A 72,089-nucleotide genomic window follows, 5' to 3' on the forward strand; every position below is an offset into this window, starting at 1 on the left:
AACAATGCACAAACACCAGAAGAGAAACTAGATAATTGGGAGCTCCTAAAAACTGAATACTTATGCTCATCAAAGACTTTACCAAAAGAGTAAAAAGACTGGGAAAAAATTTTTGGCTATGACATACCTGGTAAATGTCTAATCTCTAAAATTTACAAGATAATGCAGAACTTCAACAATAAAAACACTAATAATCCAATGAAAAAATGGACAAAGGATATGAACAGGCACTTCACCAAAGAAGACTTTCAGGCAGTTAACAGATACATGATGAAATGCTCAGGATCATTAACCATTAGAGAAATGCACATCAAAACTACAATGAGATACCATCTCACAACCCCAACAAGGCTAATATTAATTCAAAAAACACAAAATAATAAATGTTGGAGAGGTTGCAGAGAGACTGGAACACTTATACACTGCTGGTGGGAATGTAAAATGGTACAACCACTTTGGAAATTGATTTGGCACTTCCTTAAAAACCTAGAAATAGAAATACCACATGATCCAGCAATCCCACTCCTTGGAATATATTCTAGAGAAATAAGAGCCTTTGCACGAACAGATATATGCATACCCATGTTCACTGCAGCACTGTTCGCAATAGCAAAAAGATGGAAACAACCTAGTTGCCCATCAACAGGCAAATGGATAAACAAATTATGGTAGATACACACAATGGAATACTGTGCAATGATAAACAACAATGATGAATCCACGAAACATCTCACGACATGGATGAATCACGAAGGCGTTATGCTGCGTAAAATTTTTGTAGTTGTTAGGCACTGTCGAGTCAATTCCAAGCCATAGCGACCCTATGTACTATAGAATAAAACAGTGCCTGGTCCTGCACCATGCTCACAATCACTGTTATGCTTGAGCCCACTGTTGCAGCCATTGTGTCAATCCATCCTGTTGAGGGTCTTCCTCTCCCTTGCTGACCCTCTACTTTACCAAGCATGACATCCTTCTCCAGAGACTGATCCTTCCTGACAACATGTCCAAAGTATGTAAGACACAGTCTTGCCATCCTTGCTTCTGAGAAGCATTTTGGTTGTACTTTCAAGATGGATTTGTTCGTCCTTTTGGCAGTCCATAGTATATACTCTTCACCAACACCACAATTCAAAGGTGTCAATTCTTCTATGCTTTTCCTTATTCATTGTCCAGCTTTCACATGCATATGATGCAACTGAAAATACCATGGCTTGGGTCAGGCACAGCTTAGTCTTCAAGGTGACAGCTTTGCTTTTGAACACTTTAAAGAGGTCTTTTGCAGCAAATTTGCCCAATGCAATGCATGTTTTGATTTCTTGACTGCTGCTTCCATGGGTGTTGATTGTGGATCTAAGAAAAATGAAATCCTTGACAACTTCAATCTTTTCCCCATTTATCATGATGTTGCTTATTGGTCCAGTTGTGAGGATTTTTGTTTTATGTTGAGCTGTAATCCATACTGAAGGTTATGCTCTCTGATCTTCATTAATAAGTGCTTCAAGTCTTCTTCACTTTCAGCAAGGAAGGTTGTGTCATCTGCGTAATGCAGGTTGTTATTAGTGAAATTAGTCAGTCAGGAAATGACAAATATAGTAGAAGACCACTATCATAAGAACTCAAGAAAAGGTTTAAATAGAGAAGAAAACATTCATACGAGGGTGGAGAGGTGGGGAGAGAGGAATTCACTAACTAAATTAAACCAAAAACCAAACCTGTTGCCGTCAAGTAGATTCTGACTCATAGTGACCCTACAGAACAGAGAACTGCCCCATAGGGTTTCCAAGGAGTGCCTGGTGGATTTGAACTGTCGACCTTTTGGATGGTAGCCACAGCACTTAACCACTACGTTACCAGGGTTTCCAAAACAGTAGACAAGAATTATCTTACATGAAGGGAAGGACAACAGACAATACAGGGGAAGTTAGCACAACTGGACTAATCGAAAAGCTAAGAAGTTTCCTGAACACAACTGAACACTTTGAGGGACAGAGTAGCAGGGGCGGGGGTCTGTGGACCATGGTTTCAGGGGATATCTAGGTCAACTGGCATAAGAAAGTTTAATGAGAAAATATTCGGCATCCCACATTGGCGAGTGGGGTCTTAAAAGCCTGTGAGCGGTCATTTGAGATGCATCGATTGGTCCCAACCTAACTGGAGCAAAGGAGAATGAAGAACACCAAAGACACAAGGAAAATATTACCCCAAGAGACAAAAGGGCCACATAAACCAGAGACTCCATCAGCCTGCAATCAGAAGAACTAGATGATGCCTGGCTACCACCAATGATCTCCCTGACAGGAAACACTCCTGATGGAGCAGGAGAAAAGTGTGGTGCAGAGCTCAAATTCTAGTAAAAAGTCCTGACTTAATGGTCTAACTGAGACTAGAAGAACCCCTGAAGACATGGCCCCCAGACTCTCTGTTAACCCAGAACTGAAACCATTCCCGAAGCCTACTCTTCAGAAATTATACTGGGCTATAAAATATTATACTCCTGCTAAGTGTGTGCTTCTTAGTTCAAGTAGATATATGAGACTAAATTATCAGCTCCTGTCCTGAGGTGGCATTAGAAGGCAGAAAGGGATAGCAGCCGGTTGAACGAACACAGGAAACCCAGGGTGGAAACGGGGAGTGTGCTGTCAAATTATATGGATTGCAACTAGGGTCACATAACAATATGTGTATACATTTTTGTATGAGAAATTGAGCTGTAAATTTTCACCTAAAACACAATAAATAAAAACAAACAAAAAAAAAGAGTAGTTTTCGAATTTGTAAGTTCAATGAGGAGTGGAAAGGTTTCTTTCTGAGGAAACAAGTCTCAGGTGTCCAGCCATAGTGGTAGTATTGTGCAGTGTTACACAAGTGGACTCCAGTGTCCCACGCTGGAGCAGGGTTGGAAGGTTCATATTCTGCCTCTATCACTCCCTAGTCCTCTAACCTTGGGCAAATAAGCCCTGCTGGAGAACTGGTTAAGAGCTTGGCTGCTAACCAAAGGTTGCCGATTTGAACTTACCAGCCGTTCTGGGGGAGAAAGACGTGGCCTTCTGTTTCCGGCAGATTACAGCCCTGCAAACCCTATGGTGCAGTTCTACCCTGTCCTACAGGATCGCTATGAGTTGGAATTCATTTGATGGCAATGGGTTTGGTTTTGGTGTTTTGGAACCTCCAGCAAACCTCTCTATGGGTCTTAGGGGAGGTAACGAGGGTCCTGACCTTGCAGGACTGTGGGTACTAAGGTAACACTTGTAAAGTGCTTAGTACAGTGCGCGATGTACACCGAAGGGCTGTCCTAGGTGGAAGAGACACCCTCACCCTTTTCTTCCTCTTTATAGACCTGAGGTAGATCCTGTCTCATCCAGAGAGGTAGCGAGAAAACGTAAGCGATGAACAAAATAAAATTTCTTTTGGTATTGCTGCACAGAACTCTTAGCACAGGTCCCGGTGCTTTTTGAATTGTCTGTCGCCACGAGGACAGGAAACCGGAAAGAGAAGTTGTCCCAGCCTTTTCTAGAACCTGGGTCGTTCGTCGTTGCTAGGCGACCTTAGAACAGAGGTAAAAAGGCCAGGCCTCTTCCGTAGGCTCCGCCCACATCCGCGCTGGCCATACAGTCCGCTCCGCTCATGCGTCAACCCTTGCGATAGGCTAATGCCCCGCAACGCATGCGCCCTTTTTTTCGCGCGGCGAGACCCTCTCACTCTCCGCCATACTCTGCCCGCCCCCTCCTGGGCGCCTGCTACTCTGCCCTCACAGCTTCGTTTTCACCCAGACCCGGCCCTGCCCACACGGCATCTTGAGTCCCGTGAATAGTGACTGTAGAACAACCTCATGTCCTGCAGACACACCTTCCGTTTTCTCGTGGTGGCGGTGGTGACGGGCGGGGGTGTTGGGTAGAAGAATAAGGCGGGATAAGGAGAGGTGGCGGTTGCCCCGGGCTCACTTCCGGACGACGGGCGGAAGTGGCTGCGTTGGACGGTGGAAGGAAAAGGGGAGAGAGAGGGGAGGGACGGGCCGCTGGGGGTCGAGGGGGTGGGGCCTGGGCCAGTGGCGGGGACCCGGCCTGGGGCCCGGAATCTAACCTGGGGCGGGCCGCGGCTCCTAGCCGAGAGGTAGCGGGCGGGATCCAGGTAACGACCCAGCATGGATAGGGCGAGGGTCGTCCGCACGGCAGAGGGGTACGAGTGAAAATCTAGGGAGGGTCGCGGTGTCACCCCTTTCCCCAGTGAACACGGAGCACTGGGTTCCGAGGAGGAGAGTGGGAGGAGTTAAATTCTTGCGGGGGGTGGGGGTTGTGTATGTGCACACCACGCCCCTACAGGAAGGAAGAGGGTGTGTGTGTGTATGTATGTATGTATGTTAAAATAAGTGGAGAGAGGCGACAGGGGTGGGCTCCCGGACAGAGAAATTGGAACACTGTACAGCTACTGCAGGCAGGACCCGGGCCTCAAACATTCCAGGAGAGTGCTTTCAGGAGTGGCCCCTAGAAGGAGTTTGACAGAGTTTGGGAATTAAATCCCTGGCACAGTTTTTGGAAGCAGAGGGGGAGGTGAGGGCTGAAGGAATGGGAGCTAGGAATGAACGTGGAAGGTGCCAGTATCTTGCTACGGAATGGATTTATTTAGTTCAGTTGGAGAGAGCTGGACGATTAAAACACTGCAGATCCTAAGAAGCTTGGAAGATGTAGGGTGATTAGTGTGTGGGTCTACGCACACCGTTAGTGCTTTTGGTTACTTTTCTGTAGTGGAATATATATGATCCTTCTTTATCCTGAGCCATATATTTGTGTGTGTGTGTGTGTGTGTGTGTGTGTATATATGTATCGATACGACTATTTTGGGGTGCAATATGTGGGTGAAACAGGAACTTTATTACCTTGTGGAGTGGTTAGGGAAGGATTTTGTTTTTGTTTTTTAATGCTAGGGCATAGTAAACCAAAAACCAAACCCATTGCCATCGAGTCGATTCCGACCCATGTAGTGATCGTAAAGGACAGAGTAGAACTGGGCACCATAAGGTTTCCAAGGAGTGCCTGGTGGATTCGAACTGCCGACCTTTTGGTTAGCAGCATAGCTCTTAACCCCTATGCCACCAGGGTTTCCAAGGGCATGGTAAAGGAGTCAAATTTAGATAGGGAGGGGGACCTAGAAAGTCTTAGGAATGTATTTGGGTATATACTAGAATGGAGAATGCCATAATGTTTAAATGTTCCACAGGTTAACGCAGAAATCAGCCTCCTGGGCCATGCCAGTTCTCAGGCCTGTTTCTTTTCATGATCCTGAGCAGAAGACAACCGGGCCAGTCCCAACAGTGGATGACTTACCCTCCCTGAGCAAGAGATGGGATAGTACCTGGGATCTGTCCATCACCGGACTTTGGGCTTAATTTGCCGGCTGAATGAAGGGATGTAACAGACCCCTGGGAGGGACACTAAAGTGTACATTGGGGGGGGAGGGGCCTGGACATACCCCTTCCCCCCCAAACTCCTCCCCTTCATGGTCCACTCAGCCGTGGACTTTGGACCAGGATAAAAGGAGAAAAACTGCACTTCCTTTTGTGGATCTGATTCGGGATTCTCAGCTTTGGAAATGGAGTGCTGGATGGGGGTTTGATGATCTCCAGGGGAGCAACTGAGGGAAGAGAGGTAAGGTTCTTGTCTCATTTTCCACTTGGTGTCTTGATGTTCCTGTGCAGGAAGTGTTGCGTGGGTCACAGTTGTGGGACGCTCATTCAACTCAGGGCACCTCCTGATGATGACCATTACCCAGATAAGATAAGCACACAGGAAGCTTCACCTCTGCATCACTCTCTCTGGGTACAGATCTGTTCTAGCCTCTCCTTACCCAGTCAGAGAGGTACCTTGTAAAGAGAACATGAAAAGAATTACAGCTTTTGAAGGGAAGTTGGTTTAGATTACCTTTAAGAGCCTTTGCAACACTGAGATAATAGGATTCCAAGTCACTTCGGGCTAAGAATCTGGAATGGATTACCCGTGCAGAGGCAGGCTGCTGTATTTTGGGGAGCTAACAGAATAGGACTGCTATGTGGGGAGGGTAGGAGATGATCTAGATAACCTCCAAAGTTGTCTCTCCTCCTTCCACTATAAGGGAGTTTAAGCTATGAAACCTGGAAAGAAAGGAGGAACAGAACACAGCTTTGGGAGTCATAGGATATGTGTTCTAGCTCTGACTTTCTTAGTTGCTTTGCAGCTCTAGATACGTTGATTAACCTCTGCTGTGGTCACTTCATCTGAAGTGGGATAACTCACTTTCCCAGGCTGCTTACAAGTTGTTGAAAGGAACAACCTGATGAGGAATTTTGAAAAGTGCCAAGGGCCACAAAACAGTGACATTGATGCTATGTCTCTGTTTGATTGTTACATAGAGAAAAGTTCTGAATTTAGAATTCTGTTCTTTTATTGAACTAGTGTGTTTGTAAAAGCCTTAGATGTCCTTAACTAAAAGCCTGCCTGAATTTCCTGTTGCTGCTATAACAATACCTAGGGTTGTCAAATGGTAGAAAGAGGTGAACTGGTCCTAAGGAGAACTTAAACAAGGGATTCAGCAGATACTGCGTTGGCTTCAGTACTGTTTATGGCTCTCTAGTGATCTTGGTTGGGGTAGCTGTTTAAAGAGGAGTGAAGGGAAGTTTAAGTTATAAGGATCAGAGTCTGGTTAGGAGATGCAGCTTCATTTCTTGGAGTGATCACTGGGCCTTTCCTTCCTGTGTCATGTCCTGCTCTCACCTGCACTTTGTTGTTGTAAGGTGCTGCTGAGTCGATTCTGATTCGTAGTGACCTTGTGTGACAGAGTAGAACTGCTCCGTAGGGTTTTTTTGGGTGTAATCTGTACGGAAACAGAGCTGTACTTTAAGATGATGGTTTTTTCAGACTGACATCTTTTTTCGTTGTTGTGTGCCGTCTAGTCCGTTCCAACTCACAGCTACTCTATAGAACAGAGTAGAACTGCCCCATAGGGTTTCCTAGGCTGTAATCTTCTGGGAGCAGGCCGTCAGGTCTTTTCACAGCTCTTAGCCCTTTATATTTTCACAGGCTGTGTTCCTCATGTAAAGCAGACCTGTTCATAGTTATCTTCTCACCTCTTGCTTACTCCTTCCTTGAATTTCACATTACCTGTGTCAGAATGCCTGTTTTTCTCAGTGACAACAAACATAGCAGAAAGGAGAGTTGGAACATAGTATTGGGAGTTTAGAGATGCAGAGGGGTATGGTGGCTTTGGCGAGGGGCAGGAGGCTTGACTTCTAGCATCTCTCCACCTCTTACCATCAGACTAACACCTAAGCTTCATGTTCACTGGAGTTGACAACAAGGACTAAGGTCGTCTGCAAGCCAAAAGTCCTGTATTTATAACTTAATCCACCTCCCCTCTCCTGGCCTTTCTTCCTTGCTACAGGGGTCTTTGACTCCCCTCAGTGGCCTGAAGACTGGTCAGGCAGGCATGGGTGGAATCACTGGTCTTGAACTTCTCTGTCTCTGGTGCTAATGGCGTGGGGAGCCCCTATGAGGCCAGGCTGCTACTTTAGAGGGTCCGATTTTCAGGGCGGGGATGTCACCATCTCCAGCTTTGCCCAGCCATTTCCTGGTGCCAGTCTTTGCTTAGAATGAGGGTTGTATAGTTCCAGGTTGCCTCCTCAGCCATCGCTGGGATCCTACACTGTGTTAGAAGGCTTTCCTCATTCTGCGTAGCTTGGAATATACTGTCCTGCGAGTGCCTGTAAGTACTTCGAAGTGCTGGAAGTACCAAGGAGTCCTGTTGTAGTTGGATAGTGCTTATATTATGTAAAGCGTCCAGTCTGTTGTGCCAGTTTTCCCTCACTGTGTTGTTGTGAGGAAGACAGTGCAGATATTATTTCCCCAGTTTGGTATATGACGGAAAGCTACAGGAGGGGCTTGCCTAAGAGTGTGGAGTGGCAGATGCTGTAATCGCCTGCCCAGTGCTGTGCTGCTTCTGCAGCATCTGAGCTGACAAGGGGGATCTGGATTCTGCTGCAAACCCCCAGGCAGAGGAACTCATTGCCATGTTAGAAAGCCTCTCTGGTAAGACGTTTCTTCCTTATCGTGAGCCAGAATTCATCTCCCTGTAACTTCCACCAAAAGCCTTAGTTGAATCCTCTGCTTGACTCTTCCACGAGACTCAACTCTCAGGATAGCTATTGGCCCTTCTCAGAGGCTTAAGGACACCAGGGCGCTTCCCTCTGGACCCTGGCCAGACAGGGCAGTCACTGGATGTCAAGCCATTTAGGACCAGTGATAGATTTAACCAAAAGTTCTATGAGTGTTTCAACTGAATTTATTTATTTATACACTTCTTTGCTATGAGTTGGAGCCGTGGTGGTGCTGTGGTTGAGAGCTGTGGCTACTAACCAAAATGTCAGCATTTTGAATCTGCCAGCCGCTCCTTGGAAACCCTGTGGGGCAGTTCTGCTCTGTCCTACAGGGTCTTTATGATTTGGAACTGACTCAGTGACAACGGGTTTGGTTTTTTTTTTCTTCCAGGAGGAATTGTAGATTACTAACCAAGTTACATTTTACAGACATTGCTCAGTGATTATTGTGTTAATCTCTTCTCTTTTCTTTGACCTTGATGAGCTGAGTTTTTGAGTCTGTACAGAGTGTAAGGGACCTTGGGGGGAAGGGAGGGGGAAAACAGAACACTGATGTAAAACTTTGCTTTTTTTTTCTATTGTTGATTTCAAGACAACATCTTAAAGCATGAGTCTTTTCCAAATTGTAAAAATATTCATGGTATCTTGGGCATGGTTTATGGAAGAGAAATTTTCTGGAACAATTTTCACTTCCTTCTTTTTAGTTCTCTTTTGAGTGGTAGTAGGGGTGGGCAGGATAGAGTGTTGCTCCTTCTAATTCTGTCTTATCCTGTGACCTGATTCTCCCATTTCTTCCAGTTTCACATAATCTAATCCCAGTCTCATCCCCAGAATCCAGGCATCTCATACCATGTTTCTGCTTTTCTTCCCCTATCATCCTTTCCACTGAAACCTCCTTTACCAGAACCCTGGAGTTATTTTTCCAGGTCAGTCTAGCACTCATTACCCTGACTTCTTGCCTCTCATACCAGATACTTTCTCTTGCTTCTACCTAAGAATTTAGCCCATATTCATTCTCTAAACTGGCCCTTTCTTCTTGGGACAGTCTTCTTGGAAGTCAGGGAATTTCTACTCTTAGATCTTCCTGTTAGTCTTGGAACTTAGAGTCCTCTAAAATTAACAAAGAACTGTAGAGATGGGATGTGAGTTATGATGCACAAATAGTTCCTTGTTCTGTTTGCCATTGAACTGCCTTAAATGGAGAAGGATAATTGTTAGAGGTGGGAATCTCATCTCCTCATGGGGTGGTTGGACTCACCCACCTTTCAGCACCCCACTATGCCCTTCCTCCTGGAGGGTGATTTTAGCTCTAGATACCTTGGGTCTACAAACCATTGTTTCCTAACTGTTTACACTTTTAGGAAATGTTACCATTTTCCCTCTTGCCTTGACACTGAGTGTAAGGATGCAAGGCCCCCAAGCTCCTGAACTCCCTTCATAAAGAAAGCATAGAGAGAGGGCAGAGGTGCAGAGACACTGGCTGCTGGCTGGCACATGTGTGTGGGCTCCAGTCTCTCATCACAGTCCATGCAATCAGCTAAGCTGGAGACTTCATGTAAAAATGATGTGGGGTGGGGTCAGCATCTCCTCTCTCCACCGTCTTTACCAACTGAGACACCAGCTGTCCCTCCCACAGCACTCTACTAGGTTCGATAATTCATTGCAATGGCCACAAAAAACTCACAGTCAATACTCACAAGTATGGGTTTATTAGGGAAGTAACAGTTACAATTCAGGTTCAAGAACATTCACGATATGGTTCTTCCATCAGGACAGCCTCTTCCCAGCCGTCCTCACAGGCCCTTTCCCCAGCCTTGGCCTGTGTTCCAAAGCACTTAGTCTTCTCTCTCTGTGGACCAGGAAGCCTACCATGCTGTCTCCTGCTTCTGGGTCTCTGCTCCTGGCTCTTGATGTCTTCAGTGTTAAAGCTCTCCCTCTTTGTCTTCTGGGTCCAGGAGCTTCTCAGTGCAGGCGATCAAAGGTCCATAAGCAAAGTCCAGTCCAAAGCAAGCCAACAAATTTCAGCAATCTGCATCAGCTCACGGTGTCAAACAACTTTCTCTTCATTAGGCTGGGTTCTCGTCAGCTCATCCCTAGCCATCCAAGCTAGGTCACAATGGGTAGCAGTAGTCTTAGGTTCGAGAGCGCATACGTACCTCCTGGCACTTCAGACAACTCCTTCACACTCTCTCATCCCTAGCCACCTTGTGCTAGATAAAGCTTGTTCCACCTGTAAATTTACTTCCGACCAGCCAGCCCTTCCTCACTCCCTCGTCCCTAGCCCCCGTGAGCTAGGTCAGAGGGTGCCAGTGGAACATGTCCCAACTCAATCGGTCTCTTCATTGCTGTACTTCCCCCACTTCCACTCATTGAGTGGACCCAGGTGGTCACCACAAGTGACCAGACCAAGCTGTCTACTTGCAGGCTCCTTTAACTCTCAGTCCTGAAAGGAGGCCTTCTAATGGGTACTGACTTTTCCTGTATCAATGCATCCAGCAGCAGACTGTTTGCTCAAAATTGAAAAAGCAAAATAGTCACTTTTTTTGTGTGTGCATATGTCCTTCCTGCAATGCAAATCTGGGTGGGGCTCAGGTTTTTGACCCAAGCCCCCACACTATACATAGAGCTACTGCATTCAAACAGCCTGTGTTTCCCTCGGGCAAATCCTAGTTCCCCTTTTAGCATATCCAATCAAGTATTAGCTAACATGCTTTCTGTAATCTATTCATTTCTACCATACATTTAGGTCTGCTTTACGACACTATGTAGGAGAAACATCCAATATCCATAGTACGTTCAGTTAAACACATAATCTTAAACGCATAACCCTTCTTAAAACATTCCAGTTGCATCTTCTCCACCCCTTGACTACCTTTTCATTCATACAGATGTCCTCTAGCCTCTGGCTGGGTGGAACCAGTAGGCCCTGGCCCCCTATCAATCATCCTGCTTATTTGGCCTGGCTTTGGCCACAGGCCTCTCCAGATGCAACATAAGGTTCCTTTCCGCCATTACAGGTAACAACAACTAAAGTAACCATTTAAGAATCAAAATTTTGACTTCCCAAGCCCATGTTTATTCATTCTCTTACAAAGTTCCATGCTTCTGTGAGTCTGGAGGCACAGCAAAGAATCCCGCTCCTTACACCAACTGTAATAATGACGTGGGGTCGTTGTGTCACCTCCTAACTTTACAAGGGGGAAGGAGAATCGCGAACAACAGCCTGAGGCTAATTTGTATGAGGTGAAGGTCAGACATGCCTTCTTCCTCTACCATCTTTACCACTTAACACCAGCTGTCCCTCCCACGGCACTTTCTACTGGGTTTGATAATTCATTGCAGTGGCCACACAAAACTCACAGTCAGTACTCACGATTATGGGTTTATTAGGGAAGTAACAGTTACAGTTCAGGCTCAGGAACATTCAGGATACAGTTCTTCCATCAAGACAGCCTCTTCCCAGCTGTGCTCACAGGCACACCTCTTCTTGGCCCTTAGCCTCTGCCCAAGGCACTCAGCTTTCTCTCTCCGTGGGCTGGGAATCCCACCACGCCGTCTCCTGTTGCTGGTCTCTGCTACCAGGTCTCGCTCTCTTCAGTGTTACATCTCTCTCTCTCTGTCTCCTGCATCCAGGAGCTTCTCAGCGCAGGGATTCTGGGTCCAAATGATGAGCACTCTGCTCCAGGCTCTTCTTCCTTGGTGGTGGGGTTGCTCATTTCAAGCGCAGCTGGATGGCAAAATCAACCAGTCCCTTCGATGGGCTATAAATACCCTGTCTGCACAGTCCTGCTCAGTCACCTGGGTGGGAGTTACAAGACCATGGCTAGACAGGTCACACAAAAGCGTTCCATCACACTGTAGTTGGAAACACACACATACACACGTGTGCATACACACGTGTGTGCACACACAGTCCAGCTCCACTGATGTGTCAGCCCAGACTTCTCTTTTACTCTACTCCTCCAGTGCTGGGCTCCAGTGATGTCTCTTCAAAGACTTCCCTTTTGTCCCACTGTGCACCTGTTGTGCTGGACACACAGCACCATCTCAGAGGGCACTTGTGCTGAGGCATCCATGAGGGGAGGGAATGAGCACCAGCTTTGGAGTTAGGGATGCCTGGATTTAAAACCTGGCAATGCCCCGCACTAGGTCTTGAGGCCCTCAGCAAGGTGTCAGACCCCACATCTATTGAATGGGGATGATAAAGCACTCTGCAGAGCTGCTGGGAACCTTAAAGGAGAGACTGTAGGAGAGGGTCTGGCATGTAGAGGCCTTACTCCCCAGCCATTCTGTTTTAGCGCCTCACTTTCATGCAGTTTCCTTTACAGCATGCCCCACGTTTTGTTTCTCTAGAACCCAGCACAGTTTCTGGTTTCATGCAGAAACAAGTGAGTGAGCAGAGTCAGTAACTACACAATGCAGAGTTCTGGGCTGCTCTGGTGCTCTGGAACATGGGGTGGGATGTGGATGGAGGAGAGTGTGTACTGATCACATGACAAGGCTGGCCCTAGACTCAGTCTTCCTCAAGAAAGTCACTTGCACAGAGCAGACAATAGTTTCTCAGCTCCCCACCCTCACTTCTTAGGTCAGATAGTGAGAGAGGTGGGTGGTGGGTGATGGAGAGCTGAGGCTTCTGCATAGAGTCAGGTAGGAGGGCTGGTGACACAGAGATGAGTAGGCTGAGTGGAGATTAGCAGGCACCTCTGTGAGTCCCAGAATGGCTTACCTTCTGGCATCTGGCCTGCACTGAGTGGCCTGCTGCAGAAGCCAGGGCTTGGGCCTCAGACCTGGGTGCCTAGGAAAACCCTTTCTGGTGCTGCCTCCCAGCACTCTCCCCACCCACAGTCAGGGCCTTCAGCCCCTGGTCTTATGTGTCTTTCTACTCCCCTTTCAGACTTTGCTCATGGTTCAGGTCACAAACGTTTTATCTGTTGCAGAGATTTTCGTCCCTTGATCTGCCTGGGTCCTGAATCTGACCTCCCTCTCCTCCTCCAGCCAGACCTCCTACTTCAGGTATCTTAACTCTCTTGGCATCTAAAATACCTAACATCGAGTATTAACGGATGCTTCACTCTCCTCCCACCCCCTCCCACAGGGCTACCAGAAAAACCTGTGCCTGATTCCTTCCCTGCTTGGGTATGGTTGTTCTACCTTGGGGGCAGGCCTGTCTCCTCTCTCTGCACTTTTACTCAGACCTAACAGCTCTCATTCCCCAACCCTAGAAGAAAAAAAAAAATTAAAAGAAAAAAGAAACAACAGCTGGCCTTTGTCTGGTTTGGCAGCAGGTGTTTCCTCCCTGGTTTCCCTTTTGGCACCCGGGTTCCTGTTCTCACATCCCTGTGCCATGTGCCCCACTTTGCCCTCAACTACCCAGCCTCCTGCTGGCGGCCTGGGGTGGGGTGGCTGGTCCCCAGAGCCTTGGCCTTGGCTGTGGTGAATGCCTAACCCAGGCTGCCCGGCTAGTAGGTAGGCGCCCCTGGCCACCCCATTAGGCTCTGGGCACCTGGGCTGGGGAGGGGAGACACCGGGAGAGGTCTGGACTGGAGGTGTTCAGGGTGTAAGTCGAGGGAGGGTAAGGACACTTAGAGTTGCCACTGGAGCAGGGATGGGACCAAAGGTAATAGCGGCCTCCATAGGAGCCTCCCGAACTTGGGGCCTCCGGGAAACTTGGGTCGTTTAGGAGGCAGGTGGTTGAGAAGAGTCGGGGAGAGAAGAGGCCGGGAACGTGCCTAGCGTGGCGTGGCCGGGAGCGGACGCCGGAGCCTGAAGCCGGGGGCCTTAAAGGGCAGGCAGGGCGCAGAGAGGCCGACCCCGCCCCTCGGCCCGCCCTCGCCCCTCCCCGGGGAAGGGCCACGTTGCCCGCCCGACAGTCCGGCCCCGCCGCCGCGCAGGAAGGGCCGGCCAGCCGGAAGGCGCCGGCATCGCACGAGCGCCTGGAGTCCGCTGGGCACCGGGCAACTTCCCCCGCGCCCCTGCGGGCGGGCAAAGTTCGGGACCAGGGAAGTTGGGAGGATATGGTGAGTAGACTCCGGGAGCGCCCGAGTTGGACAGTTCAGGGACTTGTCCTCTGGAGGGAGGCCCCGCGAACGCGGAGAGGGTGCTACGAACTCCTTGAGTTTGGGGTTGCGAAGCTGCCACTTTCCGAGCCCCTCGTGTCCCTAGAAAACCCTGGTGCCGGTGAGCCCTAGCAAGAGGGGTTTGGCCCGGGCCGTCCGGCGCCCTGGCTGCGCGTCATCTCCCCTTGGGGAAGTCGGAACTCGCGTTTTGCTTTTGGAATCTCGGCCGCCAGCTGTTGGAAGGAGGGCGGGCTTCGCGGGGTGGGGAGGCAGTTGTGAAACTCGGCCGCAGGGCATATGTGGGTGTGGGCCAGGGGAGGTGATGGGATCGCTGGGGAGGGTTTGGGGAGCTGGGATTCCCCCAAGTTCCTTTTCTCTACAGCTGTAAGGAGAAATTAACTATGGGGGAAATTGGCTAAACGTTGAAATATGCAAATTGACAAGAAAACTTTTCGTACCTGTTTGCTAACATGTGTGGAATTGGGAGCTCTTGAGACATCCTGAGACGTGCAGGCTCCCATCTTAGAAACTGTCAAGCGTATGGACCCTGACCCCTATCTCCACGGAGAACTGAAACAGGGTGAGGCAACACCTTGGTTAACCCTTGCCTCAGTGATGTGTTCACAGTCTTTGCTTTAGAACATCTGACTGGGCTTTATTTTCTGTCGTTTGTAATATTTTCAGACCATATATCCTTTGGTCATTATGGGTCAGAATCGACTCTACAGCAACGGGTTTGGTTTGGTTTTTTGGATCTTTTGCTCTTAGTTGCTCATTTTCCAGGATATGCCTACCATCTTGAATCATTGCTTTGGGATCCTTCCCGTTGCAGGAGCCCACAGCGCTCGCCTGGATCGCTGTTTTTCTGTCTTATTATTTTTCTGTAGGTTAGAAAGCATTGCAAGATGTCTGACCTCAGTGGGGCATATGTGACAGGTTATACTCATTTCCTGTCTGGGGTGTTGGGGAAATTGTCACTATCCTCCTCATCATTGGAAACTGAAGTACCTTGGAGATTAGGAACCCTGGTGGTGCAGTGGTTAAGAGCTCTGCTGCTAACTGACAGTGGTGGAACCCACCAGCTGTGGAGAAAAGACCTGGTGATCTGTTCCCATAAAAATTTCCTACTAGGAAATCTGTGAGGCAGTTCTACTCTATAGGGTTGCAATGAATTGGGATCGACTACACAACAGCAACAACAACAACCTTGTAGATGATCCAAATCAGCCCTATTACAAAATAGGGAATTGAGGCACAAGTGGGTCAAGTACCTTGCCTAAGGTCGCTTGGCTTGCTAGTGCTACGTCGCCTGAATCCCCGGTCTTCATTCTTTTTGCTGCATCAGCACTATACTTTCTCTTAGCCTTTTCTTTTCCAGGGTGAATAACCTGCATTCCTTTTCTGCTAGCTCTTATTCTCTAAGCCCTTGAATTATTTAGTGTACCCCCTGACTCCGTTTCAGTTCTTCCATCCTTCTGAAATTATGGAGCCTGGTGCATGATACAGGAGCCTGTCTACCAGAGGTCTAATAAATGAGTGAATAAGAAAGTAATTCATTTAAGTCTCCATTATCTGACATATTCTGTACTTTCCGGATTTTTTTTTGGTGGTGCTTTTTAACATACTAAGCAAGATGTGGGTAGAAGGGAAAGTCTATCAACATTCCTACCACTTAATTTTAAAGCTAAATATGGCTTCTCCATTATTCTTGCCAATTGGAAATTGACTATCTGGTGTTCACTTGATATTTAAGAATCATTTTTGCCAGAGACAGGGCACTGGCTGGAAAATACCATGGAATCAGAGTATTAGAAAGGGACCTCACAGCTCCTAGGCAGTCCTTCAAATGAAGAAACCGAGACCCGTAGAGATTGGTGGGACCTGCCCAAAGACCCCTGAGTTTGGCTGAAGTTTTTATGTACTGAAAAGGCTTACTCCTTATCTCCCACTACAATGCAGACATCTTTGTACTTAGTGATACGGAGCAGCCGTGTCACTTTCCTAAGTGAATTGTGGAATTGCTAGCAATTCAAAGCCAGTTTTGGTCTGTCTTGCAGGCAAATCTCATAAATAACAGCGCATCAATCAGGGAGGGACTCAAGGCAGGATTAAGGACTGTTCTATTTTAGAAAAGGAAGGTGTGGCAGGTTGTATTTTTCCCCAAATGGTGACATCCATAAGTAATCCCTCCCACATGTTCTTAGAATTTGACTTTGTCCTCCTCCTGTCTAGTGGTGGGCTTTAGAAAGTGGTCAGGGACTCATGATTCCCCCATGAATGAGTAAGGCAGAAGTGATCCAAAGCTGGATCATAAAAAAAATAACAGCTTCACTTGGCTTGCTCTCTTTCTTAGGACAGGAACCTTTGGAACCTAGCTTACATGTTAAGAAGAAGCCCAGACCACATGGAGAGGCCACATGTAGGTGTTCAAGATATCACCTCCTGATAGTGTCAGCCAACAGCCAATATCAACATGTGAGAGAATGAGCCTTTATGTGCTCCCAGGCCTGCGGTGTGGTCTGCGAGTTCTGTGTGGCCATTGCAATGAATTATCAAACACAGCAGAGAAAGAGAGAGTGCTGCGGGAGGGAGGGCTGGTGTCAGAATTGGTAAAAAGATTAGAGTGTGAAGGTATGTCTGACTTCTACCTCAGCTTTGGGCTGCTGTTGATGTTGATTCTCCCTCCTCCTGCTGAAGGTCTGATGCCACCATTTTTGCACAAGGTCATGTATATTCTGTTTTACTCATTTATTGTTTCGTGACAAATCACCCCAAAACTTAGCAGCTTTAAACAACATGATCGTTTTATTAATACTACTTAATAATAGCTTAGGTAATTCTTGCTTGTGGTCTTTTGCGTGGCTGTAGTTGGTTGGTGACCGGGATGGGATCATCTGGAAGTCTTCCTAACTGGGACCTTAGGTAGAATAGTCAGCTGCAGTACCTATAGGTGTCCTGTCCATGTGGCCCAGGCTCCCTTTTAACAGGAATGGCACCCATCTGGGAATTGGAGGGTATCTCAGATTTTTTCAAATAATGGGGTTTGGAGGAGTGTGGAAGATTGGTGGGACATGCCTTTTTCTTGTTGGATGTCTGTCCTGGTCCTTTCCCAGAGCCTGTCATAGAGCCTGTACATGATACTTGACATTGAGTGAACAGGCAGTTCAGGATAAATGGATTGTCCTGGGTTCCCTCTTAATGATGTGCCCAACTGGGGTCGTATTGATGGATGAGGCTATTCGTAGCTGTGGGCTGTGTTACTATATTTGACCTTTTTTTAAGTTTTTTATTTCGAAATAATTTCAAACTTTAACAGAAAAGTTGCAAGAGTAAAAACGGTATAAAGACACCTAAATTCCTTTTATTCAGATTCATCTATTGTTAACATTTGGTTCCATTTACTCTCTATATGTATATCCATGATATTTTTCTCCTGAACCAATTGAGAATAAGTTGCATCTGTCATGGCCCTCTACCCCTAATATTTCCTAAATACTTCGGTGTGTATTACTTTGGGTTGGATATTACTTAAGAGTTCTTGTAAAGAACCACAGTAGTTATCAGCTAACACCAATGCAGTACTTTAATCTGTTTATATTCCAATTTTATCATTTGACCCAAAAGTGTCTTTTTCTTTTGATAGCTTTATTGAGGTATAATTGACATAGGGTAAATGGTATGTGTTTAAAATGTGCATTTGGTAAGTTATGACATAGGTATGCACTTGTGAAACCATCGGTAAACATATCCATCAGTCAGACACATGCATCGCCACCAAAAGTTTGCTACTGCCTAGATGAAACCTCCTCCTCCTCTCTGCCCCCACACCCCCATCCCTAGGCAACCACTGGTCTGCTTTTTGTCACCGTAGATTAGTTTGCATTTTCTAGAGTTTTATATAAATGGGATCATACTCTATGTGCTTTCTGGTCTGGCTTTTTTCATTCCACATAATTATTTTGAGATTCATCCATGTGTTAAGTGTATTATAGTTTATTTGTTTTTATTGTTGAATAGTATTCCATTTGTAAAAATGATATGAGGGCAGTGTCTGACCTCCTCTAACTTCACAAGGAGGAAGGAGAATCAAGATCAACAGCCTAAGGCTGATTCCTATGAGGAGGGGATCAGGCCTGCTTCCTCTCTCTGCCATTTTTACCAAATCTGACATCAATTGTCTCTCCCACAGTATTCTTTGCTGGGTTTGATAATTCAGTGCAGTGGTCACACAGAACTCACAGACAATACTCAGTTACGGGGTTTATTAGGGAAGTAACAGGTTACAATTCAGGTTCAGAAGCACCCAGGATACAGTTCCTCCATCAGGACAGCCTCTTTGCAGCTGTGCTCACAGGCACACGCCTCTTCTTGGCCCTTGGCCTCTGCCCAAAGGCACTCACCTTTCTCTCTGGGCCAGGAAGCCCACCACACTGTCTCCTGCTGCTGGGTCTCTGCTGCCCAGTCTTTCCTGCCACTGCTTCTCACCGTCTTCAGGGTTACAGCTTGTTTTCTATCTCCTGGGTCCAGGAGCTTCTCAGCGCAGGGATCCCAGGTCCAGAAGACACGCTGGCCCTTCTTTCTTGATAGCGGTGGTATCTTCCCTTTCCCACCTCTGGGGTGGTTCATTTCAAACTCGACGGGTTGGCAAAACTGAGCAGTCGCTTTGGTGGGCCACAATCACGCTATCACACAATCCCACCAAATCACTTGGGTGGGAGTTACAAACCATGGCTAGAAAGGGTACTCAAAAGTGAGCCAGCACACTGCACCATTCTATGGGTAAACCACAGTTTAATTATTCATTGACCTGTTGATGGACCTTTAAGGTTGTTTCCAGTTTTTGATGATTATGAATAAAGTTGCTACAAACATTCCCATAAAGGTCTTTATATGGACACATTTTTATTTCTCTTGGGTATATACTTAGGAATGGGCTCGCTGGGTCATGTAGTAACTCTGTGTGTAGCATTTTGACAATCTGCCAAACTGTTATAAAGACATTAGGTACTTCACGTCATACACAAAAATAAACAATATGAATCAGACCCAAATGCAAAACTAAAACTATAGAGCTTATAGGAGAAAACAGGGAAAAAAATCTTTGTGATCTTGAGTTAGGCAAAGATTTTTTAGATACAGTACCGAAAGCATGATCCATAAAAGAAAAAAAAAAGAACCTGATAGTTGAATATCGTCAAAATTAAGAACTTCTGCTCTTTAATAGACACTGTTAAGAGAGTGGAAGGACAGGTTTTTGAATTTTGCCAGTCTGATGAGTGAGAAATGGTATCTTCCTATAATTTTAATTTGTGTTTCTTATTATGAGTGAAGTTGAACAGCCCTTCCTATGTCTTCAGGGCCATTTTTTGTGAGTTGCTTTCATGTGAGTTACTGTTCTTTTGCCGGTTTTCGTATAGAATTTTTGACCTTTTTCTCCCTCGGTTTTAAAATGCTCCTTTTCTGTTAGGATATAAGCTCTTTATTTGTGATGCATGTTGCAAATATTCTCTCCCAGATTGTCATTTGTCTTAGTTTATGGTATTTTTAGCCATACAAAAGTGTTTCATTTTTAAGGAGTGAAATTTATCAATCTTTTATTGCATCTGGATTTTGAGTTGTAGTTAGAAAACCTTTCTCTACACCCAGATAACAGAGGAATGTATTCATGTTTTCTTCTAGCACTTGTAATTGTTGGGTTTTTGATATTTACATCTCAGATCTATGTAGAGTTAATCTTGTGTACTAAACTTGTTGCCATCAAGTCAATTCTGACTCATAGCAGCCCTATAGGACACAGTGAAACTGCCCTTAGGGTTTCCAAGGAGCAGCTGGTGGATTCAAACTGCCAACCCGTTTTGGGGGGGTTGGGGGGTGGCGGGGGAATAATTAGTTTCATGAAAAGAGCTGCCGACCTTTTGGTTAGCAGCCGAGCTCATTACATTACCACTGCGCTGCCAGAGCCCCATTTCCTTGTATACATATCTTGTTTTATCTTTTTTGACGTGGTTTTCTAGTGTCAGTATGAGTCGGAATCGACTCCATGGCACACGACAACAACAATGTTTTGTAACACTATTAGTAAGACCATATCTGCCCCAATAATTTTCAATACCATTTTTATCATTACTAGATTTCTATGTGTAGTTGGATCTGTTTCTGGACTTTTACCTTTATTCCATTGGATTGTCTATTTCTGTACATCGGAGGCTGATTGGTGGCAGCTAACAGTAACAATCACCACCACACAGTTTTCTCTTTTTTAAAAAAATTTTATTTATCGTCCTTTAGGTGAAAGTTTTATAAATCAAGTCAGTCTCTCTAATACAAAAACTTACACACACCTTGTTGTGTACTCCTAGCTGCCCTCCCCTAATGAGACAGCACCTTCCTCCTCTCCACCCTGTATTCCCTGTGTCCATTCAGCCAGCTCCTGTCCTCCTCTGCCTTCTCACACCACATGGTTTTTTTTTTAATTATAGAGACTGTGTAGTATGCAGTGCTTTAATATCTGGTACTACTCTCCCTTCATAACTCATTGTCATTATATTCCTAGATATTCTTGCATGTTTAGTTTTTCATATGTACTTTAATGTCAATTTGTCCAGCTCCTTAAAAAAAGTATTTTTACTGGGATTGCATCTGACATCTTGACAATGTTGAGATGTCCTAACTGAGAACAAGGGATGATCAAGTCTTTTGCAACTTTCAGGAATTACAGTTTTCTTCGTAAAAGATTTGAACATTTCTTGTTAAGTTTATTACTAAGTGTTTTATCATTTTTATGGCCACTGTAAATGGGGTTTTCTTATCCATTGTTTCTTCTAATGGGTTTTTGTTTGTAGATATGGAGGCTAATGATTTTGCATGTTAATCTTTGTATCCTGATACCTTGGTCAGTTCTTTGTATGGGTTGGTTTTACAATTGATTCTCTAGAATTTTCGAGGCATATTCTCACAGCATCAGCAAATAGAGGTAGTTTTGCTTCCTTTCCACTTCTGCCTGTAATTATTTTGTCTAGTCTAATTGCATTGGCTAATACTTCCAGTAGAATGTTAAATAGTAGTGGAGACAATAGGCATCTTGGCTTTGTTCCTGACATTAGTGGGAATGCCTTCAGTGCATCCTTATTAAGTAAAATGCTGGCTTTAGCACTGAGGTGTGGTATTTAATTTTTTAAACCTGTAGTCTTAGGGCAGTTTGATTTGAGGAATGGGAGACAGATGTTCTCACTCCATTGTCCCCCCCATCCCCCCGCCCCCTGAAATCTTTCAGATAGGGAAGGGAGAGCGGGAGTTCCTACTTCCTCCATCAACACCACTCTCTACCTCCCTCTCAAACATATATTGCTTTTCTGAGGCACATTAACTCACTTTGGAGTGGTGGAGCATGTTGTCCCCATCTCATGTCTGTTCTCGCATGCAGATTGATCCCCTGGATGAGGGGAAGGGCAGCTCTTTTCTAGGAGAGCTGGAGCCGGCCTCCTAGTCTCCCTCCTCCCTCATTGTTTATCAGTTCCTGCCCTACACATTCTTCTGCCCCCTGGGGGTATGGAATCAGATGGCTTTGTGGTGATGGTTCTCTCTGTCCTCTCCTTAGGTGCATGGCTGCATCCTGATCCTGAAGCCCAGAGGAAGCTTCCCTAGAAAGGTGGGCAAGTGAGCCAGGCGTACAGAGGGCAGCTCAGAGCCCTACCCTTGTCCCTGCCCTCCCCCGTGGGGGCCAGGATGCTGAAGAAGCAGTCTGCAGGGATTGTGCTGTGGGGCGCTATTCTCTTTGTGGCCTGGAACGCCCTGCTTCTCCTTTTCTTCTGGACACGTCCAGCACCTGGCAGGCCCCCTGCAGACAGTGCTCTTGATGATGACCCCGCCAGCCTCACCCGTGAGGTGATCCGCCTGGCCCAGGATGCTGAGGTGGAGTTGGAACGTCAGCGGGGGCTGTTGCAGCAGATCAGGGAGCACCATGCTCAGTGGAGGCAGCGGTTGCGAGTGCCCACTGTGGCCCCTCCCGCTCCACCACATGTGCCTGTGACCCCGCCACCAGCGGTGATCCCCATCCTGGTCATCGCCTGTGACCGCAGTACTGTCCGGCGCTGCCTGGACAAGCTGCTGCATTATCGCCCCTCGGCTGAGCATTTCCCCATCATAGTCAGCCAGGACTGTGGGCATGAGGAGACAGCCCAGGTCATAGCCTCCTATGGCAGCACCATCACACACATCCGGCAACCTGACCTGAGCAGCATTGCCGTGCCTCCTGACCACCGCAAATTCCAGGGCTACTATAAGATCGCGAGGCACTACCGCTGGGCGTTGGGCCAGATCTTCCACAGGTTCAAGTTCTCAGCAGCTGTAGTGGTCGAGGATGACCTGGAGGTGGCGCCAGATTTCTTTGAGTACTTCCAGGCCACCTACCCCCTCCTGAGGGCTGACCCCTCTCTCTGGTGTGTGTCTGCCTGGAATGACAATGGCAAGGAACAGATGGTAGACTCAAGCAAGCCCGAGCTGCTCTACCGCACAGACTTTTTCCCTGGCCTGGGCTGGCTGCTCTTGGCCGAGCTCTGGGCTGAGTTGGAGCCCAAGTGGCCCAAGGCCTTCTGGGATGACTGGATGCGCAGGCCAGAGCAGCGACAGGGGCGGGCTTGTGTGCGGCCCGAAATCTCGAGAACGATGACCTTTGGCCGCAAAGGTGTCAGCCATGGGCAGTTCTTTGACCAGCACCTCAAGTTCATCAAGCTGAACCAGCACTTTGTGCACTTCACCCAACTGGACCTGTCCTACCTGCAGCAGGAGACCTACGACCGCAATTTCCTTGCACGTGTCTACGGTGCTCCCCAACTACAGGTGGAAAACGTGAGGACCAATGAGAGGAAGGAGCTAGGGGAGGTGCGAGTGCAGTACACGGGCAGGGACAGCTTCAAGGCCTTTGCCAAGGCCCTGGGTGTCATGGATGACCTCAAGTCAGGTGTCCCCAGGGCCGGCTACCGGGGCATTGTCAGCTTCCTGTTCCGGGGCCGCCGTGTCCACCTGGCACCTCCGCAGACATGGGACGGCTATGATCCTAGCTGGAATTAGTCCGCCTGTCTGTCCCTCCTGGGCTCTTCCCTTGCCATATCATAGGTGGAGACAGGATCGCCATCCCCGGGCCATGGCATCCTGTGTGTATGTCTCCTTCTTGGGACTTTTTATTTTCTTTTTAGTGTGGTATTCGAGTGTGAGATGATAGGGCGAGGGTTGTTCTCTCATTCTCAAGAGGGGTCAGATCAGGGGACTCTTTCTGGGATATGTTGGGAGGTATTAGGCAAGAAACCACTGTGTGGTAGAGGGAGACTTGGGCTTGCGAGGGCCAGAAACGCCCACGTCCAGAGTTTTCTCCTAGGGCATCTGCAGAGAGGTTGGCAACTTTAGCTCTCTTGATCAAGCCTCCTCTGCTGTGATCTGGCTCTTCTATGAGCCCTCCCCCTGTACCTTCCCCATCTTCCCCCACTGTGGGGGAGCTGGGTTATGTGAGAAAGGGGCGTATTTGTGGCCAAAATGAGACTAACCAAAGGGGTTTCACCGTCGCGGGTTGGGGTGGAGTTGGTAGCTGTGAGGGTTTACCACCACCTCCTCTTGTTTCTTATCTTCCTCTTGGGTGCTTTTCCCATCTTTTCTTATCCCTGTGACCTCTTTTCATTTCTTTCCTGGCAGCCCAGCAATTGGTGATTTCTGAGATGAAAAGCTGAAGGGAAAAAGAAAGATTTCTCTTTAGCGCCTTACCAGCTGTGGGGGGTAAAGGTGGTGGAAGGAAGACCTCAGCTGTGGCTGGGTCAACTCCCTCCCTCATCTTTGCTCAGAGACAAACTCTAGTCTCCTACTCTCCCCCTCTCCCCTAAACACTGATGCCTTCGCTATTACTTTAGGAGGGTTTGATGCTGGTTTGTTGAAAGAATTAGCTCTTCACGTACCTTCTTCCCCTGCGATTTGGTGCACAAGCTCCTCCCTGAGGGCTGTGGCTTCTGATGCCTTCTTTTCCTCAGTGCGAGGTAGAATAGTTGAGACCAGGACCACTCCGGCCCTGTGCCAGCCCCCGCCGCAACCCCTCTCTCCCATGTATTCACATATCCTGACAGGTTAGGATGCAGATGGTAGGTTGGAGAGGAATTTGTGAGCTTTTGTTTCTTGCCTGACCTCAATTTCGTGGAAGGAAGCTGAAGCTACAGAATTATTTTCAAAAATAAAGGCTCAATTGTCTGAAAAACATTTGTGTGTGTGTACATGTCTTGGAAAAGAGGAGGTGTAAAAGGTGAAGGGTAGGGGAGGAAAGGAAGGGAAAATGAGGTCAGTAAGCTCAAGGAAAGGGCTGGAAAGGTGAGAGGAAGTAGACAAGTTGAAGGAAGGAAAGCAGAATGAATGGAAGAGGAGAGTGAGAAGGGAGAAAACTATGGGTCAGCTGGGGAGGGATCTGGGTGTGAAAGAAAGGCCATGCTTGAAGGTGGAAAGCACCTGAATAGCTAGTTTTCCCTAAAGGTGGGCTTATGGGATCCTCAGCAGGATAGTCAGTGAGCCCACTTCCTGGGAGCTGAGCAGGTCTGGCCTGTGAGAACTCAGAATTTAAACCTGGTCAGTCCTCATGGGGCATGTATCCTTGCAGGGCACCCTCTGCTGGCTCAGGCAGTGTTTATTGGAACCCATGAGCTCCCTTGAAGATAACCCTGGTGAAATGCCTTTTATTAACGTCATCGAGAACACACATACGTAGCAAGCAAACGTTTTCTGAAACTACCCCTGTTATGTGCAGTGCATTCTGATAGTTTCCACTCTCCAATTTATTTTTTTAAAAATGCTGCTTGAATTCATTAGTGGGTTTGAAAAACCTTGGGCTACGTGACATTGTTTACAGAAAACTCCACAGCGTCAGGAAGAGGGTGGTTGGGGAAGCCTCGCTTTTGCCGAGGCTCAAGAATGCAGGTTATGATAGGGGAACGCCTTTCAGACATTTTTGTGGAGTTACTTTTGCCCTCGCTTGTTGCTTGTGGAAACCTTGGTGGTGTAGTAGTTAAGAGCTCAGCTGCTAACCAAAAGGTCAGCAGTTCAAATCCACCACGTGTTCTTTGAAAACCCTATGGGGCAGTTCTACTCCGTCCTGTAGGGTCACTGTGAGTCAGAATTGATGGCAACAGTTTTGGGTTTTTTTTTTTTTTTTTTTTGGTTTTGTTGCTGGAAGTTGGATTATTTACTCTTATTTTTTGGGGTGGGGAGATGATCGTTATCCTTGATTTGCAGATAAGGGAACAGGCCCAGAGAGGAGCCTGAGGCATAATGCCTGACAGTTGAGGCAGGAGCACGGGGCTTGCCAGATTCCATGCTTTTAACTGTTCATTTAACAATTTCTTACCAAGTGCCCCACGTTCTGAGTGTTCTACATTTAATACCAACTCATTTAATGCTCAGAGTAATCCTGGGAGGTAAGTGCCATTATTGTTTCTGTTTTACAAGTGAGGAAACAAGGGTTTATTTGCCCAAAGTCACAGAACTGCTTGGGTGGAGCCGGGATTTGATTCCAGGCTCTTTGATTCTTCAATCAAATCACAATGTTAATCACAATGTGATGTTGTTACTATTCCAGTCTAGCCTTTACTCCCCTTCTCCAAGGTCCCCCACTCCCAGCCTCACTTAGGCTTCTGGGCTCCCCTTCCTCAGTCCCCAGGGTGTTGGATGGTGCTGCACAGTGAGGCCAAGCGCGGTGGAGGGACGCTGCTGCGGGACTGGTGGTTTGGACCTGGAGCAGCCTCCCAGGAGAGTTTGTACAGGAGGAGGCCTGTGGGGCTTGGGCACCTGCTGGGGACCAGGAGGACAGTCTTAGAAGATAGAGGCCTAGTTGCTCAGATTTCTCCTGAAGCAAGAAGCACTTTCAAGGGTTTCTTGGTGTCTTGTTTCTCTTCTGATGTGTGTTCCCAGAGACGCCACATTCAGCACGTCGAGGCAGCCTCAGGTGTGGTTCCTGTGTATGTGGCTGCAGCCTCTAAGGAACCAGGAAGCTCCTATGTATAAGAAAGCAAGCAGAAATAAAATATCAAGCTTGAAAGCATTAAAGACTGCAGAATTCTGCCAACCTTGAGTTTGAAGATTTAAAGATAATTCCAAAGAGATCAACCAGGTCATCACCACTTCTGTGTAAGTTGGGCCCTAACTGAATGGCTGTCCACTGGCACAGCCCTGCCAGGCTGTAATTCCATCTGTTACTGTGGTGCTTGGGGGTCTCAGAGGCCCCACAAGGAACCCAGTACTCTTGTGGGTGCAGCAGTGGCTTTGGGGCCAGCCCACTACTCTGCCTCACTGCTTCTGCTGCTGCAGTTTCTGCTTTTGCCTCTAGAGATGATAGATGCTCCTGTCCTTTCCATTTTCCTGCTTGCTTATGTCTGAGGAATTTAGGACAGCTATTTATGCCTTTGAGTTGGATTCCACTTGGCAATGGGTTTGGTTTTTTTTGTTATTTCTGCCTTCCCTCAGGGAGTCTCTTGGCCTTTGCCCTCCTGTCTTATCTAGGTCACTGGTGGGATCTCATTTGTGGAGTGAGTCACTCCCAGTAATGTGTTGGGTGGAAGCCTTCAGAACTCTGCCAGTTTGCCTGAGGCAAAGGTGGGCCGGCCCTAAGGGAAGGCTGGGAAGGTGGCATGTCGTGTGGCCTTTGAGTGTTAGATACAACACTCCTTTTAAAATAAAAGGTATCCTTTACTCCTTTTTTTCCCCCTCATTACAAAAACAATGCATGTTCATTTTAGAAAATTAGAATACAGAAATTGTAATCATAAAAACATTCATATTTCCATCCCCCAGTCTCTGTTGATAACTTGGTGTATATCCTTTCAGGCTTTAGATACATGTGTGTGTGTTGTTTCGTGCCGTGGAGTTGGTTTCAACTCATAGTGACCTTGTGTACAACAGTGTTGGCAGGTGTAAACCCCAGGTTTTGCTTGTCTTAGCCAATAAACGAGACCAAGGTGAGAGAGTGGAAAGGCGCCTTTATTTCATTGCACAAGGAAAGGAAACAGTCGGGGCTGCTGGCGCCAAGATTGCTCAGTGAGGGTGAGGGAGGTGGTTACTTTTAAGGGGTTTACAAGAAGGAAGTTCATACAAGTTACATCAGCAACATTCTTTATCATACTACGCAGACACAATGGGGCTTACATATAACTTCATGTGTCATGTGTTCAGAAAATGGCAGTTAAACTCCACCCAGAGGTGGAAAAGTTACTATCTGTGCAGTCTAAAAGATTACCCTGAATATCAACATCATACCTAAACTGGTTTCTGCCAGTTTCCTCTAGTTTTGGGTAGAAGTTAAAGAGAAGGGAACCAGGATTCTAATGTAAAACTATGGGGTATGCCAAGAAAGCTGTTTGAGGCAGTGGAATTTTCTGCAGGCTGGGGACCTCTGTCTTAACAGAAGGAAACACTGCTGGATCCAGCAGTGTTCTCACAATCGTATGCTTGTTGCAGCCGCTGTATCAATCCATCTCGTTGAGGGTCTTCCTCTTTTTTGCTGATCCTTTACTAAACATGATGTCCATCTCTAGGGACAGATTCCTCCTTATAACATGTCCAAAGTACATGAGGGAAGTCTTGCCATCCTTGCTTCTAAGGAGCATTATGGCTGTACTTCTTCCAAGACAGATTTGTTCATTTTTCTGGCAGTCTATGGTATACTCAGTGTTCTTCGCCAACACCATAATTCAGAGGTGTCAATTCTTCCATCTTCCTTATTCATTGTCCAGCTTTCACATGCATATGAGGCAATTGAAAATATCATGGCTTTAGTCAGGCGTACCTTGGTCCTCAAAGTGACATCTTTGCTGTTTAAAACTTTAAAGAGGTCTTTTGCACCAGATCTGCCTGATGCAAAACATCGTTTTTGATTTCTTGACTGCTGCTTCTATGGGCATTGGTTGTGGGTCTGAGTAAAATCAAATCCTTGACAACTTCAGTATTTTCTCCATTTATCATGATGTTGCTTACCGGTCCAGCTGTGAGGATTGTTTTCTTTATGTTGAGGTGCAATCCATACTGAAGTCTGTAGTCTTTGATCTTCATCAGTAAGTGCTTCAAGGTTGTGTCCTTTGCATATTGCAGGTTGTTAATTAGTCTTCATCCAATCCTGATGCTGCATTGTTCATATAGTCCAGCTTCCGGGATTATTTACTCAGCACACAGATTGAATAAGTATGATGAAAGGATACAACCCTGACTCACACTTTTCCTGATTTTAAACCATACAGTATACCCTTCTTCTATTCAAATGATTGCCTCTTTGTCCATATACAGGTTCCTCATGGGCACAATTAAGTGTTCTGAAATTCCCATTCTTTGCAATGTTGTCCATAATTTGTTGTGATTACACAGTTGAATGCCTTTGCATAGTCAATAAAATCTGGTAAACATCTTTCTGATATTCTCTGCTTTCAGCCAGGTTCCATCTGACACCAGTAATGATATCCCCCGTTCCACGTCCTCTTCTGAATCTGGCTTGAATTTCTGGAAGTTTGCTATTGATGTACTGCTGCAACCACTTTTGAATGATCTTCAGTAAAATTTTACTTGCATGTAAAATTAATGATATTCTTCGTTAATTTCCACCTTCGGTTGGATCGCCTTTCTTTGGAATGGGCAAAAATATGGATCTTTTCCAGTCGGTCGACCAAGAAGCTGTCTTCTAAATTTCTTGGCATAGGCAAGTGAGCACTTCCAGTGCTGTCTGTTTGTCGAAACATCTCAGTTATTCTGTCAGTTCCTGAAGCCTTGTTTTTTGCCATTCCCTTCAGTGCAGCTTGGACTTCTTCCTTCAATACCATTAGTTCTTGATCATATGCTATTTCCTGAAATGATCGAATGTCAATCAATTCTTTTTGGTACAGTGACTCTGTGTATTCCTTTCATCTTCTTTTGATGCTTTCTGTGTTATGCAATACTTCAGTATCACAACTCAAGGCTTGATTTTTCCTTTAGTTCTTTCAGCTTGAGAAATGCTCGGTGTGTTCTTTGCTTTTGGTTTTCTAACTCCAGGTCTTTGCAGATGTCGTTATAATACTTTACTTTGTCTTCTTGATCTGTACTTTGAAATCTTTTGTTCAGCTCTTTTACTTCATCATGTCTTCTGTTCACATTAACCACTCTATGTCCAAGAACAAGTTTCAGAGTCTTTTCTGACATCCATTTCGGTCTTTTCTTTCTTTTTAATGACGTTTGCTTCCTTTATATATGATGTCCTTGATGTCATCCTACAACTTGTCTGGTCATCAGTCATTAGTGTTCAGTATGTCAAATCTATTCTTGAGATGGTCTCCAGATTCAGGTGGGATACACTCAAGGCCATATTTTAGCTCTCGTGAACTTGCTCTAATTTTCTTTAGTTTCAACTAGAACTTACATACGAGCAATTGATGGTCCGTTCCACAGTAGGCTCCTGGCCTTGTTCTGACTGATGATATTGAGCTTCTCTATCGTTTCTTTTGACAGATGTAGTCAATATGATTCCATCTGGCGAGGTTCATAGATATGGCCGCCATTTATGTTGTTGAAAAAAGGTATTTCCATTGAATAAGTTGTTTGTCTTGCAAAATTCTATCATGTGATCTCTGGCATCATTTCTATCACCAAGGCCACATTTTCCAACTGCTGATCCTTCTTCTTTGTTTACAACTTTCACATTCCAATCACCAGCAATTATCAATGCATCTTGATTGCATGTTTGATCAATTTCTGACTGCAGAAGTTGGTAAAAACCTGTAATTTCTTCATCTTTGGCCTTAGTGGCTGGTGAGTAAATTTGAATAATAGTTGTATTAACTGGTCTTTCTTGTTGGTGGATACATATTATCCTATCACTGGCAGTGTTGTACTTGAGGATAGACCTTGAAATGTTCTCTATGAAGATGAATGCGACACCACTCCTCTTCAATTTGCCATTCCTAGCTTAGTAGACCATATGATTGTCTGATGCATACTGGCTAAACCAGATCATTTCAGCTTACTAATGCCTAGGATATCAATCTTTATGTGTTCTGTTTCATTTTTGATGACTTCCAATTTTTCTAGATTGATACTTTGTACATTCCACATTCCGATTATTAATGGATGTTTGCAGCTGTTTCTACTCATTTTGTGTCATGCCATATCAGCAAATCAAGGTCCTAGAAGCTTTACTCCATTGACATGATTAAGACCAACTCTAATTTGAGGAGGCAGCTCTTCCCCAGTCATCTTTTGAGTGCCTTCCAACCTGAGGGGCTCATCTTCCAGCACTATATCAGACAATGTTCTGCTGCTATTCATAAGGTTTTCACTACTTTTTCAGAAGTAGACTGCCAAGTCTTTCTTCCTAGTCTGGCTTAGTGTGGAGGCTCCATTGAAACCTTTCCACCATGGGTGACCCTGCATCTAGCATCTCAGGAATATGCAATCCACCACAGTACGATATATATCTTAGTTTGGGTTCTCTAGAATAGCAAAACCAATGAAGCCCGTACAGATATATAGAGAGAAATTTACTTCAAGGAAATGGCTCACATAATTCTGAGGAAATAGCTCACACAACTGTAGGTGCTGGCAAGTCTGAAATCCATGAGGTAGACAACAGGCTGAAGACCTCTGCTAGCTCATATGGTTGCAGGGGCTGACCAACCTAAAATCCGCAGGTCAGGTGGCAGCTAGAGACCTCTGCTGGCTCACAGGGTCGTGGGGGTTGGCACATCCAAAATCTGCAGGTCAGGAGGCAGACCAGAGACTTCTGCAGGTTTATGTCCCAAGAACCAGGGGTCAGGTGATGAGGAGAGTGCAGAATCAAAAAAAAGAGCTAACTTTTCCAGAACATCTATTTATATACTGGAGGCAGGCCACATCCCCAAGGGAACTCTCCTTCCAACTGATTGGCTACTAACATCAAATCACAAAATGGAAGGTGATTACATAGTGTTTACCAAACAACTGCGAATCAGCCTAGCTAAGTTGACACATAACATTAACTATCACAATATATATGACATTTATCAATAATACTCAAAGCTATACATTTACTTAACTTTACGTAAGTTAGACGTTTGTGTACACCATATATTTTGTTTTATAACCTGCTTGGTGGCACAATGTTTAAGAGCTGGGCTGCAAATTGAAAAGTTGGAAGTTTGAATCCACCAGCTGCTCCTTGGAAACCCTATGGAGCAGTTTTACTCTGTCCTATAGGGTCGCTGTGAGTTGGAACTGACTTGATGGCAATGAGTTCTTTTCAGTTAGTGGGAAATTGTCTCATGTCAGCAGCCCTGGTGGCACAGTGGTTAAAGCGATTGGCTGCTAACTGAAAGCTCAGCAGTATGAACCCATCAGCCCGTCTGTGGTAGAAAGATGTGGCAGTCTGCTTCTGTAAAGATTTATAACCTTGGAAACCCTATGGGGCAGTTCTACTCTGTTCTATAGAGTTGGTAGGAGTTGGAATCGACTTGATGACAGTGAGTTTTGGTTTTTGTCTCATGTCAAATACTCACCTTCAACATAATTTTAATCATTTACCCTCTGTCTTAAATGTCTTTAACAAGCATGCTGGGTTTCAGGCTTCCTGATGGGATCTCTGTAGACATCAGTGGTTTGATACCAGAAGAGCACTTGAACCTTGATCCAACTCCACGTTAATCTGTTCTCCCACCCATCCACCATCTAGCCAGGGCAAGTCACAGGAAGCTTATACTTAGAGCACAGGTCAGGTTACGGGCTGGCACCATGTCTGCTGCCCTGGAGTGTGGAGACCAGGCCTGAGGTGGCCGAGGTCGTATGGTATGCAGGACTTGGGCAGGACCTGGCTATGAGCCACTGCCTGCATAACAGACTCTGGGCCAATTACTTGTCCTGCCAGACCCTCTCCTTGTGAAGTGAGGGCAATAGTACTTTCCTTCGGAGATAGCTGTGTGAGAGCAATGTGAACACTTCAAATCCTGTAGAAATCTCTTTGCACTGCTTTCCTTTCCTGGGTTTCACTTTGGATCCCACCACACCTGTACTCCCCTCCTCCTATCATGCTGGAGGGAACTAAACGTGTTGTCATCGGTATTGCATAGAACAAGACTCAGCAGTACTGAGGCTGTTACACTAACCCCTACTCACTATCTCCCTTAGCTTACTTAAAACCTGGCTCTTTATACTAGAATGATAAGACAGTGTATCAGAATCAGATGCATCTGCACAATAGCAGAAAACCCAAAGTATAGTGCCTTACAAGAATGAAAGGTAGGTGGTATGGTGGCTCTGGACTGGCATAATGGATCCCGGGATCATCAGGGACCCAAGTGCCTGCTGATTTCCTGTTTCACATCTTTAGCATGAGGCTTCTATCCTGGTGTCCCTTCATGGCTGCAGAAGCTCCAGCCATCATGTTCATGTTTGAGACAGGAAGAAAGAATGGGCAAAAAAGGTAGACACCAGCTGTCTGTCCTTTCCTAAAAACCCACAGACTGCCTGGTTACAACTCACTGGCCAGAACTTGATCACACAGACAAACCTATCTGCAAGACAGGCTGGATAAAGTAATTTTTTAGCTGAATCAAATTAGAGTCTTCTTACTAAGGAAGAAGGATGGTTGTGTGAGTAACCACAGGAATTTCTGCCACACAGTAGACCTGGAAAACCGGACCTGTGACAGTGGCAAGGAGGATTTGGAGAGAGCAGGATGATGGGGAGGTTTTGGGGAGCACATTAGGGATACTGACTTGGAGAGGGGCAGAATTAAGCCCCGTGGGCCCCTAGACCCAGGGGGTTGTGTGAAACATGTGTTCAGGGGGATAGGTTTTTTCCGGGGTCATGCATGACAACCCTAGAAATCCATAAAGACCACAAACAGCCCTAGAAATGCTGATTGACAAGGACAGAGTAATTTTTTCTGTCTTAAATATCTTCAGAATATATATCCCATATGTTCCCTGGCCCCCTGACCTGCAGGTAGGTCCCATTTGTTATGATGAGTAAACATATAAAATTTCCAGGAAAAATTCCAGTCATGGGACTGGCACCCTTTGATTAATCACTATGCAGCATTATTATTCTTACTACTCTTTCTGAGGAAAGGAGAAGGGATTTACATTCTTGTGGCCATTGCCTCAAGCCAGGTACCCAAGGATCTGTGTGTCCCTTTCTAGGAGATGCACTGTACACCTACATTAAAAGCAGGAGATCTTTATCTGATAGCGCATCAGTTTGGGCAGTTGTAGCAGAGAGACCCAACATGCTTGTGGCTTCAACAAGATGGTTTATTTCTCACTCAAAAATCCAGGTAGGTGGTTCAGGCTGGCACTGCAGGTCCATGCCCACAAGGGACTCAGTCTTCTATTTTGTTGCTCTGCCATCTTCCAACACATGGATCCCAGGTCATGGTCCAAGATGCTGCTCTAGCTACAGGCACCAGGAAGAAGGAAAGGAGAAGGGGAGGGCAAACTCCTTTCTTTGAGGAGTGAAATTAAGAATTTGTGTCTATCACCTTCCCTCATCTTCCACTGTCGCAGGGGAAGCTGAGAAATGTAGTCTCAGCTTGACAGCCAAACTTCTCTTACTGCATATGAAGGGACAAGTGGATATTGAGGCCAGTCTTCTCTGGATATGGGTGATACGGCATATTCTGTCAAAAACCTCTCCTTGGAAATAATGTTTGCTTACTTTTCATAATTTCTATTTAGAAAAATGGAAAAACCCCTCGGGATCCCAAATGAGGCAGGTGAGTGATGATGGGGCTTCACCAAGAGCCCTCAGTTTCCTCCCCGAGGGAAGCAGTAAGAGAGCACGCCACTGTGGGGACAGCTGCCTAGGCCCTACGTGAAGCCACACAGAGGAGGTGACGCTGTATGACTTCTAAGGCTAGGATATAAAAGGTGATACCGTTCCTGCCTCATTTGTGAAACACTCATGCTTGGACCCTTCGGCTGCCACGGCTTCCATGTAAGAAATCCGACTACCCCAAGACCACCTTGCTGGAGACAGAATGTATAACAGCTGACAGCTAACGTCATCTGCCAGCTTTTGATACCCAGTCCCGTGGAGCCGTAGATGTCTACAGCCCTTGCCAACATCTGCTTGGGACTGTATGAAAGACCCAAACAACAGCTGCCCAGCAGGGCCCTTTGTAAATCTCTAACCCACAAATTGTGGTTTTTAAGCTGCTGAAGTTTAGGGTAATTTGTTAAGCAACCATAGTAACTGGCACACATGGATACTATGTTTTGTCACTGAAATGTTATAAGATTTTATATCACCAGAAGGGAATATTTGAACAAAAATATTTTGAGGATAAGAATTTTTAAACACTTATTCGTCAATACCCAGGGATGACGATATTATTATCTAGGAGACTGGTTCTATTATTTAGGTAGAAATGGCCCTTGAATTAAAGGATGTGAATATGTTTTTTTCTCCCAAAACTTTTTTCAATTTTATATTGAAAGTATCCCCTAAGTTTTTACTATGAAAAATTTCAAGCCCATAGAGGCATTGCAAGACTAGTACCATGAAGACCTGTTTTCCTTCCACTGAGATGATTCGAAAATTCATCTTTTAGCCTATGATAGACTGTATAATTTTTGGTACCATTTGACAGAAAGTTGCAGAATGAATATCTTAATTTTTAAATAACCTTTTTTTTCTAACATGTGTGCAATGTGTTGATAATGGGAAATGTAGGCAAAAAGGAAAAAATTCATCCACAGCTCCACTGCCCAGGTAAAACGGTGTTTGATTCTTGGCTTGCTGAGCAAGTTTCCCATCTGCTTTTGGTCTTCATTAGGCAGGGGTGCCCTCTACTGACGGCTAAGTGAATTGTCAGGTACTGGGATTTTCATTTACATAGTCTCTTGTGGATTTTCAATGGGTCTCGTGGATTTTGGTTGAATTGCTCCCTTACTTATGGTTGAATCAAGAAAGGTGAGTTTCTGAAACTTCAGAACAGAGACCCGTGTTCTCATACCTGGGGATTTTGACAAAGTCTTCGGTGAACACTCACCTGAAACAAGTCTGGGTTACCTTTCCTTGCTGTATTATTACTCTTTTGAATTGGGGTCCACACCAATAGACACTAGCTCCATTCCCTGGCAGTTCTCCACCCCAGTTGGATGGCACACACATATGGCTCCAACACATCTATTCCACAACTGAACTAACGTCCCCTAATTTTCCTAGATTTGTTTGTTTCCTTTGGTTCTTCTTTCTGGTCCCTTTTCTCTAATCACATCTTGGCTTGTTTACTCTTCCTGCCTTCTAGGGTCTTTGGTGTTAATTCATTTCACTAATGTTCTTTTTTCAATCTACCAACTTATACCTCATTGCAAATTAGCATATTCAAGTATCCACATTTACATAATAAAGCCTCTACTATTTATAAAAAGAATACAATTTCTTTCTCTTACAAAATTAGGGATAATGAGAAAGACCCCAGTCCTATCTCTAGGAAGTTATGTTTTCTGAGGACACAGGGAAGAAAGTCACAATCTCCCAGCAAGCAGTATTCTGACTGCTCCTTTAGGAGTTCCAAGTAGCGATCCCATTGAGCTTATGTCGAATTAGCTTGGTCTCTGACTCCATTCTGTAAAACAGGAGTGGAAATGATTTTGCACTTAAGATAAATGAATAAAGAAATTGTAGTTTTAAAAATGTAAGTTTTACTGTCATACTCCTTCTGTTAGGAAAAAGAAAGAAGAAATAGCCTGACTTTGTGGTGAGCTGGAGTGAAGGAAGGAGTAAGATGCTCGAAGATTTCAAGAAGTGGAAGCATCGATCTAGAGTGGGCTGAAGTCCAACAAAGAGATAGGACTGGGGTTGCTCTCAGTTTTTGGCCATCTGCCTTGACTCATTGCCTCATTTTGCCTTCTTAGACAGCTCCTTCTCAAGGTGCTCCAGCACCACATGCTATGGAATGCTAAAACAGTCTCCAAGCCTCTTCTCATTCAGCATATCCAGAAAACCATGACATGACATCTAGAGGAGACACGTCTCTTAAGTGCTCCCACTTAAGTTACCTTATCCCTGGTCTCGCCTCCCCCACCCCCACTAGCAGGTGGGGAGCCTTTTAAAATACCTGACTTCTGCCACAGCCCCACAATGTCAGGTCCAGTTGCTCTGCCCCAGTCCATGCGGAATTCTTTGGGCTCCCAACATGTGGAAATAAATGAGTTCCATCTAGGCAAGCTTCAGATCCCTGTTCTTGTTTTATAAAACACACCTCTCCCATTCTACTCTGAAGTTTGGCAGAGTGGTATAGAGAAGGAGTTCTTTATAATATGATTCCTACCAATGAATTGGAGCCCTGGTGGCTGCTAACCAAAAGGTAGGCACTTCAAATTCACCAGCTGCTCCTTGGAAACAGTTCCACTCTGTCCGATAGTGTTGCTATGAGTCGCAACTGACTCTATGACAATGGGGTAACAATGAGTGAGTGGTCATGTCTAATTTGGGATTGTACCAATTCAACGATTATGGTTTTCACTGAGCATCTCCAGGGTGTCTAGCCCTGCACTGAATGCTGAGGATTCATCAGTGAGGCCCTGTCACTACTGTCATGGAGCTCACAGTTGGTAGAGCTGGGGTGATGGGTTAAAAAGTACAAATGAAAACTCTAGAAGTTAAAATATAATTGTAGAAATAAAAAATGAAATGGATACATAAACCAGACAAAAACCAAACAAAACCTGTTGCCATCGAGTCAATTCTGACTAACAGCAACTCTATAGAACAGAAGAGAACTGCCCCACAGGGTTTCCAAGGTACACGTATTTTCTATCTTGGGGTAGAGAAGGACTTCCCTCCTTACATGTACTAATTATAAAATGAAAGATCGTTAAATTTGACCTCATTAAAGTTAACTTTGTTTAAATATACTGTTAAGAAAGTGAAGATTGAAGTCACAAACTGGGAAACAATCATTGTAATATATATAATTGACAAAGAACTAAAACAAAGGATAAAGACTTCCTATAGACCAATAAGAAAAACTCAAACAGCTGAACGCAAAAAGGGCAAAACACAACAAACATTTAAGGAAATAGGAAAAAGTTTTTAGCCTGTAAATATATGAACTGACCCACTGACTCCATATTAATCAGGGAAATGAAAATGAAGACAATTTTTTTACAGGCATTTAATTTGTAAACATTAAGAGATTTGAAATAACCAAACATTATAGAAAAGTAGATCCATTGTTGAGATTCAGAGGAGTGTGAATTGGTGCAACTACTTGGAAAACCATTTGACATTATCTTGGATGGTTGAACATTTACGTACTTCAACTCCTAAGAATGAACAGCAGGAGACATGTACAAGGATATGCTTGTTCAATACTGTTCATTGTAGCAAAAAAGAAAAAAACTGGAAACAATATAAATGCCCATTGGCAGAAGCGTATAATATCAATTATGGTATAGTCACACCATGGAATGTTACAGACCAATGAAAAGGAGTGAAGCACAATTACAGATAGCAACCTTGATGAATTTTGGTAACAATGATGAGTGAAAAAAACAAGTTCAAGAAAAATATATACATATAAGGACTATTTTTAGTACAAGCAAAATAAAGCAATGTTGGTTAGGCACAATGGTCTATCCATCTCCCTATCTATTTGTGATGCAAAGGAATTAAAAGCACAAATGAAGAATAGTATTTACCCCTGTTGAGGGGGGCATAGGGACCGGACGCGGGATGTAATAAAAACCAAAACCAAACCCAGTGCCGTCAAGTCGATTACGACTCATAGCGAGCCTATAGAACAGAGTAGAACTGCCCCATAGCGTTTCCAAGGAGCACCTGGCAGATTTGAACTGCCGAACCTTTGGTTAGCAGCCACAGCACTTAGCCACTATGCCACCAGGGTTTCCAAGAGGGATGTAATAGATAGATATAAACGATTAGAAATGTTTTAGTTCTTGTGTTAGTTGCGGGGGGGGGGGGGGCGGTGGTTAGAGTGTTCATAATATTATAAAGAGATAAACGAATCCACACATAAATAAAACAAAAGACTCTGTTTGCTTTGGGGGGAAATCCTTGTCTCTTTCAGCTTCTGTTCCTCTTGGCATTCCTTGGGGCTCTCCCCGTGGCATCTCTCTTTCCCCATTCCTGCTTGTTTGCTCTATGCCTAATCTGCTTTTCTTTTTTTTTTTAATATCTCTAAGGAGATTGGTTTAAGATACACCCAACACTGATATGGTCCTATTTCCAACTGGAATTATGTAAGATTTACAACACATATTTTGTTTCAATCCATGACAAGTGTCATCTCATTGCAATTAATTAGCATATCTCTGATTAGTGATAACGCTTATAGTCTTTTTTATTATGGTATATATATATCCACATTAAAACATTTGCCATTTCAACATTTTTTACATGTACAATTCAGTGACATTATGTTCATCATGTTGCATAACCATCACCACTATTCATTTCCAAATTTTTTCATCACCCTTAACAGGCACTCAGTGCCCCCTAAGCAATGACTCCCTCTTTCTCTCCTCCCCTCCCTCCTGGTTACCACTAACAAACTTTCGTCTCTATACATTTGCCTGTTCTAGATATTTCATATAAGTGGGATCATACGATATTTGTTCTTTTGTGACTTATTTAACTTAGCATAATATTTTTAAGATTAATCGATGTTGCAGATGTATCAGGACTTCATTTCCCTTTATGGCAGAGTAATACTCCATTGTATATATGTACCACATTTTGTTTATTCATTCATCTGTTGATGGACATTTAGGTTGTTTCCATCTTTTGGCTGTTGTGAATAGAGCTGCAAGGAACATTGGTATACAGTAAATATCACTTCACCCCACTAAAGCAACAGGTGTTACCAAAGATGTGAAGAAATTGGAACCCTCATCCATTGCTGATGGGGCTGTAAAATGGTACAACCACTATGGAAAAAAGTTTGGAAATTCCTCAAAAAGTTAAAGATAGAATTACCATGCAATCTAGGAACACCACTCTTAGGTATATGTCCCAAAGAATTGAAAGCAGGAACACAAACAGATACATGTACACCAATGTTAATAACCTTTTCACATGCTTATTGACCATATGTGTATCCTCTTTTGTAAAGTGTATGTTCGTCTTTTGCCCATTAAAAATAAATTGTATATTAGACCTCACTTCAGTGACACTAGATTTAGAGGACAATGGGCTATTATCTTTAGAAGGCTGGAAGAAATAACTATGATTCTTAAATTTTGGGGGACACAATTCAATCCATAACATTCCACTCTTTGCTTCACAAAATTCATGTCCTTTGTACATGCAAAAACGCATTCACCCTATCACATCATCCCGAAAATCTTATCCCATTCCAGCATCAACTCTAAGTCCAAAATCTCACCTTTTGCATCCTAGACCAGGGGAAGACTGATGGCAAGGACCTTCCCCCAGAGCCGACAGAGAGAGAAAGGCTTCCCCTGAAGCTGGCACCCTGAATTTGGACTTCTAGCCTCCTAAACTGTAAGAGAATAAATTTCTCTTTGTTAAAGCCATCCACTTGTGGTATTTTGTTATAACAGTAGTAAATAACTGAGACACATAGCATGAGTTGGAAATAATTTTCAGTGTTTCAGCCACTGAGATTGTGGGGTTGTTTGTTAGGTTGCTTATTATTGTACCATAACCTAGTTTTATCATGACTAGTAACATGGAAAACCATGATGGTAACTGCAATATATTCAGACCAAATAACAAAGAAATTACTGTGTATCAAAATTTGTGGAATGCAGCCAAAGCAGTAGAAATACTTATAGACTTAAAAGTATTAAAATTAATGATTTGAGTATTTTTAAACCCAAAAGCTCAATAAAGAAAAGCAATACTAGATAAAAGAAAATGGAAGAAAGAAAATGTTTGAAATGTTGTTGTTAGATGCAATTGAATCAGTTCTGACTCATGGCAACACTTTGTACCACAGAATGAAACACTGCCCAGTCCTACACCATCCTCACAATTGTTATGACTGAGCCCCTTATTGCAGCCACTGTGTCAATCCGTTTTGTTGAATGTCTTCCGTTTTTTCGCTGACCCTCTATTTTACCAAGCGTGATACCCTTCTCAAGTGAATGATCACTCTTGATAACAGCTCCAAAGTATGTGAGATATAGTCTCGCCATCCTTACTTTTAAGGAGCATTCTGGTTGTACTTCTTCCAAGACAGATTTGTTCGTTCTTTTGGCAGTCCATAGTATGTTCAATATTCTTTACCAACACCACAATTCAAAGGTGTCAATTATTCCTCGGTCTTCCTTATTCATTGTCCATCTTTCGCATGCATATGTGATTGAAAACACCATGGCTTGAGTCATGCACACCTTAGTCTTCAAGGTGACATCTTTGCTTTTCAACACTTTAAAGAGGTCCTTAGCCACAGATTTGCCCAGTGCAATGCGTCATTTGATTTCTCAACTGCTGCTTCCTTGGGTGTTGATTGTGGATCCAAATAAAGTGAAATCCTTGACAATTTCAATGTTTTCTTCATTTATCATGTTGTTGCTTATTGGTCCAGTTGTGAGGATTTTTGTTTTCTTTATGTTGAGGTGTAATCCATACTGAAGGCTGTGGTCTTTGGTTTTCATCAGTAAGTGCTTCAGATCCTTTTCACTTTCAGCAAGAAAGGTTGTGTCATCTGCATAATACAGGTTTTTAACGAGTATTTCTCCAATCCAGCTTCTTGGATTATTTGCTCAGCATACAGATTGAATAGGTATGGTAAAAGGATACAACCCTGACACACATCTTTACCAACTTTAAACCACACAGTGTCCCTTTGTCCTGTCCCAACAACTGCCTCTTGATCTATGTATAGGTTCCTCATGAGAACAATTAAGTGTTCTGGAATTCCCATTCTTCATAATGTTATCCATAATTTGTTACAATCCACACACAGTTGAATGCCTTAGCATAGTTAATAAAACACAGGTAAACATCTTTCTGGTATTCTCTGCTTTCAGCCAGGATCCTTCTGACATCAGCAATGATACTCCTGGTTCCATGTCCTCTTCTGAACCTGGCTAAACAAAATCAACTTTATCCCTGCAATTACAGCAGTTGCGGACCCAGCCTCATAATAATTTCTACACACAGAACAGGTCCACCCGACATATGGCTGAGACTGAGCCTAGTAACTTGCCCCTTGTTTGTTACTACTGTAAGAAATCTAGAAATTTTAAAGGGGCATGTTTAAAACTAAAAAATAAACTGGGCAACCTAACAGCAGATGTAGCCCAGAAGCAGACAGAATGAAGGGGCTCCAGGGACAAATCAGTGGTTTTTAGTATGGTAACACTGAACTCTCAGGGAAAAACTACTAATCAAATAAGACTCATGTAAATTTTTAGTTGACATAGGTATTACCTTATCTGCAACAAACCCCACAAATTTACAATAACCCTTTCGTGGAGTAATAAAACCTCAAGAGTCATGGGGGTTACTGATCGAGAACACATTTTAACCCATTCCCAGCCTGTTTCTGTCTCCTTATGTCCTATAGAGGACATGCACCCATTTTTGATTAGCTTAGATATTCCAGCAAATTTACTAGGAAGAGATCTGTTATTCAATGGAACTGCCAAATAAAATTTTCAGAAACAGGAGAAATGCTATTAGATTTACCTGAAACCAATCAACAGATAGACCCTGCAATAGAAAATACTTTAAGTGAAGAATGCTATTGCTATGTACAAGCACTTAGCTTACCACCACAAGCAGGTCATTCTATTGTATCCAATTCTATGGAATGTCTTTCTTCTATATCTGAAAGATTATGGGCCACTATTTTACTAATGTTGGTTGGGTCCTGTCAGCTGAACCAAACTGACACTCCTAAACCCTTACCTAAAATTTCTCAGTATGCTTTAAAATGAGAAGCTAAGGATTTGTTCCTATAATTCAAGGCTTTTTGGCTAAAGGCCTAATAATCCCTTGTACTGGGCTTTGCAACACTCCAGTTTTCCCTGTTAAGAAACCCAACAATCGGGGCTGGAGATTTATACAAGTCTTGCATGCTATTAATCCTATAATAATTCTAAGATTCCTTATAGTTCCTAACCCTCACCTGCTGCTCTCTAATGTCCCCCCTGAAGTGACTCACTTTTACAGTGGTTGATCTTTGCAGTGCATTTTTTAGCATTCCAATCCATCCAGATAGTCAATATTTGTTTGCCTTCACTTGAGGGGACCAGCAATTTACCTGTACTGTCAAGCCCCGAGGTTTTACCAAGTCCCTCACCTATTTTTCTCAGATTTTACATGCAGATATACAGACCCTAAAGTTCACTTGGGTTACAGTATGTGGATAATTTACTGGCCTGCTCTAACTCTCAACAGGCATGTCTTTTTTTTTTTTTTTTTTTAATTGTTATTGTGCTTTAAGTGAAAGTTTACAAATCAGGTCAGTCTCTCATACAAAAATTTACATACACTTTGCCATACACTCCTAATTGCTCTCGCTCCAATGAGACAGCACAGTTCTTCCCCCCACTCTCTCTCCTCCTGTCCATTCAGGTAGCTTCTGGCACCCTCTGCCCTCTCATCCCCCCTCCAGACAGGAGATGTCAACATAGTCTCATGTGTCCACTTGACCCAAGAAGCTCGTTCTTCACAAGTATCATTTTCCATCCCCTATTCCAGTCCAATCCCTGTCTGAAGACTTGGCTTTGGAAATGGTTCCTGTCTTGGGCTAACAGAAGGTCTGGGGACCATGGCCTCCAGGGTCCCTCCAGTCTCAGTCTGACCATTAAGTCTGGTCTTTTTATGAGAATTTGGGGTCTGCATCCCACTGCTCTCCTGCTCCCTCAGGGTTTCTCTTTCGAGTTCCCTGTCAGGGCAGTTATTTGTTGTGGTCGGGCACCATCTATTTCTTCTGGTCTCAGGCTGTTGTAGTCTCTGGTTTATGTGGTCCTTTCTGTCTCTTGGGCTCATAATTACTTTGGGTCTTTGGTGTTCTTCATTCTTCCTTGTACCAGGTGGGTTGAGACCAATTGATGCATCTTAGATGGCCACTTGCTGGCATTTAAGACCTCAGATGCCACTCTCCAAAGTGGGATGCAGAACGTTTTCTTAATAGATTTTATTATTCCAACTGACTTAGATGTCCCCTGAAACCATGATTCAACAAGCATGTCTTTCCGATAGCATCCTGTTGTTACAACATCTGGCCCGAGGAGGTCACAAAGCCTCCAGAGAAAAGTTATAGTTAGCCCAACCATTTATTAAGTACTCGCAGTATATTATTTCAGCAAAAGGGGACACTATAGACCACAAAAGAAAAGAGACCGTCTTAGTTTGTCCTGTCACTACTGCCAAGAAACAGTTAAGAGGGACCTCTAGGACTTTGCAGCTATTGAAGAACTTGAGTACCTAATTTTTCTTTGATGGGTCAACCTCTTTACCATTATGTAAGAGTTAAAGAGCCTGACCCATTCCAGCTATTCGAGGATGGTCAAAAGGCCATCACTCAATTAAAAGAAGCATTAATTAATACTCCTGCTCTAGGATTTCCTAATTATAATTTAGACTTTTCACTTTTTGTCCACAAGATTTCTAGGAATGCTCCAGGAGTCTTTGCTCAAGAACACAGAGGACAACTGAGACCCATTGGTTATTATAGCATCCATTGCAAGGGGGCTTCCCCCCTTGCCTTAGAGCAGTCACTGCAACTGCTAGACTAGTTGAGACCACAGCAGATATTGTTTTAGGAAGTTTTATTGATGTTTATGTCCTTCATGAGGTGTCAGCCATTTTAAATTCAACACTTACTCAACACCTGTTGGCTAGCAGGCTGGCTTCTTATGAGGTTCTCCCTTTGGCCGCTTCTAATATTCAGTTACATACTATAACCTCTTTGAATCCAGTTATAATGTTACCTTTACCTAATAATGATGAGCACCTACCCCTTGGTTGCTTAAATGTTACTGAACAGCTTTTGTGTCCTAGACCAGATTTACAAGAAACCTTGTTATTGAATCCTGATTTAGTTCTATTTGTTGATGGGTCATATTTAAAGCCTGAACCTACTAGCTGTCATTACCAGGTAGGAATACTTCAACTGAGATCCTTTAAAGGATCACCCTTCCTGAAGTCACTTCAACTCAGCACCCAAGAAGGCTTGCAAACTGGCTTCTGAACTGTTCGTAAATTTCTTTTACAGACTCCAGGTATGTTTTTGGAGTTACTCATGATTTTGGCATGTTATGGAAACAAAGGAGGCTCCTAACTCTTTCTGGGACCCAAATTAAAAATGGGCCCTTAGTAGCAGACATCCCAGGAGCCCTTTTGCTCCCTTCTGAGACTGCTGTAATTAAAATCCAGGCCCACCAACCCAGAGGAGCTCCATGAACACTGGAAATTAAAAAGAAAACAACTTAGCTGACAGAGCAGCTAAACAAGCCGTATCCCAATCATTCTTTAAAGACTCTGCCCTCATTCATGACTGTGATAATTCCACTCATGATCATGATGAAAAGGAGGGCATAGACAATAATAATAAAACAGTTAGTATGCCTGTAAATATCATATCTGTAAAATGTCTCCCACCAAAATTTGACCCGAAAGAAATTTCAGAATTACTTTTTAAACACCAACAGTTAGACCCCGCAGAGGAGATTAGAGAATGGGAATGGTCAGCTGTCATCAAGATCCAGCCACTGGATTGTGGATCTAGCCTAATAAAAAATGCATCTTGCCAGAATGCTTACATGTTCCTATGATTAGAAATTACTGGCATGATAATATAGGAATAACAACAGATGAACTAATCAGGACTTTAGAAGCCTATTAGTGGGAAGATTTTTTGTCTCTGTAGAGTTTTAAAAACCACATCCCTCCCTCCTTATTTCAATCCTATCAATGCTCCTCACAAGCTTTTAACATTTATGCATGGTCCTTTACATTGGGGGACTGTTCCAGATGATGACCAATCTTTTAACATGCTTATAGAGAATCCTTCTAGGCATGGAAGAATTGCCTTAAGTGATTTATTTGAACATCAAAAATAAGGTCCACATGATGATGTTGAAAAATGGAAGAAACATGGTTGCTCCCAACACCCCATCTCTGGAATGTGGATGGGATCAAATGAGAGCTTAGTTCTACCTAAATCCCTGCAAGCCCCTGTACTGGAGGCATTGCACAAGAATACCCATTTGGGAAGAGATAACGTGACATAGATTTTAAAGAATTACTGGTGGGGGCATTTTTATGAAGCTGCTGAACAAATGGCTTCCCAAGGTTTGATTTGCTCTCAATTTAATTCAGGTAAACCTTATAAAGCTCTGTCTGGGGGATTTCCTTTGCTGTCAGGACCAAGGCTTGAATGCAGATTGATTTTATCCAACTTCCCCCCTCAAGTGGTTACAAGTTTGTATTAGTACTGATTTGTAGATTTTCTCACTGGGTGGAAGCTTTCTCCAGTTGTTGAACTACTGCTGTGTTTGTTGATAAAAAAACTTCTTGAGAACATTATCCCCACGTGGGGAGACCCAAGAGTCCTTTGTAGTGACCGAGGCATCCATTTTATCGGACAAATAATTAAGGAAATTTGTAAAATCTTCCCCATTTTTCAAAGACCTTATTTTCCATATCACCCCCAATCCTCTGGTCCAGCTGAAAGAACTAATTGTATAATAACTCAACTAGCCAAACTTTCCAGTCTTTACAATTGACTTGGATTAAGGTGCTGCCTCTGGTCCTTTTAAATTTAAGACCTACTCCATTTGTACCTCACAAATTGACTTCTCATGAAATTATCACCGGACAGCCAATGGCCCTTCTCTACTGGATGACATGCCCTGGTTCATATTTAGTTCAATCTGGTTTGTTACAATATTGCAAATATCTGATCCAATATTCTAAAGAATACATGAGTTAAGGAAACTTTTGATAATCAAAAGCAAGAAATATCTAAATTACCTAATGTACAACCTGGAGATCATGTTTCCTGGAAAAGACACCAATTAAAAGATTCTCTCAAACCTCAGTGGAAAAGACCTCATTTGGTCCTTCTCACTAATCCTTGTGCCACTAGATTATAGGGAGTTAAGGCTTGGATTCATGTATCCCAACTGAAGAAAGCCCTGATTCTTGAATGGACTGTTGAGCCTCCTCATGAAGGGTTGAAATTAAAATTCAAACATCACCAGGAATAGAAGCAGATGATGGCTGGATAGACTGTTTTCCCAAGATCTTCAGACCCGACCTGAAATTGCTTATGCAGCCTGCAGTAAAAGTTGGACGGGTTGACTTTTCTTTTAAAACCTTGATATTATTAGCCGTTATGCATGATTGTGGAATTATATCCTGGTAGTTTTTGGTGATTATATTATGCCAATTGGTATCTATGAAATAAGTTGTATAAATGAGAGCTTTAACTAGTTTTTTATTAGCCACTGGGATCAAAGTTTTAGTTGTGGGTATTTTGATGGTTTTAATGATCTTACTTGTAGTGCTGCCTTCTGACCATTATAGTCATTTTTACTTAATTTGAAAGTATAACTTGCCATTGAAATAGCCTTTTGCATTATAAAGTTGAACTTTTAGGATAAAAAAATTTAGCTGTAGAGGCACTATGAATTTGTTTTCTGATTATCCTAATTCTTTTGATTGTCTTTGGGCTCCAACCGTGGGGTATTATTCCTTGTTTTAATATTTTGTTCTTCCCCTGTGTATCAGTTTCACTGGGCCATGATTCCCGGTATTGTGTGATTTTCTTATGTGTTGTAAATCCTGCCTCTATGAAGTTAATGAGAGAGGATGGGTGGCAGTTTTGTTAGTGAGGCAGGACTCAATCTAGAAGATTGGATTGTGTCTTGAGGCAATCTCTTAAGGTATAAAAGAGAAGTGAGCAGAGAGACAGGGGGACCTCATACCACCAAGAAAACAGTGCTGGGAGCAGAGCACATCCTTTAAACCCAGGGTCCCTGTGCAGAGAGGCTCCTAGTCTGGGGGAAGATTGATGAGAAAGCCGAGAGAGAGAAAGCCTTCCCCTGGAGCTGACATCTTGAATTTGGACTTTAAGCATGCTGTGAGAAAATAAACTTCTCTTCGTTAAAGCCATCCACTTGTGTTATTTCTGTCATAGCAGCACTAGATAACTAAGACATTCTGGAAACAAAACCTCTTTTTTAACACCAATTTTAGAGGATAGTTTATTTTGTCATCACTATTATAGGGTTGCTATGAGTTGGAATCGACTCAACGGCACTGGGTTTGGTTTTGCTTTTTTTATTATTTGTATGTTGGTAGCCTTTTTTTATTTCTTTTGGGTTGTATTTCTCCAATATGAAGCCCTTCTTAAACTTCCTGCCCATACTGCTGTCTATCACAGCTCCTATTAATTCTTGGCATGAGGATGCCTTTGTTAAACTTGCTCAGGTAGTTGCACGATCCACAAATCTGGACTGAATGACTGAATGCTGGATCTGTCATCCTTTACCCAAACTTGTATGTGAGAAATCAGATCCATCAGCTACTCCCGTAATGAATTATAGCTTTGTTCCCTCTGCTATCATCAATTTTAACATTATCTCTAGGAGAGCCATATGTGTGAAACTGTGGCATCCTCCAGAGGTAATGACTCAACCCCAAGTCCCACGTTTCAATCTGACTTGAATTAGTTACAGAGTGTCCCAAAATACCCTTGATCTCCTCTTCAGATTGTTAAAATGAGCCCTTAATTTCATGTAATGCCCATCCCAGGTATTGGAACATGGTTTTTTCAGGAAATTTAATGGCATGTCTACAAGGAAAAAGGTCTTTTCATATCCAAATGTGGAACTGGCTAAAGTTAGGATGACTGTCTATTGGTAACAACTCCTTGATAGAGAATTGGCTTGAACAGATGACTCAAAACATCCCTCTCCCAGGTATAGACATCAGAACTGGCATACAATGTGCCCCATGTAGATATGTATTTTTATGTGGAGGATCAAGATACCCCACCTTTGATCACTCAAATCCAAAAGAGTCCTATACCTGGGCTTTATCCTGTTTGGATGGTTGGAATATGACAGGTCAATGTATCTTAGCCATACGGGGATCCCTTTACACATCCATTCTTACAATGAGAGTTTACATTGGACTGGCCACTTGAAACTATTGCAAAGGAGGAGAGACAAATGGTCAAGAGATGATCAAGGGAGAGATGGAGGGAACCCCTTAAAGGAGTTCCCTGGCTTAGGTTACAGTTTTTTGAGGATATTCTTCCCTTAGTATGGAGTAAGAGATTTAGAACATGCCATCTGTAATATCTCCAGAACCAAGGAAGGAAAAGGAGATGCTATTAATTAGCGATACCTTTGATCTGTTTTGCACAGAGATTTTAAAGACTTGCCAGTGCTGTGACGGCTCAAGAGAAATCATTGAACTCACTTGCAAAAGTAGTTTTGGATTATCAAACTGTCCTAGATTACCTGTTAGCCCAGCGGGGGTGGGGGTGGTGGTCTGTGCTATAGCTAACACCTCTTGCTTCACCTAGATTAACACCTCAGGAGAGGTGGAACAAGATATTAAATTTTCCAGAAGGCTACTTGGCTTCATCTACTGCCACCCTCAGACTTCTCTTTTTAAGTTATTTTCAGCTGACTACCCTCAGGCATTAGATTATGGATTAAGTCTATATTGGCAATTGGATTAACAACACTCATTGTCATTGTAATAATCACAGGAACTGTTAAACGTATGAAACTTTTGACAAATGCTATTACCTAAAAGACCCATTTAATGCCTAGGAAAAAAATAATGTACATTGACAGTACTTATATTTCAGATGGACTTGAGCCCACTCCTTGAATAAACCATCAGATATCAGGTTATTCCTTTAATATGGCCTTCCTTGCACTAAGCCTCAATAATAAAACCACAGAAGCAAGAGGCTAAAGCTATGGCATGGTGAAGATGTCAAATAATGTCCAGCTACCTTTTCACAATGTTCTGTTGCCATTTATAGTTTGATTTCATTTTTCTTGAATCCACAGTTCATGCCCCTGGAAGCAACAACCAGGAGGTCAAACAATGTGTTGCATTTGGACAAATCTGCTGCAAAAGACCTTTTTGAAATGTTAAAAATTTGGGAATGTTACATGGAGGACTAGGGTATACTTAACCTGGGCTATAATATTTTCAGTCGCCTCGTATGCATGTAACCTTTGGACAGTGAATAAGAAAGAACAAAGAAGAATTGACACCTTTGTATCAGGGTGTTGGTGAAGAGCATTGAATGTGCCATGAACTGCCAAAAGAATGGACAAATCTGTCTTGAAAGAAGTACCAGGCAGGGGTTCATTCTGTAGTGTGTGGAGTCACTAATGAGTCAGAGTCCACTTGATGGCACCAACAATAATAACAAATTTTTCACATGAATAGTATCCATGGTCTTAAAGGCGTGTAAATAAGCAAACATCCAGAATAAATATATGCTCAAAGTCCATGCTGAAGAAATCATTCTTTCAGAATAGTGGGTAGTGAACTGATCAAGGAATTTCTCTCAAAATCCTTGATCAAAAAGAGGAAATTGTGTAAGAGAATTAAAGAAAAAAATTAAGGTACCTGAAAAGATCTCAAATGGCCAGTTTGAGGACTGGGTGCAATTCCTTGTTTGTTGATTCCATTTTCACTTTGGCAGCAGCCATCTTCTGCACTGTTTCTAAGAGAGGAATGTCAGGTAACAATGACATAACTACACTGTGACGCCTCCCTGTCACATACCTGTGTAATTGTCACACTGTAACCAATCGAAGAAAGAGATGAATACCCTTTTAAGCCAATTGCCTTACAAAACTTGCCACAGGAATCCCTGCCTTATAAGTTCCTGCCACAGGAAGTCCTGCCTTAAAATAATCTACTACAAATCAAGTGATGTCTTTCAGTGATCTAAGTTTGTAAATACCAGCCAAGTAACATGTTTTATATCCATTGTTCCCCTCCTGTAAAATGTTACTGCTGAGTTGCCATGTTGGATTACTGGATTCCACTGCATGAAGTTCAGTCTATTCCCAGCTTCATCTGTCCCTTTTCTTTCAATAAATCTCTAAATTTTACATTAATCAGAGTATGGATGGTTACTCCAGGAACCACCAATCTAAATTGAACTAACAAACCAATTTTATCAAACTTTTAAGAAGCAGATAATCTCTATTCTCTTCCAATCATTTCAGGGAATAGCACAAGATGGAAAGTTTTCAATCCGCTTTATGAAGCCTTTAAAAGCTCTATGCAAAACAAATCAAAGATATCACTAGCAAAAATCAATCTTATTTTGAATATAGAGGCAAAATCCTAAATAAAATATTAACAAATTGAATTCAGATGAATATAAACAAGATTACAAATCATAATTAAGGTGGATTTATCACAAGAATATAATGCTATTTCAACATTAATAACTCTATAACTGTACTATACTATATTAACAGACTAAATGATAAACATATGATTATCTCAATTGGTATAGAAAAGTTATTTGTCAAAATTCAACATTTATTTGTGACGAAAAATCTTAGCAAGCTAAGAACAGAAGAAAAACTCTTAGTAAAATTGTTTTTAAAAGTTTATATTTACCATTATATTGGTGAGATGACTGCATCTTTTTTTTTTTTTTTGCATATTGTAATCGTGGTAAAGATGCTCACTCCTCCCCTTCTATTCAACATTGTACTGGGGGTCCTAAATATGTAATCAATAATGAAAAGAATAAGGGATATTTGAATTGGAAAGAAGCAAATTAAACTGCCCTAACTTGCAGATCATTTGATCTTTACATGGACTATCCAGGAGAATTGACAAAGCACTGGAACAAATAAGAGACTCTAGCAGGGTTTTTTGATTTAAAAATCAACAGATAAAAATCAGTAGCATTCTTAAGCATCAACAATAGCCATGTAGAAAATGTTGTAGAAAAAAGGGAAAAAATTACAAATTATTGCTGAAGAATATAAAAAAGTACCTGAATAATTGGAAAGTTCTACCACATTTATGGACTGGAATGTTCTATATTGTAAAAAATTACCTATTTTCCCAGGCTAATTCTAATTTTCCCCCAATGTAATTCTAATAAAATCCCAGTAGAGTCTATTGGTAGAACTTTGATAGATCCTAACACTCACATGGAAGAACAAAAAGCCAAGGGTAGAGAAGAGAATTTTGAAAAAGTTCAAAGTGTGGAGACTTGGGTTACAAATTACTCATGTATTATAAATCTATGATAATTAAGACAATGTGGTATTAATATAGAGATAGAACAATAGAATTAAAGACAGACTCAGAAACAGATCCATACACATATTGAAATTTGATATATGACAAAAATGGTATTACCATTCATTGAGGAAAACCTGGACCCTCCAATAAATGTTGCTGGGATAAGAGATTATCTAAAAGGAAAATAATAATAATCTTCTCTGTTATACCATAAACGAAGTGGATTCAAGGCCTAATTGTGAAAAACCAAGATACTAAAAACTTTCAGAAGAGCATATTAGAGAATATTTTTATGGCCTTTGCTTGGAGATTAATTTTTTAGACAAGGCACAAAGCTGAGCCCATAAATGAAAGCATCGGTACTAAACACAAACATGCATGTTCACATACATGTGCACTCACGCACACACACATCTCGTAAATAATGTGGAATAAAGTGAAGAAAATCAAGCTAGAGATTAGAGGATATTTGCAATGTACACAAACAACAGATTAGTATGCAGAATATAAAATATATTCCACAAATTAAAGCGTAAATACCCTAATAAAAAATGAGAAAATATGACTAGATAATTCCAGAAGAAAACCAAATGGACATTAAACCACATGAAAAGATGCCTCACCTCACTCATAATCAATGAAATTAAAATTAAAATGACAATGAGATGCAATTTCATACCCATCAGATTATCAAATATTTAAAGGTTTTTATAACGATAGGAATAAGGCAAATGAGTAAAGAACAATTCATCAATATTTTTTAATGTTGAAGATCCTCATCCCCTGTGACTCAAGAATTCTACTTTGTGATAAACCATCTCCTGCACACACACATAAGAAGTAAGTATAATTATGTTTGCTGCATATTTTTTTTTACATTGTCTGAAGTGGGAAAATAATTGAAAGGTACAGTAATTTGTTCTTCAAAAAAAAAAAAAGACTTAACAGTGGTATTTTTATACCATGGAATTCTATATAGCAATTAAAATGAATGAACTCTTCAAATTTCTCCATCAGTGGAAAACCATTTCCAGAGGCCGGTGATAGCCACCTTCATTTATTGTTTATTTTTTCATATTCATCCTTACTGCTCTATCTATTTAGTACAGTGTGTGGGAAATATTTTCACAGTTGGAAACAAAGGAATTTCATTTTTATTTTACCTTTACCTACCTATTAATTTTTTGACCATGGACAATTTATTAAATTATTCTGAATCTCAGATTTTAATCTGTGCAATGGGGAAGTGATACGGTGTCTCAAAAGGTTGTTATAAGGACAAAATAGTAAAACATAAATGTATTTATAAAGCAGCAACTTGCATAAAGTCCATTTTTGTTATATTAAACCAGTATAGCACCATGTTTAAAATATTATATAAGAACAAGACTGTTGGTGAAAATAATATTTTAATCTATAATAATGGTCAGTCCTGGAGAGTGTGAGGTTATTTCTCTTGCATAACATTTCATTTACTTGAAATCCATGATTGGCTTCTCCAGTAGATTGCTTTGCTTTTTGGGTTGAATCCTCCATGATCTCTTAGCTTATGTTAAAGAGCCCTGGCTCTCCAACTCCCTAATTATGTATGTGTATTTTTTTTTCTGTAATTCTGTCCAGTAGAGCAGGTAATCTACTTTTAACTTTTTACTCTACAAATATTTATTAAACACCTACTGTATGGGGATAAAATATTGAATAAGACATTAAAAGCCTACTGGAGAAGACAGTCAGGAACAAGTCTCAGAAGGATGTGCTAACTGCAATAATGGAGTCAGATCAAATGCCATGGGAGCCATGGGGCAGGAGCAGTTCACAGTCAAGGAGACATTGTAAAAGAGGTGATATTTGATCCTTTCTCCTAAAAGTATGGATAGAACCAGGACCCTTAAGCTATCTGCCTTCCACAATACTAATGGAGGACTTCCATTTGAATAAACTGCATTGTGTCCTCAGGGACAATCTCAGGGAAGACGAAGAGATGGGAAGCTGTCTTGGGGCTTCAAGCCTAACTATGGGAACCTGGTTCTGTCCTTGGGAGGTTTCCTGTTCTCTGCTTCATCTGAGTGCTGTGTGTGCTGGTGCTATGCTCAGATGGCCAGTCATTGCCTGTGGGTTCTTAACAAGCTATTCCCACTCTGAGGCACAAGGATGATCTGGAGATGCTGCCTTCTCAGTGGCTTGTCAGATGACTGACCCAGCCCCTCAGCCTGGGAGTAAGAATGGTGAGGCACAGACAGACTATTCCTTTCTAAGTCAGGCACCCTCCTGAAGGGGCTACCAGTCTGTTCTGGGCCATTTGGTCCTGCAGACACCTTCAAAGCCCTTGGCCATCCAGGATCTCAGCTACTACCACTGGTGGTTTACCTGTTTACACTCATAACTGCACTTTATTGCCTCTCAAGGCTGTTCTCTCATAAGGTGAGCTAGCTCTTTCACTGTCTTACTTTTTACTGGGCCCTACTGTGGGCTGTCTGAGGCTTAATTTATTTTGATCAATTGCTCCATCTTTCTCAGGCCAGTCAATTTTAATAATATTTATGAATTATAACTATCTCAAATCCTAGTTACGATGACAAATATTATATTCTTTTTATTTATTAAACATCCTAAACCAAATATGCTCAGTATATAAATTTATGCATAGTCTGTGTGACACTTGCTTTGGCTAATCCTAGGTAAGATAATTATAAGCAATATTTTTTTGAAATTCTCAATTTATGGACATTCTTCCTTTCTCTTCTTACCTCTCAAAGCTTGATAATCACTAAAATTTTAAGAAATCTCTTTGTAACTACAAATAGATAAACTGTAGTTATTTGGGAGGCCAATAGTCCATGGGTTGAATGGACGCTGGGTAAAAGGGAGGGAAGCCAACTTATTGGTTTGATATATCCACCCGATATGGGGCAGTTGTCCTATAGGGTCGCTATGAGTCGGAATCGACTCAACGGCACTGGGTTTACTGGGTATCCACCCGATAACTTTCCAAACCCATCTCTCTGCCCCCTCCAGGACTACCCCCCTCTCATCTCCACCCTGTTGTGTGCCGTAAGAGGCTGACCTGTATGGACTGTTCTAATGGTCCCCTTGTTCTCTGGCTTCCAGTTGGTTTCAGTCAATGGGAGGACCAGGAAGTGACTGAAGGTTGGGATGACAAAGAGGCGAAAGCAATCTCTAGATTCCTCCTTGTGGAGTCACTGCAGACTTGCTGTGTCCCTTCACCCAAAGCCTCAGTTCCTGTCAGGTATCCTCCTACAGCTCTCTTTAGGTTCTGGTAACTGCTTCCTCCCCTTTTCCCTTCTGACCCCCCACTATTGATAGTCCCAGGGAAAGACATCATTCCTTGGTAGTTTTCCTCATCCTGCCCATAACTCGTAAATAGTCTCTTCATTAAACTCTCCTAAATTGCCCCATTCTAGTGTGCATTCAGGAGCCCTGGTGGCACAGTGGTTAAGAACTCGGCTGTTAACCAAAAGGTTGGCGATTTGAATCCACCAGCTGGTCTTTGGAAACCCTATAGGGCAGTTCTAGTCTGTCCTATAGGGTTGCTATGAGTTGAAATCGACTCTAGGGCAATGGGTTAGTGTGTATTTATACTGGGACCCTGACTGGTACACCCTCCCTACCAGAGGAATAGAAACACTCCATGTGGATATGATACAGTCTATTTTGGTATTGTGTTTCCTTGCTTTGTACCTTCTCGAACCAACCTTATTGGTAAATTCTTCTGGAAGTGTGTGGCACCAAAAGAATTGCACCAATATTCCAGTTTTCCCACTTCACAGCTTTACAACTATTCCCTCTTTAAAAAAAAAAAAAAAAAAACTTTTTTTTTTTTTTTAATGTCACAGACTGATAGGTTTCACCAGTACCTGTGCTTCCCTCTTGTGGCACAGTCAGACCAATTTCCCAGGCTCTGACAATTGCATGTGACCACATGACTGAGTCTGGGCTGAAGGAATGTGGGCAGAAGTGATGTAAGCCACTTCCGGACCTGGTTTATCAATCCCCGTAGGAGTGGTCCTTGCTCTTCTTTCCATCCATCAGCAGATTAAAGATGACCTACAGATGAGTAGAGCCACAAGAAGGAAGGAGACTAGGTCATGAGTGAGAGAACAGAAGAAAACCTCCAACTGGCCTACATTGGACTGAAATCAGAGTGAAAAAGTTTTATTAGGTTAAGAGTCTGAGATTTGTGGTGTTTTCTGTTACTGTAGCTTGCTTCATTTATAGTAACACCTTCCCTTTTTCACATAGAACTCTTATCCAGGTTCGTTAGTTTCCTGTTTCTTTGGCATTGGCGATTCCACTGAGATTTCCTTTTTATGTATTCTTTTAGATCACATTTGTAGCCTTAGCCAATACAACTGGTGTGTTGGGATGCCGTGTGAGTAACAGCTACAGTGAGTGCTCCCCTCAGTTGTGTTGCTGCATTAAGGAATCACCTCCACCCTCCAAACTTCTCTGAGCTCCCCTGCACTTGTCAGTGGAGGGAAAAAGAGATGATAGTGACCCAGACCTAGTGGTTTCTTTGTTGTTAGGGAAAGGGGACTCCAATGGAGAGACTCTGACTAGTTGACTTGGATCTCTTGTGTCGTGTTAGACATCCACACTGGGTGACTGAGACACACTCTAGGTGAAGGAAGATATGTCAAGGGTCCCCTCACTTCTTGGAGTCTATTATTGTTTGATTTTGCTTATCCTCTCCAGAGGGGCATCACAGTGATTAGAGTGATTAGAAGACTTCAGTCAGAGCCTTGGCTTTTCTCCTACTTTTTGGAAGTTTTGGATAAATCATCAAATTATTTGAAATTTTGTTTCATCATGAACATACTTATATGAGTTCTACCTATTTATGGTATTTGCAGCTGAGGCAGGGGGACAACATTCCAAGATGTCCGTTATGAAAGAACTTCAAAGTAAGTGACTCTTGAATCCACTCATCCATCCCAAGCTTATAAAGGATTGGAAAGTAGAGATGTAGAGAAAATTTGTAAATAGAAGTATTTTTTAGAGGTATGTGTTGAGAATCTCATCTTTCCAAAGGGGAAGAGAAGGGCATCAATGGAACCACTTTAAGAACTTGAATCAGCTCGTACAGTCTGAAGATAAGAGGGATTGGAAGAACAAAGGGGAGTTGCTTCTACCTTGTGATAGGTTTGAACTCCAAGGGTTCATCCAGGCAAAGTGTGTGGGTATTTCCCAGGCACCGAATAATGACCATATTTGAGAGAGTAGGAGTAGGGATTTTCTTAGGGTCTGTCCTAGAAGGGTGAAAACAGGCTTCTGTAGAGGAGAATCTGGATTGCCAGATTTCTAAGGACTGAGGAGGGAGGACACTGTAATAGAGGAATTTTCTGTGTCAAAGGAAGTGTGGGTGCAGATCAGGAGTGGTGGAGCAATCGCTAAGGCACTCTTGAGTGCACCCCATGAGAAAAAGAGTCAGGTTTAATCATATACCAGTTCCTGTCAGTAGAGGACTTTCCTACTTCCCTTACCTTCTGCTTCTAACCCTCCTCCCATCCTGAAGGGGTCAAAGGCAACAACAGGGACAACAGGGAGGGAAGGCTAAAAGATGAAGTGACAACGAAGAGAAAGAAGCCTCCACTCCCTTTTCAAGAGGCAGGCCGCCAGCTTGCAAAAGGGCCAATCTGAGGGAAGAGGGAAAAAGATTTGCTTTTGAATGAAGGCCCTGGGGTGCAGTGGTTTAAGTGTTTGGCTGCTATCCAAAATGTAGGTCAGCTTCTCTGAGGGAGAAAGATGTGGCAATCTACTTCCATAAAGATTTACAGCCTTGAATCCCAATCAGGTAGTTCTGTACAGTCCTATGAGGTCACTATGAGTTGGAATCAACTCGACAGCAGTAGGTTTGGTTTTTTGGTTTGAGTGAAGCGACAAGCACTGACTATTATATGGGACTGGAAAGTTTAAATTACTCAGCTGAAACTATTCGGGGCCTTTAAGTGACCACAGAGCTTTCTGTTGTCTAAAAATGATGGGAAAAAGTCATGAAGTCTGTTTAAGTTTCATCCCAGGCAAGGGAAAGGACTACTTTCATTGATAGAGTTTAGATGGATAGTGACACAGAAATAAAATTGATTAATGGTTATAATCTACAAGTTCCAGTTGATCAATGTTCTCATTAGCAGTGCATTTTCAATACAGAAAAAGATGAAAATCCATATTTTCATGTGAATTCTACTGATTTTTAAATATTGGCCAAAAAAAAAAAAAAAAAAAAACTCGCCCTCTTAGGTGTTATACCTCTCCACCTCTCTCTATCTCTCTCTGTCCGTCTCCTGGTTCCAGTAACTTCTCAGCACAGGGATCCTGAGTGCAAAGGACACACTTCACTCCTGGCTTTTTTTCCTTTGGGTGGTGAGATTCTCTCCTCCTGCCTCTGGGATGGCTCATTTTAAGCCTAGCAGGATGGCAAAACTGACCAATCCTTTTGTTAGGGTTCCATAGAACTTATTTGCATGGGCCAACCCTCACACAGGTGCTATGATCTTTATTAGCAAGCTATCCAATCCCCTCGATGGGCCACAATTAACTTATTAGTATAGTCCCACCCAATCACTTGAGTGGGGGTTAGAAAACCATGGTGAGAAAGGCCATACAAAAGCAATCCATCCCACCGCACTCAATAAATAATTTTTGAATGAATTAATAAATGAGCAAATCATCTTTTTAAATTCTTTGTGGGTTAAAACAGGGTATAAAGAAATAAGAAATATTAATACATTAAATATTGTGATAGAGACAGAAATATGAAACATCAAACTTGTCATCAAGGACATTAAGTAGTTTTATCAACGATACACATAAATGAGAATATATGAGCAATATATGAGGAGTTCAGAGAAGGAAGATACTTGAAGTGTGTAGCAAACTAGGTAGGCTTCAAGTGAAACATGGGATCTGATCTGATTGTTAATGGTTGGAGTAGGGGAAGTGGGAGGAATTCCAGGATGCGGAGTAGCATGAGATAAGTGAAAAGATGTACTCTGATTACACCACATAAATCATTTTGATTGGGACAGATGCTTTGAGCGAGGGGAATAGTGAGAACTGAGGACTGCATGGCAGGTTTTGGTGCCCATCAGTTGATTATAATTGCCACATTGGGACCTGAGGTCCCCAAGGCCTCACCTAGTAAACAGTTCTCCCTCCACTGCTCTGAAGGAGGCATTGGCTATGACCCAGGGGAAGAACCTGAGCTCAGTCCTGGGTCAAGAGGTAGTTTGATAATACACTAGCTCTGCCCTGGTCAGAATTGGCTAGGGTAATTGCACAGAGGTGCAGTGGGAAAGACTTTCCCACCTCCTGGGTTATGGGTCTCATCAGTTTCCCTGCTGAGGGAGGAAACCATATGCACTCATGAGTTCTTCATGACAGGAGTTCTGATGAGAGCCCCCACCCTACAGATGACATCAGGACCAAAGAAGAACATGTCTTCCTTGGGCATCTCTAGCTGCAACCAGTCTCAAATTGCCTTTGAAGCCGGTAGGATTAAGAGAGGTAAGTGTGGTAATTTTGTTTCCTAGAACTTTGGGGTGAAGGCAGACTGGGTGGGCTCCTTTGACTTCACAGTCACAAACCAGAAAACTAGAAATATTCCATTAGACAATTAGCTCTGGGTTCCATTGTGTAAGGTCCAGGGTTTGAGGACATACCCATTGCCACTGAGTCATTTCTGACCCATAGTGACCCTATAGGACAGAGTAGAACTGCCCCATATGGTTTCCAAGGAGATCCTGGTGGATTCAAACTGCTGACCTTTTGGTCAGCAGCTGTAGCTCTTAACCACTATGCCACCATATTTTCCATTTGAGAACATAGAGATGTTAAATTCATGTAGGAATATATTTCATCACCGATAGTCTTTCTCCGCCACCCACCCACCCATCCACCCACCAACTACACACAGCAGGTCAATAAGTATTCTCATCTGCATCTCTTACTCTCCAACTGCATAAACATGGGGTAATTATTGAACAATTACAGGACTTTCTTTACTGAAAGTGTGAGAGTTGGCTTAAAGAAATTTTGAAGGCCCCTTCCCAAACTCAAATCCTAGGTGTCAATGGCTCTAATATGCAAAGTAAACTGTATACATCAGATCGAGGAGACGAATAGAGGCATAATCAGAGTTATTGAAGATAAATCAAAAAAGACATCTTGGAGTATATAACAGCAGTGAATCCATCCTATTTGGAGAGTATTCTGTGTGAGGAGTCATAGTTTATATATATATTTGGCTATCATTTTTTCTTTTTTTTTAATTGAACTTTAGATGAAGGTTAACAGAACAAACTAGTTTCTCATCAAGCAGTTAGTACACACATTCTTGTATGACATTGGTTAACAACCCCACCACATGTCAACACTCTCCCTTCTCAACCCTGGGTTCCCTATTACCACCTTTCCTCTTCCCTCCTGCCTTCCAGTCCCTGCCCCAGGGCTGGTGCTCCCGTTTGGTCTTGTTTTGTCCATGGGCCTGTTCAATACTTGGCTGAAGGGTGAGCCTCAGGAGTGACCACATTACTGAGCTGAAAGGGTGTCTGGGGGCCATACTCTCAGGGTTTCTCCAGTCTCCGTCAGGCCAGCAAGTCTGGTCTTTGGTTTTGAGTTCGAATTTTGTTCTACATTTTTCTCCAGCTCTGTCTGGGACCCTTTATTGTGATCCCTGTCAGAACAGTCAGTGATGGTAGCTGCACACCATCTAATTGTACTGGATTCAGTCTGGTGGAGGCCGTGGTAGATGTGGTCCATTAGTCCTTTGGAGTAATCTTTCTCTCGTGTGTTTAGTTTTCTTCATTATTGCTTGCTCCTGAAGGGGTGAGACCAGTGGAGTATCCTAGATGGCTGCTCACAGGCTTTTAAGACCCCAGATGCTACTTACCAAAGTAGAATGTAGAACATTTTCTTTATAAACTCTGATAAGCCGGTTGAGCTAGATGTTTTGTAAGACCATGGTCCCCACAGCCCCCAGCCCAGCAATTCAGTCCCTCAGGGAGTTCGAATGAGTCTATGGAGCTACCGTGGCCTTGCCTTGTACAGGTCATGCTGGCTTCCCCAGTATTGTGTACTCTCTTACTCTTCACCAAAGTTACCGCTTATCTTTTGTCTATTAAGTGTTTTTCCATTCCCACCCTCCCCTCCCTCGTAACCATCAAATACTGTTTCTTTTTGCATGTAAACCTTTTCAGGAGTTTTTACAGTACTGGTCTCATGAAATATTTGTCCTTCTGTGATTGAATTACTTCACTCAGCATAATGTGCTCCAGATGCATCCATGTTATGAGATGCTTCACAGATCCATTGTTGTTCTTTATCATTGTTTATTGCTGTCATTTTGTAGTGCTTCTTTTTTTTGTGGAGCTAAAGTTTTCTTCGTTCCTCTTACTCTCCCGTGCAGAGTTTTTTTTGTTTGTGGGTTTCTTTTTCATTTTTGTAGATTTTGTTTTTATTGAGACTTTGTTTTTCTTCTTTATTTTAATGAGTAGGTTTGTTAACTTTCTTTGTGGTTACCTTGAAATTTACCCGTATCTTTCTAAGTTTGAACCAGTCTATTATTACTTAGTATCACCTTGCCTTCCTCTCCATTAGAAAGTTCTACACCTACACTGTTTATTCCTTCTTTTATTGTTCTGACATTGTTGTCATTTACAGATTAACTTCTCTGGTTCCCTGTTACAATTGTTTTGGTTTTGGATAGTCCCTGAGAGTTCATTTCCTATGTTGGTATCTGGCTGGTACAATCTTGCATCCTGGATTCAGGCTGTGGTTTGATGTTGTTTGTTCTCAGACCGAAGGACTCCCTTTAATAATTCTTGTAGGTTTGGTTTGGTTTTTACATATTCCCTTAATTTCTGTTTATCTAGAAATGTCCTAATTTCACCATCACATTTGAACAAATTTTTGCAGGATATATTATTCTTCATTGGCAATTTTTTCCTTTCAAGGTTTTATATGTGTCATCCCATTGCCTTCTTGCCTGCATGGTTTCTGCTGAATAATCAGAGCTTAGTCTTATTGTTTCTCCTCTGTATGTAACTTTTTGTTTTTCTCAAGCTGTTCACAGGATTTTTTTTCTTTGTCTTTGGTTTTGATGAGTGTGATTGTGAAAATGCTTTGGTGTTTTTCCTTTGGGGTCTATCCTATTTGGGGTTTATTGAGGTTTTTGGATGGTCAGCTTTTCATCATCCAGGATATGAGGGAAGTTTTCTGTCAGCACTTCTTCAATGATCCTCTCTGTGTTTTCCATTTTCTTTCCCTGTTCTGGAACTCTGATCTTTTGCAAATTCTTGTTTTTGATGGTATCCCACATAATTCTCAGGGTTTCTTCATTTTTCTTCATTGTTTTTTCTGATTTTTCCTCAAAAAGAGTTGTATCTAAAATTTGTCTTCAATTTCACTGATTCTGTCTTCCATTGTTTCAAACCTTCTCCTCAGCCCTTCTATGACACTGTTCATTTCTGAAATCTTGTTGTTGATCTTTTGGATTTCTAGTTGTTTTTGTATGATTGCTAGTTGTGAATTTATTTTGACATTTTGTTCCTGTGTTACTTTCTTGAATTGTTCCATTTTTTGTTTGTATTTTCCATGAATTTCTCTGCCTTTTCCAAAAATTTGTCTATTTTTTCCCTCATTTTGTCCGCTTTTTGCTTCAACTCTTGGGTAGCTCTGAATATTAGAGATTCGAATTCTCCGTCAGGTAGTTCCAGTGCCTTTCCTTCTACTGGAAAGTCATCGGTGTTTTATTTTTCGTCCCTACTGGACCTATCCTGTCCTGTTTTTTTCATATGTTTTGACATTGTCTGCTGTCTTCAGGATATTCAGTAGTTATCTTCTTTGATTTTCTTTTTTTTAAAGTGCAACTATTTTATTTTTTTAATAATTTTTATTGTGCTTTAAGTGAAAGTTTACAAATCAAGTCAGTCTCTCACACAAAAACCCATGTACACCTTGCTACACACTGCCAATTACTCTCCCCCCAATGAGACAGCTTGCCCTCTCCCTCCACTCTCTCTTTTCGTGCCCTTTTCACCAGCTTCTAACCCCCTCCACCCTCTCATCTCCCCTCCAGGCAGGAGATGCCAACATAGTCTCAAGTGTTCACCTGACCCAAGAAGCTCACTCCTCACCAGCATCCCTATCCAACCCATTGTCCAGTCCAATCCACGTCTGAAGAGTTGGTTTCGGGAATGGTTCCTGTCCTGGGTCAACAGAAGGTCTGGGAGCCATGACCACCAGGGTTCTTCTAGTCTCAGCCAGACCATTAAGTCTGGTCTTATGAGAATTTGGGGTCTGCATCCCACTGCTCTCCTGGTCCCTCAGGGGTTCTCTGTTGTGTTCCCTGTCAGGGCAGTCATTGGTTGTAGCCTGGCACCATCTAGTTCTTCTGGTCTCAGGATGACGTAGTTTGTGGTTCATGTGGCCCTTTCTGTCTCTTGGGCTCGTAATTGCCTTGTGTCCTTGGTGTTCTTCATTCTCCTTTGATCCAGTGGGTTGAGACCAATTGATGCATCTTAGATGGCTGCTTGCTAGTGTTTAAGACCCCAGATGCCACTCTTCAAAGTGGAATGCAGAATGTTTTCTTAATAGATTTTATTACGCCAATTGACTTAGATATCCCCTGAAACCGTGGCCCCCAGACCCCCACCCCTGCTATGCTGGCCTTTGAAGCATTCAGTTTATTCAGGAAACTTCTTTGCTTTTGGTTTAGTCCAATTGTGCTGACCTTCCCTCTATTGTGTGCTGCCTTTCCCTTCACCTGAAGTAGTTCTTATCTACTATCTAATTAGTGAATGTCCCTCTCCCACCCTCCCTCCCCCCCCCGTAACCACAAAAGAATGTTTTCTTCTCAGTTTAAACTATTTCTCAAGTTCTTATAATAGTGGTCTTATACAATATTTGTCCTTTTGCGACTAATTTCACTCAGCATAATGCCTTCCAGGTTCCTCCATGTTACGAAATGTTTCACAGATTCCTCACTGTTCTTTGTTGATGCATAGTATTCAGTTCTGTGAATATACCATAATTTATTTATCCATTCATCTGTTGATGGGCACCTTGGTTTATTCCATCTTTTTGCTATTGTAAACAGTGCTGCAATAAACATGGGTGTGCATATGTCTGTTTGTGCAAAGGCTCTTATTTCTCTAGGATATATTCCAAGGAGTGGGGTTGCTGGATTGTACGGTAGTTCTATTTCTAACTTTTTAAAGAAGCTCCTAATCGACTTCCAAAATGGTTGTACCATTTTACATTCCCACCAGCAGTGTAGAAGTGTTCCAATCTCTCCACAGCCTCTCCAACATCTATTATTTTTGTTTTTTGGATTAATGCCAGCCTTGTTGGAGTAAGATGAAATCTCATTGTAGTTTTGATCTGCATTTCTCTAATGGATAATGATCGTGAACATTTCCTCCTGTATCTGTTAGCTACCTGAATGTCTTCTTTAGTGAAGTGTCTGTTCATATCTTCTGCCCATTTTTTAATTGGGTTATTTGTCTTTTTGTAGTTGAGTTTTTGCAGAATCATGTAGATTTTAGAGATTAGGTGCTGATCAGAAATGTCATAGCTAAAAACTTTTTCCCAGTCTGTAGGTAGTCTTTTTACTCTTTTGGTGAAGTCTTTGGATGAGCATAGGTGTTTGATTTTTAGGAGCTCCCAGTTATCTAGTTTTTCTTCTGCGTTCTTAATATTTTGTATGTTGTTTATGCCATGTATTAGGGCTCCTAACGTTGTCCCTATTTTTCTTCCATGATCTTTATCGTTTTAGATCTTCTATTTAGGTCATTGGTCCATTTTGAGGTTGTTTTTGTGCATGGAGTGAGATATGGATCTTGTTCCATTTTTTTGCAGATGGATATCCAGTTATGCCAGCACCATTTGTTAAAAAGACTGTCTTTTCCCCATTTAACTGTTTTGGGGCCTTTGTCAAATATCAGCAGCTCATATGTGGATGAATTTATGTCTGGATTCTCAATTCTGTTCCATTGGGCTATGTATCTGTTGTTGTACCAGTACCAGGCTGTTTTGACTACTGTGGTGGTATAATAAGTTCTAAAATCAGGTAAGGTAAAGCCTCCCACTTTCTTCTTCTTTTTCAGTAATGCCTTATTTATCCGGGGCCTCTTTCCCTTCCATATGAAGTCAGTGATTTGTTTCTCCATCTCATTAAAGAATGTTGTTGGCATTTGGATCAGAATTGCATTAAATGTATAGATCGCTTTCGGTAGAATAGACATCTTTATACCGCTGTCTTCCTATCCATGAGCAAGGTATGTTTCTCCACTTATGGAAGTCTCTTTTGGTTTCTTGCAGAAGTGTCTTGTAGTTTTCTTTGTATAATTCTTTTATATCTCTGGTAAGATTTATTCCTAAGTATTTTATCTTCTTGGGGGCTTCTGTAAATGGCATCGATTTGGTGATTTCCTCTTCAATGTTCTTTTTGTTGGTGTAGAGGAATCCAACTGATTTTGATATGTTTATCTTGTATCCCGATACTCTGCTGAACTCTTCTATTAGTTTCAGTAGTTTTCTTGAGGATTCCTTCTGGTTTTCTGTGTATAAGATCATATCATCTGCAAATAGAGATACTTTTACTTTTTCCTTGCCAATCTGGATGCCCTTTATTTCTTTATCTAGCCTAATTGCTCTGCCTAGGACTTCCAACACAGTGTTGAATAAGAGCGATGATAAAGAGGATCCTTGTCTGCTTCCCGATCTCAATGGGAATGCTTTCAGGCTCTCTCCATTTAGGGTGATGTTGGCTGTTGGCTTTGTATAAATGCCCTTTATTATGTTGAGAAATTTTCCTTCTATTCCTGTTTTGCTGAGATATTTTATTACGAATACGTGTTGAACTTTGTCAAATGCCTTTTCTGCATCAATTGGTAAAATCATGTGATTCTTGTCTTTTGTTTTATTTATGTGGTGGATTACATTAATTGTTCTTCTAATGTTGAACCATCATACCTGGTATGAATCCCACTTGGTCATGCTGGATTATTTTTTTGATATGTTGTTGAATTGTATTGGCTAGAATTTTGAGGATTTTTGCATCTACGTTCATGAGGGATATAGGTCTACAATTTTCTTTTCTTGTGGTGTCTTTACCTGGTTTTGGTATCAGGGAGGTGGTGGCTTCATAGAATGAGTTTGGTAGTGTTCCATCCTTTTCTATGCTCTGAAATACCTTTAGTAGTAGTGGTGTTAACTCTTCTCTCAAAGTTTGGTAGAACTCGGCAGTGAAGCCGTCCAGACTAGGCTTTTTGTTGTTGTTGTTGGGAGTTTTTTGATTAGCTTTTCAATCTCTTCTTTTGTTATGGGTCTATTTAGTTGTTCTACCTCTATTTGTGTTAGTTTAGGTAGGTAGTGTGTTTCTAGGAATTCATCCATTTCTTCTAGCTTTTCAAATTTGTTAGAGTAGGAGGCGGGGCCAAGATGGCGGACTAGGTGTATGCTACCACGGATCCCTCTTGCAACAAAGACTCGGAAAAACAAGTGAATCAATCACATACATAACAATCTACGAACCCTGAACAACAAACACAGATTTAGAGACAGAGAACGAACAAATACGAAGAGGCAGCGATTGTTTTCAGAGCCTGGAGCCAGCGTACCAGTCAGGTGACCTTCGGCGCCCGATTTGGGGCAAGGCCCAGGGGGGCAGACGGCACAAACAAGGGGCCTAGCCCTAGCCCCCGAACTCATTCCGGGAGGGGGCCCAGCCAGTTCGCGCGAGCGGCGTGGTGGCGCAGCCAGTGGGAAAAGTCCCCAGGAGGCAGTGACTGGTCTTGGAGTGGGGAGAGCAGCGTCCCAGCCAGGGAGCCGACCCACCAGGATTTTGGCGGGTGCGAGTGCGGGGAGCAGCTCCACCCCCCTGAACTGACCCTGGGGGGGGGACCCATCCGGTTCGTGTGGGTGGCGTGGCGACACAGCCGGTGGGAGAAGGCCCCGGGAGACAGTGACGGGCCTTGGAGCAGGGAGAGTGGCGTCCCAGCCGGGACGCGCGGTCGCGGCCTAGGCGCGGGGAGCTGCTCCCCTCGCCTGAGCTGACCCCGGGGGGGGAGCCCAGTCAGTTCACGGGGGCGGCCCGGCAACGCGGTAGGTGGGACGGGGGTCCCCGGGAGGCACCGACTGATTTTGGAGTCGGGAGTGCACCGCCCCAGGCTGGCAGCTGAGGATCTCACCGTGACTCCAGTGGGCCAGACCCCCCGGGGGCAATCTCCATACAGACAGCACACATAGGCAATGCGCCCCGCGGAAATCTCAGATATAATAGTCATTCCAAGCAAGACAAGCAACTCTGGCTATATTCTGAGGTGCTACTCTCATATCTCTCTGATCCGTCCCCCACCCTCCCCAGGCGGCTTCATTAACATCTGAATAGCCTGAGCCAGAGGGAGAACTCTGATAGGGATCTGACTGCATTTTTTTTTTAGCAGATTTTCTGGAAAAACTAGTTTCCCAGTGATGGCTCGGAGACAGCAGTCCATATCAAACCACATAAAGAAGCAGACCATGACAGCTTCTCCAACCCCCCAAACAAAAGAATCAAAATCTTTCCCAAATGAAGATACAATCCTGGAATTATCAGATACAGAATATAAGAAACTAATTTACAGAATGCTTAAAGACATCACAAACGAAATAAGGCAAACTGCAGAAAAAGCCAAGGAACACACTGATAAAACTGTTGAAGAACTCAAAAAGATTATTCAAGAACACAGTGGAAAAATTAATAAGTTGCAAGAATCCATAGAGAGACAGCATGTAGAAATCCAAAAGATTAAAAATAAAATTACAGAATTAGACAATGCAATAGGAAGTCAGAGAAGCAGACATGAGCAGTTAGAATGCAGACTGGGACATCTGGAGGACCAGGGAATCGACACCAACATAGCTGAAAAAAAATCAGATAAAGGAATTAAAAAAAATGAAGAAACCCTAAGAATCATGTGGGACTCTATCAAGAAGGATAACTTGCAGGTGATTGGAGTCCCAGAACAGGGAGGGGGGACAGAAAACACAGAGAAAATAGTTGAAGAACTCCTGACAGAAAACTTCCCTGACATCATGAAAGATGAAAGGATATCTATCCAAGATGCTCATCAAGACATATTATCATCAAACTCGCCAAAACCAAAGATAAAGAGAAAATTTTAAAAGCAGCCAGGGAGAAAAGAAAGGTTTCCTTCAAGGGAGAATCAATAAGAATAAGTTCAGACTACTCAGCAGAAACCATGCAGGCAAGAAGGGAATGGGACGACATATACAGAGCACTGAAGGAGAAAAACTGCCAGCCAAGGATCATATATCCAGCAAAACTCTCTCTGAAATATGAAGGCGAAATTAAGATATTTACAGATAAACACAAGTTTAGAGAATTTGCAAAAACCAAACCAAAGCTACAAGAAATACTAAAGGATATTGTTTGGTCAGAAAACCAATAATATCAGATACCAGGACAATACAAGGTCACAAAACAGAATGTCCTGATATCAACTCAAATACGGAAATCACAAAAACAAACAAATTAAGATCAATTAAAAAAAATAAATAAAATAACAATACACATAACAGGGAATCATGGAAGTCAATAGGTAAAAGATCACAATAATCAAAAAGAGGGACTAAATACAGGAGGCACTGAACTGCCAGATGGAGAGTGATACAAGGCGATATAGAACAATACAAGTTAGGTTTTTACTTAGAAAAATAGGGGTATATAATAAGGTAACCACAAAAAGGTATAACAACACCATAACTCAAGAAAAACGTAACGACTCAACTAACATAAAGTCAAGCACTATGAAAATGAGGATCTCACAATTTACTAAGAAAAACGTCTCAGCACAAAAAAGTATGTGGAAAAATGAAATTGCCAACAACACACATGAAAAGGCATCGAAATGACAACACTAAAAACTTATTTATCTATAATTACGCTGAATGTAAATGGACTAAATGCACCAATAAAGAGACAGAGAGTCACAGACTGGATAAAGAAACACAATCCATCTATATGCTGCCTACAAGAGACACATATTAGACTTAGAGACACAAACAAACTAAAACTCAAAGGATGGGTAAAAATATATCAAGCAAACAGTAAGCAAAAAAGAAGAGGAGTAGCAATATTAATTTCTGACAAAATAGACTTTAGACTTAAATCCACCACAAAGGATAAAGAAGGACACTATATAATGATAAAAGGGACAATTGATCAGGAAGACATAACCATATTAAATATTTATGCACCCAATGACAGGGCTGCAAGATACATAAATGAAATTTTAACAGAATTGAAAAGTGAGATAGACACCTCCACAATTATAGTAGGAGACTTCAACACACCACTTTTGGAGAAGGACAGGACATCCAGTAAGAAGCTCAATAGAGACACAGAAGACCTACTTACAACAATCAACCAACTTGACCTCATTGACTTATACAGAACTCTCCACCCAACTGCTGCAAAATATACTTTTTTTTCTAGCGCACATGGAACATTCTCTAGAATAGACCACATATTAGGTCATAAAACAAACCTTTGCAGAGTCCAAAACATCGAAATATTACAAAGCATCTTCTCAGACCACAAGGCAATAAAACTAGAAATCAATAACAGAAAAACTAGGGAAAAGAAATCAAATACTTGGAAAATGAACAATACCCTCCTGAAAAAAGACTGGGTTATAGAAGACATCAAGGAGGGAATAAGGAAATTCATAGAATGCAACGAGAATGAAAATACTTCCTATCAAAACCTCTGGGACACAGCAAAAGCAGTGCTCAGAGGCCAATTTATATCAATAAATGCACACATACAAAAAGAAGAAAGAGCCAAAATCACAGAACTATCCCTACAACTTGAACAAATAGAAAATGAGCAACAAAAGAACCCATCAGGCACCAGAAGAAAACAAATAATAAAAATTAGAGCTGAACTAAATGAATTAGAGAACAGAAAAACAATTGAAAGAATTAACAAAGCCAAAAGCTGGTTCTTTGAAAAAATTAACAAAATTGATAAACCATTGGCTGGACTGACTAAAGAAATACAGGAAAGGAAACAAATAACCCGAATAAGAAACGAGAAGGACCACATCACAACAGAACCAAATGAAATTAAAAGAATCATTTCAGATTACTACGAAAAATTGTACTCTAACAAATTTGCAAACCTAGAAGAAATGGATGAATTCCTAGAAAAACACTACCTACCTAAACTAACACATTCAGAAGTAGAACAACTAAATAGACCCATAACAAAAAAAGAGATTGAAACGGTAATCAAAAAACTTCCAACAAAAAAAAGCCCTGGCCCGGACGGCTTCACTGCAGAGTTCTACCAAACTTTCAGAGAAGACTTAACACCACTACTACTGAAGGTATTTCAAAGCATAGAAAAGGACGGAATACTACCCAACTCATTCTATGAAGCCACCATCTCCCTGATACCAAAACCAGGTAAAGACATTACAAAAAAAGAAAATTACAGACCTATATCCCTCATGAACATAGATGCAAAAATCCTCAACAAAATTCTAGCCAATAGAATCCAACAACACATCAAAAAAATAATTCACCATGATCAAGTGGGATTTATACCAGGTATGCAGGCTGGTTTAATATCAGAAAAACCATTAATGTAATCCATCACATAAATAAAACAAAAGACAAAAACCACATGATCTTATCAATTGATGCAGAAAAGGCATTTGACAAAGTTCAACACCAATTTATGATAAAAACTCTTACCAAAATAGGAATTGAAGGAAAATTCCTCAACATAATAAAGGGCATCTATGCAAAGCCAACAGCCAACATCACTCTAAATGGAGAGAACCTGAAAGCATTTCCCTTGAGAACGGGAACCAGACAAGGATGCCCTTTATCACCGCTCTTATTCAACATCGTACTTGAAGTCCTAGCCAGGGCAACTAGGCTAGACAAAGAAATAAAGGGTATCCGGATTGGCAAGGAGGAAGTAAAGTTAACACTATTTGCAGATGACATGATTATATACACAGAAAACCCTAAGGAATCCTCCAGAAAACTACTGAAACTAATAGAAGAGTTTGGCAGAGTCTCAGGTTATAAAATAAACATACAAAAATCACTTGGATTCCTCTACATCAACAAAAAGAACACCGAAGAGGAAATAACCAAATCAATACCATTCACAGTAGCCCCCAAGAAGATAAAATACTTAGGAATAAATCTTACCAAGGATGTAAAAGACCTATACAAAGAAAACTACAAAGCTCTACTACAAGAAATTCAAAAGGACATACTTAAGTGGAAAAACATACCTTGCTCATGGATAGGAAGACTTAACATAGTAAAAATGTCTATTCTACCAAAAGCCATCTATACACATAACGCACTTCCGATCCAAATTCCAATGTCATATTTTAAGGGGCTAGAGAAACAAATCACCAATTTCATATGGAAGGGAAAGAAGCCCCGGATAAGCAAGGCATTACTGAAAAAGAAGAAGAGAGTGGGAGGCCTCACTCTATCTGATTTCAGAACCTATTATACAGCCACAGTAGTCAAAACAGCCTGGTACTGGTACAACAACAGACACATAGACCAATGGAACAGAATTGAGAACCCAGATATAAATCCATCCACATATGAGCAGCTGATATTTGACAAAGGACCAGTGTCAGTAAATTGGGGAAATGATAGTCTTTTTAACAAATGGTGCTGGCATAACTGGATATCCATTTGCAAAAGAATGAAACAGGACCCATAGCTCACACCATGCACAAAAACTAACTCCAAGTGGATCAAAGACCTAAACATAAAGACTAAAACGATAAAGATCATGGAAGAAAAAATAGGGACAACCCTAGAAGCCCTAATACAAGGCATAAACAGAATACAAAACATTACCAAAAATGATGAAGAGAAACCCGATAACTGGGAGCTCCTAAAAATCACACATGTATGCTCATCTAAAGACTTCACCAAAAGAGTAAAAAGACCACCTACAGACTGGGAAAGAATTTTCAGCTATGACATCTCAGACCAGCGCCTGATCTCTAAAATCTACATGATTCTGTCAAAACTCAACCACAAAAAGACAAACAACCCAAACAAGAAGTGGGCAAAGGATATGAACACACATTTCACTAAAGAAGATATTCAGGCAGCCAACAGATACATGAGAAAATGCTCTCGATCATTAGCCATTAGCCTTTAGAGAAATGCAGATTAAAACTATGATGAGATTCCATCTCACACCAACAAGGCTGGCATTAATCCAAAAAACACAAAATAATAAATGTTGGAGAGGCTGCGGAGATATTGGAACTCTTATTCACTGCTGGTGGGAATGTAAAAAGGTACAACCACTTTGGAAATCTATCTGGCGTTATCTTAAACAGTTAGAAATAGAACTACCATACAACCCAGAAATCCCACTCCTCGCAATATACCCGAGAGATACAAGAGCCTTCACACAAACAGATATATGCACACCCATGTTTATTGCAGCTCTGTTTACAATAGCAAAAAGCTGGAAGCAACCAAGGTGTCCATCAACGGATGAATGGGTAAATAAATCGTGGTATATTTACACAATGGAATACTACGCATCGATAAAGAACAGTGACGAATCTCTGAAACATTTCATAACATGGAGGAACCTGGAAGGCATT

At 42.6% G+C, this 72,089-nt stretch overlaps 1 protein-coding gene across 4 annotated transcripts; it reads left to right on the top strand.

Annotated features, from left to right (window-relative positions):
* Window positions 1–4,357: 4,357 nt before the first annotated feature.
* On the top strand, window positions 4,358–38,070 carry MGAT1 (alpha-1,3-mannosyl-glycoprotein 2-beta-N-acetylglucosaminyltransferase). Of its 4 annotated transcripts, none has more exons than XM_049874520.1 (3): window positions 4,358–5,645; window positions 13,063–13,138; window positions 21,779–38,070. In XM_049874520.1, exon 3 carries the CDS (start codon window positions 21,907–21,909, stop codon window positions 23,248–23,250), a length of 1,344 nt encoding a protein of 447 aa, XP_049730477.1. In that variant the 5' UTR covers window positions 4,358–5,645; window positions 13,063–13,138; window positions 21,779–21,906; the 3' UTR covers window positions 23,251–38,070. The 4 variants fall into 4 exon arrangements, 3 of the variants coding, with proteins under 3 accessions (XP_049730477.1, XP_049730476.1, XP_049730475.1); XR_007516201.1 differs by lacking the exons at window positions 4,358–5,645; window positions 13,063–13,138 and adding an exon at window positions 13,976–14,142 and having other exon boundaries at window positions 21,779–26,331; window positions 33,867–35,519; XM_049874519.1 differs by lacking the exon at window positions 13,063–13,138.
* Window positions 38,071–72,089: the final 34,019 nt, after the last annotated feature.

The sequence above is a fragment of the Elephas maximus genome, chromosome 2 (assembly GCF_024166365.1).
Source record: "Elephas maximus indicus isolate mEleMax1 chromosome 2, mEleMax1 primary haplotype, whole genome shotgun sequence".
NCBI classification, from domain to species: domain Eukaryota; kingdom Metazoa; phylum Chordata; class Mammalia; order Proboscidea; family Elephantidae; genus Elephas; species Elephas maximus.

Bases quoted from the DNA above. Each gene is read 5' to 3' on its own strand.
- MGAT1 (XM_049874520.1), top strand. From the start codon at position 21,907: ATGCTGAAGAAGCAGTCTGCAGGGATTGTGCTGTGGGGCGCTATTCTC.